The sequence below is a fragment of the Pinus tabuliformis genome, chromosome 3_2 (genome assembly GCF_031772625.1).
Source record: "Pinus tabuliformis cultivar Carrire ecotype Pingquan chromosome 3_2, CPIR1, whole genome shotgun sequence".
NCBI lineage: Eukaryota > Viridiplantae > Streptophyta > Pinopsida > Pinales > Pinaceae > Pinus > Pinus tabuliformis.
Window position 1 is genome coordinate 861706799 of NC_142302.1, and position 72089 is coordinate 861778887.

Genomic DNA, 72089 nt, shown 5'->3' on the forward strand with positions numbered 1-72089 from the left:
GACTAGTTAAGTAGAGAAAACTTGTACAACATGACACATGTAACTATTTCGACCTATGGATCTAAAACATGTACACAAGAAACTACAGTCTATCCTATTTCTATAACTTCTCATGAAATTGCAATCCGATGTTCAAAGAGAAAGTTATGAGGATTTTCCCCAGGTCACCTATTTGGAATTTAATTCGGGGGTCTGCAAGAACCCTAAATTCCTCATACTATATCTATCAAAATATAGTGAGACAAGATCTCAAATTTGGAGCCCAGGTTCAAATTGATTTCATCTCAAATGGGTTTTTTCTTAGCTTTTGAAAATTCGTAGAAAAATAGTTATAGCTAAAATTCCACAATGACCTGTTTGGAGCAGCGAAACCCTAGAATCCACAACTCTGATACCAAATGTTATGAAACCAACTCAAAAAAAGATAGAAAAGGGAGATAAAGACCTTAGAATTCAGCCTCTTCGAGGGGGTAACCTCCTTTACATTACATAAATGAACAATTCTTCCATGATACAAATGACAAGATCTCCTTTCTATATATAGGAGTCTAAGGGGTCATAATATAATCAGAGCCAACAAAACAATAATAATGTAAGGGCACAATAATAACAATAGTGGGCTTCTATGGGGACTACATGGGTATAAAAATATAATAAGGCAATTGTACTAATAACAATATTCGGTTACACTAGTAGTATAGGGGCCTAACAGGGTCACCGCGAGGTCGAGGGACCGTAGATTGGGAACCCTGATATAACCGCACCACTAAAAACGAAACATGTAAATATTGGTACGGAGGCGGGGCCAAAATTCATGAAGATGAGAGTATTGGGATGACGCGATAGTGGATAAGGTCACCGAATTGCTCCGCGAATACGAGGATTTGTTCCCTACCAAGTTTATGGAGCTAAAGGGGATAATAGGAGACCTAGGCATTATGATGATCATGTTAAAACTCGATGCGAAGTTAGTTAAACAAAGACCTTTTCAAATCAATCCGAAGTATAAGGAGAAGGTCCGCTCAGAGCTAAACAAGATGCTCGCAATAGGCATCATTGAGCCCGTAGAAGAATGTGATTGGGTAAGCCCAATGGTGGTACAGGAAAAGAAGCAGAAGGATGAAATAAGGATATGCGTAGATGTCAGGAAGTTGATTGAGGCTTTTGTACATTATCCCTTCCCGACTGCATTCACTAATGAGGTATTCGATAATATAGTGGACCAGTTAGCGTACTCCTTCACTGATGGGTTCTCTAGGTACCATCAGATCAAAATTGCACCTAAGGATATAAGCAAGATGACCTTTGCGAATAAGTGGGGATGTTTTGAGTACACTCTAATGCCTTTTGGATTGAAGAATGTGCCTGCGATTTTTTGGTGCATACTCATTGTTGCATTCAAATAATTCATTAATAAGTTCCTTGAGGTGTACATTAATTACTGGACTATTTTTTGGTTGGTGAAATGCCATGTGACAAGTTTGCGCCTGATGCTAGATAGTTGTCGAAGGTACCAAATTGCACTCAATCTGAACAAATGACTATTTTGTGTTCCTTTTAGGACTCTGCTGGGCCATGTGGTTTGTAGATAGGGACTGATGGTAGATCCCACAAAGATTGCAGTGATACTTAACTTGGAGGTTCCAAGGAGTGTGAAAGAGTTGTGCGCATCCCTAGGACATACTTGGTATTAGAGGAAGTTTATCAAGGGCTATGCCTAGATCACCGCACCTATGGAGAAGTTGTTGAAAAAGGATGTCATGTTTTGTTCGAATGAGGACTGTAAGAAGAGCTTTGATGTATTGAAAGAAAAAATGGTCACCATGCCGATTTTAGTCTTCTCGGATTGGAAGAAGGAGTTTCATGTACATGTAGAGGCATCTTGTATAACACTGGGAGCAGTACTGACATAGGCTAGCGGAGGAGAATTGGACCATCCTATAGCGTTAAGAAGAAGAAGGTTATCCAAGATTGAGAGGAACTATTCCACCACTAATCACGAAAGGTTAGCCATGGTATACACACTCCATAAGTTTAGATACTATTTGCTGGGTGGACATTTCAGGACGTATATGAATCATTTTGCATTGAAATAGCTGGTCAATAAGCCTGTGTTGGGGGGTGAATCTGTAGGTGGTTTTTATTATTCCAGGAGTATGATTTTGAAGTTATTGTGACTCCTGGACTACTGAACGGGAGACTAGACCATTTGTCACACATCGAAACCAGGAAAGAGCCCACTAATTTGGAGGAGGGACTGCTTGATGTGTAGCTATTTGTAGTGCACGTCATGGATGGTAACTTTGAAGATATCATACACTTCCTAATGATAGGAACCACCCCAAAAGGCTACACCATCTGAAACAGGAAGGAGTTAGTGTTGCACGCAACAGAATTTTCTGTCGTTCCCGAGCATCTGTACAAAATGGGGTCTGATGAAGTATTACGAGGATATGTACCGAAGTTGGAAAGGAGCAGTATCCTCACAGATGCTCATAGGGGCACTGCGGGAGACTGTTATGTAGGGAGAGAGATCATGCAAAAGATTCTACGTGTAGGGTTGTGGTGGCCAACCATCCATCAAGATTCAAAAGCTTACTGCAAAGCGTGTGATGTGTGTCAAAAGACTGGGAGGCCATTGCGGAGAGATGAGCTACCTCTGAACCCACAGATGACATTGCAACCTTTGGAGAAATAGGCGATAGCATTTGTGGGACTCATTTTGTCCCATGGAAAGGAGACAGGAGCATAGTACATTATCACCACTACTGAGTATTTGAATTGATGGGCAGCAACACAACCTATGAAGGATTACACAGGCGCGACCACTGCGAAGTTCCTCTTTGTGCATGTAACGATGCGATTTGGGTGTCCAAATATTTTGATGAGTGATCATGGTATGCACTTTTTAAATGAAACAATCAGCGCACTGATAGAGGAATTTTAGGTATATCACTAGAGGAGCACGCCTTATCACCCACAGGCTAATGGGACGGTGGAAGCATTCAATAAGGTGCTGGAGAACAAGCTGACCAAAGTTTGCAATGCTTAGCGGAGTGATTGGGACGTACGCATACCCGCAGTACTATGGGCCTATCGGATGACATGCAAAAAGTTGACTGGACAGACACCCTTGAGGCTTGTATATGATGTTGAAGCAATGATGCCCATGGAATACATTGTGCCTAGTTTGTGCATAGTGGCACTCAAGGTTATGATGAATCATGGGGCCCTGGAAGAAAGGCTCATGTAGCTGGCTGAGCTTGAGGAAGAGAGATTTCTAGTTGGATTTCACCAACAGGTCCAAAAGCAGCGCGAAAAAGCATAGCATGATAGGCACATTAAGCTATGCACCTTTAAGGTAAATGATCTAGTTTTGTTATATGACAACAAGTTTGAAAATTTTCCAAGTAAATTAAGAATGCACTGGTTAGGGCTCTATGCCATTAAGGAGATTAATGATGGTGGATCAGTTCAGTTGGTTAAATTGAACGGAGATCCCTTCTTAGGAAAGGTAAATGATAGTCGATTGAATCCATACACTGGTGATCTGGCCAGATGGCTATATGAGGGTAGCATAGTCTTAGTGCTCTAGGTAGCTGAAAGGAGGCGGAAGACTTTAAACTACAATGCTTGGATTTGGGAACTATGCGATTGGAGGATTTTGTGGAGCAAGGAAATATCATAGGGTTAGTGACAGCGCAAAGGGAGCTGCGCTACCTAGGGAGAAAATGTGCAGGTCAGCTAGAAAGTTACTGTTAAAGTCCCTGTTCATGATTTGATGGTAGAAATGCAGCCAAATGGAGCAGGTGACCAGTGTTTAAGACAAACTTTATGTGTAAGATCCTTGAAAATCTGCCACTAGTCCGGCATTAATGAAATGAATGTGGGAGGTACAGTCGGATTTGAATTCATAATGCCTTATAAATTATAGGTTGTTGCCCAGTGAAAAACACTTAGCATTTTGATAATTGAGTTATCGAGCTCTCAGGCACACATGAACCATGAATTCTTTGAAGCTCTGATAGTGAGTTCAACATTTGAGAAATTACCAAAGGAGACACAAGAATTGTTGAATAGCGTCATGTCAACACCAACAGAAGCTATGGACGCTAAAGTAATGAGAGCCGAGGGGGTTGTGCTGGATGTTTTTAGGGAGGCAAAGGGAGTTGCTCCAGAGGTTGGATAGGTATTAGCTAAAGTTCCCAAATCACAATGGACACATAGGACAAAGCCAACCCTAACCAAGGAGAGTGCAAAGGAAAAAAAGGGCAAGGAGGCTACGATACTGGTGCGTGAGTCACCAAGAAGAAACCCACCGAAGGACAAGCCCACCGCACAGAAAAATGGCAAAGCCATTAACCTCGAGCCGGAGGAGAAAGAAATTGAAGACATCCTGATGGATGATGAGGACTTGAGAGTAGAAGTGGAGGATGTTGATGTCCAGGGTGCTGACCCCATCACTAAGTTGCCCAAGTATGTCCCTTCGTGCAAGGTAAAGACCAAGGTGCCAAAGGAAATTGACGAGAGAAAGGTCCCCTTACAAGCCCTTATGCTGCCCAATGGAATTATCTTCGAAGGACCATGCTTGGGGTGGGTTCCTCTTTTAAAACTAGAATATAGGGACTTAGCTAATCATGAAAAGTTCCTGCAGTTAGTGACAGAGCAGCTAATGCGCCGCATTATTGACACAACCACCAGGATGACTGCATTGGAACCGCATAAGTGGCTAAGGGGAGGAGACAAGGTAGGTCTGCTCATCTTGCTACGGGTGCTGCACTACAATCGCATCCCCATTACAGTATTGGTCATCAAGAAGCTGTTATGCTTTGTGCACGATGGGTTTCTGTGGCTAGAGGAGCTAATACACATCACTGACAGATTGATCCATAGGATCATGGGCTGCCCTACATCGGGGAAAATCTGGCCATAATGTTTGGCGGAAAATGTGATGAGATGGCCCTCGCGAAGGCCATGAAGGAGAAATTAAAGCTCGTAAAGAAGTTGTGAGGCTATGCCATCTCAAATATCAATGACCCTGTAGTCAAGTTGGCCATGCAGATCTTGGCAGGAAAGGTTATGAGGAAGTGTCACCCAGATGAAGTGCCGGGACCAGTCATTGCTCTTGCAACACAATGCCCCAAAAGAGTCTAGTTAAATTGGGTGCACTATCTCTGTAGTGAGTTCCTTTTGAATTATCGTGAGGCACAAGAGCTCAACAAGACCTTCCACTGTGCGTGGCTCTTGTTGTTGATTGTGTTGGTAGCCTGGGAGCTGCCGACAGATAGTCAATTCCCTTCGGTTGCATCAGACCTACCAGAAGTAGCAAATTACCCTTCGCTATGGAAACAAGTGAAAGGAGGGTCGAGGAATAAATCTACGGCCACTGAGGCATCACTGGACCCAATCACCCTCACGGAGGGTGATTTGCATGAAATTGGAGACACAGTGTAGGATGTTATTGCGGAGGCACTACAACAGTTTGAATAGCGACAAAAAATATTATTGGGAGCCATCCAGACAAGTCTGTAGGAGCTACAAACCCACACATCACATGCTGGAACAGTGTCCACGATCCTCACTATCAGCACTTCAGAAGCTCCCAAGATGCTGCATGCAAATGTCTCCAGTATGATAGTGCTGCCAAATGGAGAGCTGACCATGGAGAATGAAGCTAATAGGACCACTGGGAGCACCCTCAAGGGAGTGGGGTTGAACTTGGCAGTGCTCCCTGGAGAGGTTCTCCACCTATTGCAGGATGGAGTGATCGTGGAGCTAAGGGCCCCTGAACACCACGCTTTACAGGTGATCAGCAAGTAGAGGATTAATAATGAACAGATGGTGCTACAAAGAGACTACCATCACCACCGCGACCGACGTAATTGGTCGAAATGAGTGCATAGTTCAGGCCGTGTAGGAGGCATGTCGAATGGTCCTGGAGTTGGCCATTCCTGAGGAAGAACCGTTCGAGGTGCATGTCCACATGCTTGCTACAGGGGTGTGCAACACTCACACAAAGATGGCTAAGGTTCAGCTGGACCTGAACATAGATATTGTAGATCTACAGTTGAAGGAATAGCCTTCAACTCCATCAGAAGTAAAGGAGTAGTGTGCAACCACTATCAGAGAGGTAATAGCGGTGGTAGATAGTGTAGTAGTAGACTGCACACAACTTTTTGAACAATTGTTCGAGGTCATGACGAGCCTGCAGGAGGACCCTAATGTACAGTGGCTGGAGGCAAAAGCATGAGAACCGCAACAACACTATGATGAAGTAAAAGATATGGTGCGAACCATCACACTCACGTAGAGATTGGCGAAGCTGCAGGAGGCCAAACATTTGAAAGAATATGTAGATGCAGCGCAACACAAGGAGACAATGTTGAAGGCGTGTTTGAAGCCCTGGTTGGATGAGGGTTATGCGGTCACGGCCTCTATTGAAGGCAATATTTCTCATCTTCAAGCGATGCAGCAGAAGCTTCAGGCTGACAGTTAAGGACCAGCAACCCAGCAGTTGGTTGAAGAAGGGAAGTAGGCACACGCACAGTGCACTGCCGAGGTTGTGGTTATACAAGTCAAGCTCAGACGTCTTCGCGCCAAGATCTCCGCACCCAGAGAGTGACTTGAGGGCGAGTCACCATGTTTTTGTTGGGGGCATGTTGGGAATGGGCTCCCCCAAGGATAGTTTTTGGGCTAAAAGCCCATGTTTTGGGACAAATTTTGTAATAAAATTGTGAAGTCTCCACATTTCGTGGTCGCGGGCACAAAGGTGTCAAGAGTCATAAAGGGTTGTCTGCCATTATTTTGTCAAGTGGAAAGTTGGCTATAAAGATCCACCCATGGTCCGCAGACCATGGAATTGCATAAAAAATAGCTAATTAAGTATGTTCTAAGTAGTCTTACGTCTAAGAAGAAGACATGCTTGGGAGTCTTGGTAGAGAAGTCTAAGGGTTTCAAGTCTTAGCATAGGTAGAGGCTCTGCAGCTGAGTGGAAAGAGGGCTAAGGTGTAAGTCTATAGCTGAGTATTTGGAACACTGTAGCTGTTTGCATAGGGAAAATAGAGTCTGTATCAAACTGAAGATACCAATAAAGAGAAGTATTCTGCAAATTCTATGTATTTATTTCCTGTTAATGCATCTAGTTATATTGTGTTTTGGGTTTAATTTACAATGTTTATGTGATGCGCGAATATATGTGATTATATTGGTTAATTGAATGCAAGTAAGAATATCAGTTTATGTGGCACTAACTGGAAGTGTTTAGTAAGATCAGTAAAACATTTAAGATAACTTGGTAACCTACATAATATGTTGTCATAGCAGCACGAAAGTACCTAGATCATGGGTTAGGGCTGCGAAGGTCAATCGTTCACCTTCACAGAGGTACTGAATGGGGGAATAAAGGGCTAGAATAACAGAGCCCTAAAGCTTAGTGACCTGCGCAAAAGTCGGAACAAAGGGTATAAACTGACATCATGACCATCTCAGGGTGTGAAAACTTTGTTCCAACATCCCCCCATACTACTTCGGGTGAGACTTCGGTTCGCGCTCCACGGGTTGATGTCGAAAGGGCCAGTAGTGTAGGGATTTGTTTGGCTAACTAACATTGAACCCGAGTCACACCCCACAAAGCCAACAATGATATAATTTAAAATTAGGGGCATGAAAATGTAGTGTTCGATGCCTTCTCAAACCAGTTTGAGAATGAGGGTACCCTTTTATCCCTCTGTCTACCCATACCAGATTGGATTGAAGAAGACAGTCATGAATGGTTCTCCCACCCCTTTCTGTCCCAGCTCATTAAAATATTACAAGAATATCCTAATTCCTCAGAGGACTACTCTTGGAAGGATGAGGTTCTTCGCTATAAGGATCAGGTAGTGCTATCCCCGACCTCCACCCTCAAAACACACATCTTGGAAGTGATACACTCCTCTATAGTTGTAGGAAATTCATGCTTTCAGAAGACTTATGTATGTGCATGACGCTCTTTCTTTTAGACTCACATGAAGAAATCCATTCTTACTTTTGTAGTTGAATGTGATGTATGCCAACACAACAAAGGGGAAAAGATCAAGCTACCGAGAACCTCACAACCCTTTCCACTCCTGCCTTCCATGTATCGTGGCTCAAAGGTGCAGGGAATAATTGTAGGGCTCAAATAAGTCTGGTAGAATTGGATGAGGAAGGTTCACTTTGGCTCTAACCCAAACAAGTCTTTGATACTCGTGAACGAAATATCCATGGCCACATTATCAAGGATGTCCTCATCAAGTGGAAGTACACCTCCTTAGAAGATGTGACATGGGAACCAACCATTATTCTTCAATAGTTTCCACAGCTTCAGCCTTGAGGAAAAGGCTTCTTTTGATGGGGGAGGGCATGTTAGGTTCTAATCCTAACCCCTTTATTTATGTAATAAGCCGAAGGGGCCTAGTTAGAGTCATAGCTAATTAGATGAGTCAATAAAGACCGTAAGTGGTTATTTGCATTAATAATAATCGTAAGTGGTAGACCCATATTATAGAAAATGGAAAACAATTAGTTATAAATGGGCCATAGTTAATAAATAAAGTGGTCAACCCATAATATGCAAGGGACCACTAGTAGTTAGGGTTTTGGGTGTCATAAAGCTATAAATAGTCTTCGATGTCAAGGGAAGAATCATTGACTTTTATTGTAATTGAGCTATGCTCTATTGGAGGTTTCCCCCTCGAAGAGGCAAGTGAGCATTATATTTTGATATATCTTTTGTAGCTTGTCTCATTTCATGTGATATTTTTGTCTTCCTCACAATATTGTTTAGTATTTTTAACATTTTTTTATTCTCGTAGGTCAAGTGCATAACAAGCCTACTATTAGGCATGTCAAACCAACCAAGGCATAACTAACAATTCTATGCACACTCAATATAATAACACCATATTAACCATAGAATGAATTCCCATGTAGGAATATCAAATTTATTGATGTATCACACATTATAATACTCATAGTCATTTTACAGGAATGTTATTCGGTGGTCATAAACATTCAAATATACATGTCGATGCCATAAAATGAAATCCACATATTATAATAATTAACTGAACAAATCTAGCTTTCATACAATACCATACAAATCATTTTGCAGCTCGAGAATATATCAACAAACATAGGCTCTGCAAACCTTTACAAACCATGAGAGAACTGATACAGAAATTTCACCAAAGACAACCAATTATAACACCTTCATTCATTAATAGTGTTGATACATTCATTATTCACAATGTGACATAAGTATAAGGAAATACACTTATTTGTATAACTTAAATGACTGGAAACTGAGGAAGGGGCTTTAACTCTCCACCCAACCATAGGCTTGCTACACTACCATATTTCTTGCAGCTGACCACCCTTGAGCCAGATTCAAAGTCTGAGGAGTTAATCTCTCAAGGGAATTCACATAAACATAAGTCACACAACAAGTCAAGAAGAGGAGTCCACTGTACAGGTGGTTTATCAACTGCCTCTAGCAGTAAGCACCACTATGATCTGTTATTCACACCCAAATCAGGTCAATATATCAACAAGAAGAGGAACCCACTATCTAGTTTTTTTATCAACTACCTCCAACAGTAAACACCACAATGACCCTCTAACCCAACATAAATAAATTGCAAGGATTCACCTAATGCTCAGCGAGATATATCTCAATTCCACGAGGATGAATATATTATACAAGTGGTTTATCAAGTGGGTTATTTAGGCAGGTAGTTCTAAAGTTTAGAGCCCACTATCTATGTGGTTTATCAACTTACTAGGAAAACACATAAGTGGTTTATCAACCCAAAGGAAAACACTTAGAGCTTTATTAGCTCCTTTTAGTGAGAACATGGACGTCTTAGCCTTCCAAGTTGGTTTTTAGCCTCCCAATAAGCACCCCGATGGTTTATCAACCATAAGGCAAGCAATGAGTGGTTCAAGTCTCCACTAAACTTCCACTAGGCAACAAATTTATAGGCTCACGAGACTAGCTTACAAAAACATAGGGAACAGTCTCCCAATCACATGAGATAGCCTAGAAAGTCATTTCTCCATTGAAAATCCATGTCTACCACCAATATCGCTCTCCACAATCTTGTTCTTCAACATTTATCGTTCTTTCATCTACAAGTTCTCTCGCTCGCATTCTCCTTTCCAATAAATATGTGTCCTTTCTCCAATACCACATTGTATTGTATTCATATGATATTGCATAACATCTCTTGTCCATCTCCTCTGCCTCACATCCCTTCTCTTTACTTAGGTAATCCATACCCAACTTCAATGCTTGCACAAGCAAGGCCATCAGTTCACCAGGGAGATAGGTGGTAAAATAGATGTAGTGGCTTGGGTTTACACTCAACACTAGCAACTCCTCCTCCCCACACCTACGAATTCATGTCCACTCCTCTAGTCAATCATTGTTTACATTCTATAATATTTACATGAATTATAATTCATAGTGACATTTACAAGAGGGGTAAAAAAAGGGGTTTGTTACAATATACCATTATATTAATAGAAAGAATTTGGATCAAGATTTACCTGGATTTTATTGAAAAGCCTACCAACTATATATATTAATAATTTATGACTTGGTTAGAGGGAAAATTTCCACTAATAAGAATAATTTTAAAATATTAAAAGTTAAAATAATAATAAGTGATTATTGATTGAAAAAAATGAAAAAGATAGACCAATCTTTTTAAATTGGATGATATTAGTCTATAGGTTAAGGAAATAGATTGTAAAATGTGCTTAAGGGCCAAAAATATAGACAATAAATATTTTACACATTAGGCCATGGAGTCGAGGTCACCTACTCCAGTGATAACTCCCCTACAACACTAAAACTTAAAACACTTGATGCTATGTTTATCGAAATCACCGACTATGATGATAATTCTCATCGAGTTTAAAAATAAATATGTGAAGTATATTCAATCTCTTTTTTGTGACTCTCTTATTATAAGAAACATTAACTATGATGATAATTCTCAAATAGTTTAAACATAAACATGTAAAGTATATTCAATCTTTCTTTTTCGTGGCTCTCTTATTATAAGAAGCATTGCTTTTCCTATAATTAATTATTGGGTATATATCTTTTTTGAAAAAGTATTTTCTTATTCTACATTTTCAATTTTTTTAGATTTATAATATTATTCACACAACAATTTTTTTTTGTTATTTTAACTTAAGAGATTTTACCTTTGATCCCATAATCTGCATATTACTTTATAATAAAGCCATAACCAATTAAGCTACACTAAATAGGTATTATTCACACAATATAAATTAAATATATATATTTTTATTTTTTATTTTTAAATATTATTTTTTCTCACCAAACCCAACCAAATCACCAATACATTTTATTATAACCTAAGAGATTTTACCTTTGATCCCATAATCTGCATATTATTTCATAAGAAAGCCATAAACAGTTAAGCTACACTAAATAAGTATTATTCACACAATATAAATTAAATATATATATTTTTATTTTTTATTTTTAAATATTATTTTTTTGCTCACCAAACCCAACCAAATCACTAATACATTTTATTATTCTTTGAATTTTAATTAATATTTTTTTTTAGCTTTAAAAAAACATTTAAATATAATATATATATATGTATAAAACTCTTATTTATAAGACATAGGGTTATCACAAAAGTCCTTGATAGGAAATATGGTTATCACAAAGGTTCATGAGAATCATACTATGTCACAAAAGTGTTTAGAACATGTATGGTGTTCTCGGACTATCTAACAAAAGTTTCTGTAATATGTATCGTTATCACTAGGCATCACTGAGGTACAAAGGTTCAATTTTGGTCCTGGTATGATATTAGTGAGTACAAAGAGCATTATATTATTGATTAAAATAGTAGTTGTCATAAAAATATAGTGTACATGAATATCTTTTTATATTTATATGGAGTTTTGTTTCAGACAAATAAGGTTTTTATATTTTTAATTTAATTATTAAAATTTTATTAAACAGGTAGTAGAGATTTAATTTGTGTAAAATATTTTAAAATAATTTTAATTATAGTTATTAATCAAAGTTGAAATTTATCTCAAAAGTAATTATTTCTATTAAATTGAATAATTAACAAAAGAATAATATGAACATGTGTTATCAATACAGGTTGTGGTATTTTGGGCTTGTGGTCTTAGTCCATGGTATTGTAACAAAGTCCATAATAAGGTGAAGCTGAATGTCCAATTTTGTCAAATGTTTTTTAAAATGTGTTATGAATTTTTCTTTTTATAATTTTTTTATTTGAAATACACTTTTAAATACATAAATAGATCGATAATCTAAAAAAATCCTCTAGACATTCAAACTTTGCAAATCAAATAACTTAAAATTACGGTTTTTAAAAATCTCTACCAAATTTCAAGAAAAATTAATAAAATATATGCATTCATCTATAAATGTAAATATATAATTATTATATATTCTACTTATTTTAAATAAATTAACATTAAACTCCTTAAATATAACTGTGAACCTTTCTCAAATAAAACAAATAAAGCATCCCATCTGTTAATCTAAATAATTAATTTTTTTAATGCTAATAAAAAAATTCATTACGTTAAATATTTTTATTTATTTATTTATATGTCCAAATAAATTATTAAATTGTTAAAGTAATTTGAGCCAGATAAAATCTTAGCTACCACCCTATTACGGTAGGGTTCCTCTTAGAAACCTACTATAATAAACTAAATGAATGCAATATTACTAACCAACACCCTACCTAGAACAATATTATGACAGCTTGACCCAATAAATTATTGCGTTTTCCAGCAATGTAATTACATATTTGATTTAACCTAGGAAGGTAACTCTACACTTAACTGCTCCGTAATATACCTAGGTCATGTGTTTCAGCGGAAAATAATGTCTTTCTCAGTGTGATTTTAATAAAATTTATTGAGATTTTTTTGGAAATTTAGGTTATAATTTTTAAGTTTTAGAATTTTGAGTAAAATGTTGAATTTATTTTTATTATTAAAATATAAATTTAAATTAATATTATTTCAAATTAAATAATCATAATTTACTAAATTTGAATTTATTTTTACTATTAAAAAACTTTTCGAACACCCAGACCCATACCCAGAGGCATCTGGCAGGAGTGAAAGCCTGCTCCGTTACGGACCACCAGCGGGTTATTACAGGTGGCGTGGTTTTCCTTGATAACGGTGATGAGTCAAATCGACATTCGCGGATAGCAGCGAGAGATGGTTGTCCTCACTGTTGGTTTGACACCTGAGTTTGATAAGTTTTGCCACCTTCAGACGAAAGAAGAAAGAAAAAAAAAAACAAAAACTTTTCGAACACTTAAAATTATAAATTAGAAAACAAAAAAAATTTAAAAATCACAATCCGGCAAAATTGTCGCTGCTTAGACCCGTCTTATTAAATCTGGGGACACACGAGCCTAATTCTAAAACAAACCGATAAAAAAAAATCGAATAGATTTGCATCGCAACGTGGCTAATCAAAGTAGGTACGGCCTTTCTAGATCAAAGCAGCCGAGCTGCAGATGATCACGACGTCACAGAGACCGGGCGTATGTCACAAATGAAGCCGCCTTCGTTTCTTCATTTGGAAGTTGTGAAAAGGGGGCCAGATTTCGTGTACATGAATTGGGTTGAAGATTCTTGGGGCGAATGTATCAGTCGTGGAAACCTTTTTGTTTATAAGAAATTTCCCTGCAAAATCAGAGGGCCAATACAGAATTGGCACGCGGGACCCGTACCTTGAAACGACCGAGGCGGCGGGGTGGGCAGAAGCTCATAGGCACGATCCCTGGATTAGGACGTCCACAGTCGCCAGGAAGGCGGAGGGTTGCACGCAGGTAATCACCTGGAACCCTCCCAGGAATTCCCAGTCAAGACGACTTCAGCCTCTCTAGCAATTTCTCATTTCAAGTCACTTTTATCTTCATTGACGCTGCAGCGGGTGTAATACGCCTGGCGCCCCCACTTCTCAAAATCGGCAATATAGGTTTTGCGAGTTTTGGGGAGACTGCTGAGGTAATTTGCAATGGCTCATCTTGATCCGACAATGGGCTATTTTCGAGCCGCGATTAAGGTTTTCAAGAAGGAACAAGCCCAGCTGCTGCAGGAAGCAAACTGTTCGGAGCAGATGAGCCAAAGGGGAGAATCGTTTGAACCCTCAGACTTTCTTGATTTGGAGGAGGGTTTCAACCAGTCAAGCATGAAAGAGGATGGGGATGATGAGGTTAACAACATAAAAGTTGTCAACACTGTACCATGTATCCAGCAAGAATATACGGCCTCTCTTTACAGTAATCCACCGAGCAGCCGGGGTTTTCATCTGGATCACAGTTCTAGTGTGATCGAAAGCCGTGAGCGTCAGGAGGCAATGTAAGTGTTTCAGAATCAAGGCTTCACGGTTTTGTTATATGGTTTAGGTTCAGAAATATTTTCTGTAAAGTTTTTGCGGAAATTAATCAGTGTGATTTATCATCATCAACCAGTGTAGTAAGTAGGTTCATCATATAAGAAACTTGCAAGAGATTTCTTGGGAACCAATGCAATTCATCCTTGTTGGTTCATCATATAGGAAATTTGCTCTAGACTTTTAGAATCAATCAGAGTGGTTTATGATCCAGTGTGGTCATCTGGTTGATTCATGAATTAATCAGTGTAATTTATTATTGTGAACGGTACTGGTTGATTCATTATACAAGAAATTTGTTGTCAACATTTCGAATTAACCAGTGTAATTTATAATGGATTAGACTAATTTGTTCATTATTTAATAAATTTGTAGCCAACATTTGGAATCAACCATTGTAATTTACCATCAATCACGCTGATTGGTTCAACAAATCTCTCAAATCAACAAAGCTCTGATCACATGCTTCACATCGTTCATCAAGTTTTCTTGGGATTTTTATTTTTTATTTATTTTTAATATATTTATTTATATGGATTCATATTTATTCCATATGGTCTATATAGACTGTATTGATTTTTACTCAGTTTTGTATTTTGAAGGACGGTATTTGTATTTGTCATTCAATGAAAAAAACAAATCTCTGATGATGAATTACAGTGATTGGTGTATTGCAATGTATGAAGAGCTAAGTTAAGAAAAGAAAGTGGAGCCAAGTATAGTATGAGTTTGCATGAAATAGTTAGCTAAAGAAAAGATAATTTTAGTTAAAATGTGTATGATTTTATATTTAGTGCATCTAATGTTAATAGACCCTTTATTAGTGCTAGGTTTTCCATTATACTAAAACTCTCATGTTTTAGTAAACTTCTAAATAGTTATCATTACTTTCTTAAGTGGTTTCAAGATAAGTTTTCTATTACACCAAAATTCTTAGGCTTTAGTAAATTTCTAAACAGTTCTCATTACCTTTATAAGTGGTACTAAAATAGATTCCAGAGTAGTTATTAGTCAAGTGATCCATTCCCAATGAGATAAACATGAAAATCTAACAGTTAAGTCATTCTATGTGAATTAAGTTTATGGTTAATAAAATAATTAAACAACCGCTCATATTTTTCTTATATCTATCTTGTGCTTTCCTCCTTTACCTTGTAGTTCAACAAATCTATCATTTCAAGAAATCTCGAAGTGATGAAGCCGGAAAGCATTTCTCAATGTGTGTCTCTTAGTTTGGAGGGTTCCTTTCAAAACAAATTTATACACTTCAATATAAGTAATCATTTTCGCCTCGGATCTATACAAGGGATTAAAGAACTACTTGTGTGAACCTTCCTGGATGCAGAAAATTGAAAACAATTATTTCAGTACTTTATAGATCCACTTTCAATGTTTATACAGTTATAATTGGGCTTTCTAAAATTTAAGTAGGCTGTAGAACACCTTGCTTATTTACAAAATTGCTATAATAGTTATAATTTCCTTTTGAACAGAAGTCCTAAGAAGAGCAGCAGGAAGAGAAAGGCAGAACGAGCTCTGAAATACGCATTTCTCACCAGATCCGAAATCGACATTCTAGAAGACGGCTATAAGTGGCGCAAGTACGGGAAGAAATTCGTGAAGAACAGCCCCAATCCGAGGTGCTTATGTTACATGACGTCTTTTGTTCGAATCTGGCTAACGATATTTTCTTGTTAACAAATAACCAGCCTGCAGATGAGATAAATGTACAGATTCTATATATTGGGTTTTGGATAATTAACTTGTCAAAATTTAAGGATAGATATATACAAATCTTTGCTTGTTAAATTTTAATAGTACACCATTTTTTTTTATCAAAATTGGACAGCATACAATCCCTTGCTAACCCCCTACAACTCCCTACATTTATAACCCAAAATAGTTAATTTTCCACCAATCTTTTTGTTTGCCATGTCCTGACTGCGTACTCTTTGCAGGAACTATTATAGATGCTCGGATAGCAACTGCGATGTGAAGAAAACAGTGGAACGCGACTCCCGTGATAAAGGAGTAGTCATAACTAGTTACCTGGGCAGACATAATCACGAGAGCCCGTGTGTGATCTATTATATTGCAAAGCCTGACATACTTCAGCTGGAACGCCAACCTACCGTCTCCCCAATATTGCAGCGTTTATCTTCAGTCTGTAATTATGTTCCCGGGAACTTTGAACAGCATCAATAAACGGATGATGGGACTGCAACATAATGCCGAGAGTGTATAAGACAGTCTATTACTTTTCTAGTGGGTACTGCACTCTTTCGATTTATGTTATATCTTTGAATACAACTTGTGTATATTCACAGTAGAAGTATATATGTTCATGAACAGGTATACAACCAGTCATTTAGCTTATTTGATGGTAGTTCTTTCAAAAAATATTTATCTAAATAGGCTTTGTATTTCAAAATAAGAAGCAATGGGGGCACTTTGCTGAATAAGAAGTAATTGGGCGCTTTGTCTCTGATAATAGTCTTAGAATTTTCTGTGACTGCTTTCTTCTCCATGATAAAGTGATTTGATTAACTTTTTTTTGGTGAGCATTTTTATTTTAGTTTCTTGTAAAATTTGTATGGTAAATTAAATTTCTTTTCATTTGTATTTTATAGTTAATTTTTTTTAAAATCAAACAAAATGGTTGAATATCAAAATTACAGAGTTTCAGTTGCTCCTTTCAACCTCTGAACCATTAATTAATGTGAATGATATCCATTATTATTGATTATGTGGTTTTGTTAGTTTATAAATTTGTAGAAAATGAATTAACATTTTGTATGTTTTATATATTACTGTTAAATGAATTAATTTTTTTTATGATATTTAAATAATGAAAAAAAAGTTTACTTAAATTTTTGTAATAATTAAATTTTCAAATTTAATAATCATAATTATTGTATAGATGATTTTAAATATCGCTGTAATATAAATATTGAAAAATAATGAAGATTTATATGTTTTAAAATTATGTTGAACAGATATATATTAAATTAGATAGTAAAAATAAATAATTATTAATCTACTGACACAAATCGATTATAATATATTAAGTAGTGAGAAGAAATAATAAATATTTTACTTAAACAAATCCAATTATAAAATAACATGTTAAACACCTATATAATATATTATTAATAATGATTAGGTTACTAAGTAATTTTAAATATTAAAAATATTTTTCATATAAAAAATATTCAAAAATAAAATTATATATATGGTTATTATTTTCTTCCCTGGTATTCAATTAACAAATAACATGTTGAACTGAATAACTAAAAGAAAATATAAATATTTTTATATTCATTTAAATTTAATATTAAAGAATAAAATGTTGAGAGCATAAAAGACTATATTATTGTTAATGATTTAGGATTTTGTTATTAAAATGTTTAAATTATTTATAATATTTTTAAATATTAATAAATAAAGAAATACAAAGTGATTAGCATTTAATCATACCAAATTATTAACATATATTAAATTTATATAATCTAATATTCAATACTCAATTTAATAACATTATCTATACTGAAATTAATTACATTATCTATACTTAATAAGTTTATTTATAAATTTGTTACAGAACTATTCCAACTAAACTATTTATATATATAAACAATGCAAAATAATTTATCAAAAAAATGTCTATATTGAACACATGTAAAAAAAACTAGACTATTCTTATTTATTTATATATAAATAATACCAGTGCAAAATAAATTATCATAAAATATTTATGTCCCTCCCACACATGAAAGGAACACAAAAAAATAGGTTTTCTTTATCAAAGGGTATACAAGAGGCTTGAGGCCATAATCTTTGAAAAAAAACTATTTTTATAAGCTCCCACTCATGTGTCACTGAGGCAGACATACTTTCAAGACATCCCTTTTAATCATTTACTTACCCTGATTCTCTCTGTATACACACGGCAGAGGCCAGTGTACTTCGAATTTGAGCCCTGTGCAACCTAAACAGATTAAAAAAACAGGTTTGTGTCAGTGTTAATGTCTTCTTTGGAGCCAGACATTCCTGACTTTCCTAATGCCTTATAGTCTTATTTATTTCTTTTCCTGGTGTCCATGTACCTTTATATAAGTTTCCAACGCTGTTCATGTCCAAATTGAGATCACGCTGACTTTTCTTAGCAGCAAGATATCCGTAAATCTGTGAACATTAAGAACAATAGTATGAGTTACTTGCGGACCAGCATTTCAGTTTCAGATTATAAAAGTTTTCGAATGGATAATTCTTTCATTTTATATGAAGATTTCTTAAAGTTGCACACACGATGCTCGCTGCCCTTTTAAAAAGTAACTTTTCTACTTCCAAAAACAGGCTTTGTTGGCATTGACCTAATAGAAATTTATTCAAGGTAATTTATTTGTTTTCAGTCTAATTTGCAAATCAGAAAATCGAGTTGTAAATTCTATATAATTTAAATATTTATATTTTTTTAGGATACTGAATTTTATATATAAATAAATATACATTTTAAATTATAAAAAATCAAAATTAAACCCAAAATTATTTTGACAATTTTCTTTTTCTTTATACCCTTTAAAATGGGACAGGATATGACAAGATAGTTCACTGGAATTTTGATGTTCAAGAACCCTAGAGCTTTCAAATTTAGTAATAGACATTTATCTATTTTTTTTGGTAGTTTATTTGTTGTAAGTTTAATTTGTAAAGTTTTATTAATATCATAAATTTGAGTTGTAAATTTTCTATAATTTTGATATCTAGATTTTTTTAAGAATATTAAATCATATATAAAATAAAAAACACATTTTAGACAACAAAAAATCAAAATTAAACCCAAAATTATTTTGGCAACTTTTCTTTTTTACCACAGGAATTTTAATGTCTAAGTAATATAAATTTATCTATTATTTTTTGGGTAGTTTATTTGTTATAAGTCTAATTTGTAAAAATATTAAAATCACAAAATGGAATTGTAAATTTTCTATAACTTGAATATCTTTTATTTTAAGGCGGTTAAATCAAAATGAAAAAAATAAAAACAAAACTCCACCGAAAATTATTTTTACAAGTTTTTGTTTACTTTTAAAATGGGCCAATATAATTCACCAGAATTTTGATGTCCAAGATCTCTGGAGCTTTCAAATTTCGTAGGAAGCCCAAACTCAGAGAAAGTTTACTGCCATAAACTTAAGGTAATATTTAACTTCTAGTCCTAAGACGAAAATGGAACAAAATTATCGCTTTTAACATCATCCAATATCTAACCCCTCACCCTCGAAAATGAAAAATGAGATGGTAATACCTAGGTATATAGTATTTTAGTCCGAATTTAGTGATATGATTTTGCGTATCTGGATTTTCTATTTTGGCTGTTATTTGGATTTTTGTTTAAATATATTCAGCAAAATCTGTTTTTAGAAAAATAAAAATAAAAAATCGCTTAGTGAAGCAGTGCATTCCTTTGGTACTAAATCAAATTGCTACAGTAACGGGTAATGGCGCTCTGCCTGATGAGACCTCTGTAGTACGTGAGTGTTATCAAAGTGACCTCGTGTTTCTGTACTATTAAACCACAGCATCATTTCCTTTCCCGGGATTTGATTTATTTTCAAGAGTAAATATTTTAGTCATGGCCTAAAAATTTTCATGACCCCCCAAAATATGGAGGACATTTTTTTTTCAAAAAATCCGGTAGTAGTGGAAATAGATTCAATATCATCAAAATAATTTGAACACTTAAAATCTTCAAGTTTGATGACTATAACCTGAATTTACAAAAATTTCCATCTGATTTAATCAAAATCTTGCATAAATTTCCATAATTTGCATAAATTTCCATGATTTTCCTGACAAATTTGAAGCTTCTTTTACTAGTGCAGAGGGTTTCAATTGATTGACCTGTCAGAAAACCAGCAGCACTACCATGTGAAGGAAGTTTGCTAGAGTCAAAGTGAAATCATGTGTCTCCCTGTTTTCTTCTAGAGTAGATTTAAAATTATTTACTAGCATAAGCACATTAAAGATATTAATATGGTTGATATAAGGCTTACTTTGTATCTTCTCTTCATAAATATGCAACAATAGAAATAATGATACAAAAAACCATTGCAATAAAAATATTATTATTATCATTATAATTAATAATAATTATTTCCTTATAATAATAATTATTTAATTTTAAATATCATTTATTATTATTTAATTTTAAAATGATGTAATATAAATATGAACCCTTGGGATTGATATTATAAACCTATGGGAATAATAAACCCAAGGGGTTAATATTAAAACCCGAAGGGATTATAAACCCAAGGCAATAATATTAACTAGATGGATCATAAACCCAAAGGATTAATACTAAAAGCCATAACTTTAAAATCCCTTGGGTTTTTAGTATTAATCCCTTGGGTTTATAGTATCAATCCCTTGGGTATGTTAATCTAAGGATTGATATTCCTAGGGTATAATATTATTCATAGGCTTATAACATTAATCCTCCATGTTCAATAGAAATCATGGCCATCCAAAGCTTTATATTCCTTGGATTTATAATAGTAGTCCATTGAGTTTATGTACATTGGGGTTTTAGTATTAACCCTTGGGTTTATTAATGTAAGGGTTGATATTCCTAGGGTTTAATACTAAAACTCCAAGGGATTATAAACCCATGGAAATAATATTAAACCAATGGATAATAAACCCAAGGAATGGATATTATAAACCCAAGGGGTTAATACTAAAACCCCAAGGTATTATAAACCAAACGAAATACTATTAATCCAAGGGATAATAAACCTAAGGGATTAATACTAAAAGCCCTTGGGTTTATATTCCCTTGAGTTTTTGGTATTAATCCTTTGGGTTTATAATATCAATCTCTTGGATTTATAATATTGGTCCCTTAGGTTTATAAACCCTAGGACTAATATTATACTAAAGGGAATAACAAACCCAAAGAATTAATACTAGAACCCCAAGGAATTATGAACCCAAGGAAATAATATTAAACCCAGGAGGCTAATATTATAAACCTAAAGTATATGAAACCTAAAATAAATAATATAAACACTGAAATAAACATGGTTAACCATGGTTGATTTTGATATTGAAACAATCCTTGTCATGATATGATGTTGGACCATGGTTGACCATGCTTAACCATGGATGATTTTCATATCAGGATAATCTTTGTCATAATGTGACATTTGACCACGGTTCAATGTGGATGTCCATGTTTAATATTAACCCAAGGGACTATACTAAAAACCCAAGGGAATAATATTAAACACTAGGGATTAATATTATAAACCCAAGGTATATAAACCCTAAGATAAATATTTTAAACTATAAAATAAAAATGGTTGATAATGATTGATTTTCATTTTAAGAATCCTTGTCACAACATGACGTTGGACCATGGTTTCCAATGGTCAACCACCTTTATTCTAGGGTTTATAATATTTATCTTACGTTTTATATACCCTCTCCTTATAATATTAATTCCTTAGGTTTAATATTATTCCTTTCGATTTATAATCCCTTAAGTTTAACACTAAAAACCCAAGGAATTATAAACCGTGGGGAATAATATTAAACCTTAAGGATTTATCTTAATTACAATCCTTTTGAACAATATTATACCCTAGGAATATCGACCCTTATATGAATAAACCCAAGGAATTGATATTATAAGCCCAAGATAATAATAAACCCAAGGGGTTAATACTAAAATGCCAAGGGATTTCAAATCCAAGGGAATATGACAAATCCAATAGATCATAAACGCATGGGATTAATACTAAAAACCTTTGGGTTTATATTCCGTTGGGTTTTTAGTATTAATCCCTTGGGTTTATAATATCAATCCCATGGATTTACAATATTGGTCTCTTAGGTTTATAAACCCTATGAATAATATTATACCGAAGGGAATAATAAACCCAAGGAATTAAGACTAAAACCCCAAGCAATTATGAACCCAAGGGAATAATATTAAAGCCAATAGACTAATATTATAAACACGGTATATAAACCCTAAAATGAATATTATAAACGCTGAAATAAACATGGATGACCATGCTTGATTTTCATATTGAGACAATCCTTGTCACAATGTGACATTGGACCATGGTTGACCATGCTTAACCATGAATGCTTTTCATATCAAGAAAATCTTTGTCACAATGCGACGTTCGGCCATGGTTTCCCATGATTAACCATGGATGACCATGTTTGACCAAGGTTGACCATAATTGACATTGGTTGATCATGGTTGACCATTATTATCGTATTGAGACAATATTTCCATAATCTGACGTTGGACCATGATTAAGACAATGATTGATTTTCATATTGAGGCAATATTTGTCACAATGCGACATTGGACCATGGTTGACAATGATTTAACATAGTTGACCACGAGTCATTTTATAAAACATGGCTGACGATGGTTCAATAATATCAAATCCAAGTGATTAATAGTATAAACCCAAGCTGTATAAACCCTAATACAAATATTATAAACACTAAAATAAACATGGTTGACCGTGGTTGATTTTCATATTGAAATAATCCTTGTCACAAAGTGACGTCGGACCATGGTTAAGCATGGTTGATTTTCAAATTGAGAGAATCTTTGTCACAATGCGACAATGGACCATGGTTGACCTTAATGGAGACAATCCTTATCACAAGGCAATGTTGGACCTTAGTTGACCATGCTTGACCATGATTGATATTCATATTGAAATAATATTTGTTTGAGTGCGACATTGGACCATGGTTGACCATGAGTTATTTTCGTGTTGAGAAAGCCATTGCCACAATGCGACATTTGACTATGGTTGACCATGGTCAGTTATGATTGACTGTGGTTTATCATAATTGATATTATAAACCTAGGGGAATAATAAACCTAAGGGATTAATACTGAAACCCCAAGGGATTATGAAACAAAGGGAATAGTACCAAATGAAAGGGACTAATATTATAAACCCAAGGTATATAAACCCTAAGATAAATATTATAAACACTAAAATAAACATTGTTAACCATGGTTGAGTTTCATATTGATGCAATCCTTGTCACAATGCGACCTTGGACCATGGTTTACCATGGTTCAATTTCATATTGAGACAATCATTGTCACAATGTGACATTCAACCATGGTTGACTAAGATTGATATTATAAACCCTAATGAACAATAAACCCAATGGAGTCATATTATAAAAATAAGGGATTAATAGTAAAACCCGAAGGGATCATGAACCCAAGGGAACAATATTAAACTTGAGGGACTAATTTATAAACCCAAGGTATATAAGCCCTAAGATGAATATTATAAGCACTAAAATAAACGTGGTTGATCATGGTTGATTTTCATATTGACACAATCCTTGTCACAATGTGACATTGGACCATGGCTGATGATGCTTAACCATGCCTGATTTCATATAAGCACAATCTTTGTGACAATGCAAAGTTCAACCATGGTTGACTATGATTGACTATGGATGACCAAGTTTGATTTTATAAAACATGGTTAAGCATGGTTGACCATGATTGACCATAGTTGAGTTTGGTTGATTATGATTATCATATTGAGACAATATTTGTCATCATGTGATGTTGTACCATGATTGAGGCTATGATTTATTTTCATATTGAGACAATTTTTGTCATAATGTAAAATTGGACCTTAGTTGACCATGAATAACCATGGAAAACCACGAATGATTTTATAAAATATGGTTAACAATGCTTGAATAATATTAAACCCAAAGAACTAATATTATAAACCCAAGGTATATAATCCCTAAGATAAGTATTATAAATACTAAAATAATTATTGTTGATCGTGGTTGACCATCGTTGATTTTCATATTGAGAAAATCCTTGTTACAATGTGATTTTGGACCATACTTGACCATGCTTAACCATGATTGATTTTCAAATCGGCATAATATTTCTCACAATGCAACATTCGACCATTGATGACCATGGTTGATTGTCATATTGAGACAATATTCGTCACAATGTGATGTTGGACCATGCTTGACCGTGCTTGACCATGATTTATTTTCATATAGAGGCACTATCTTTCCCAATGCAACGTTGGACCACATTTGACCATGTTTGATTTTCAAATTGAGGCAATCATTGCCATAATGCAATATTCGACCATGGTTTTCCATGTTTAATGTTCATATTGGGACAATCACTCTCACAATGCGACATTCGATCATGGTTAACAATGGTTAGCTATGATTGACCATGGTTGACCATGATTTATATTATAAATACAAGGGAATAATAAACCCAAGGGATTGATATTATAAACCTAAGTAAATAGTAAACCCAAGGAATTGATATTATAAACCAAAGGGAATAATATACCCAGGGGATTAAGAACAAAATCTCAAGGGATTATGAACCCAAGTGAATAATATTAAACCCAAGGGACTAATATTATAAACCCAAGGTATATAAACCCTAAGATAAATATTATAAACCCTAAAATAAACATGATTTACCATGGTTGATTTTCATGTTAAGGAAATCCTTATTACAATGTGATGTTGGACCATGGTTGATTTTCATATTGAGGAAATCCTTGTCACAATGTGATGTTAGACCATGGTTGACCATGCATAACCATGGTTGATTTTCATATCAACACAATTCTTATGACAATGTGATGCTCAACCATGGTTGACCATGACTGACCATGGATGATCATGTTTGATTTTATAAAACATTGTTGACCATGGTTGACCATGGTTGGCCATGATTGACCATGGTTGAGCAAGGTTGACAATGATTAGACATTGAAACAATGATTGTCAGGTTGTTTAGTATTATAAACCAATAGATTAATATTAAATATTATGATTAATATTGAGCATGGTTGGCCATGGTTGAGCAAGGTTGATGATCATTGATTATGATTGACCATGATTCACCATGGTTGATGATGGTTGAACATTGTTGATTTTGATATTGAGACAATATTTCTCACAATGTGAGGTTGGATCATGGTTGACCATGATTATAAACCCAAGGGATTTATATTAAACCCTAGGATTAATATTATAAATACTTTGACTAATATTAAACCCTAGGAATATGAACCTTTAGATTAATAAAGTCACGGGATTGATATTATAAACCCAAGAGATTAATACTAAAAACCTAAGTGTTTGTAAACCCAACGGAATAATATTAAACCCAAGAGATGAATATCATAAACTCTAGGATTTTGAAGCTTAGGATTAAAATTAAACCCTAAGATTATAAACCCAATGATTAATATTGTCAACCCTAGCCATCTGCTATAAGCCTCCATGGTCAACCATGATCATCCACTATGGTTCACTATAGGTTACTTATACATAGAACATGATTCCCGAGGTAAGTATGGTTCACCATGGTAGTCATGTTTAGTATTATTGACTATGATGCCCTTCTTGAGAATAGTTGACCATGCTAACAAAATTTAACCATAGTGAAGATCTATTAATGTATAAATAATATAAACCTTGTCATAGTCAATCACATTTATCCCTTAGGGTTTATTAATCTTTTAGGTTAATAATATTAATTCATTTGGTTTATAATATTAATCCCTTAATTTTCTAATATTAATCCCTTGTGTTTATTAATTCCTTGGATATATAATATTAGTGTTATAAACTCAAAGACTAAAATTAAAATTGAATAATAATACAATAAACCCTAAAATTATTATTTTTAACCCAAAAATAAAATCAAAAGATTAATAATGAAATAGATTATTAAAATAAAAAAAATTGTAATGATATTTTTTATTAAAATCAAAGATTTATAATAAAATATATGAATAATAAAATATTTCTGTATTCAATATTCTGTGATCCATCATGAATTAAGCAAATTCTTTCACTAGAAATTACATAAGATAAATTTTTGGCCAATGCGTTCTGAACCAACAAGTGTGGTTCATCATCAAGACCACATGAAGAGGTAGACCATGACAAAGGCTTAAATAGAGAGCAATGTAGAGATATAATTTCAAGTAACGGCTATATTTGAACAATAATATTTAAATTATGATATTAATTTATTAATATATTAAAAACAAATATTATTCAGTGACTTAAGTGGCTAGTTTTTGAAAAATAATATTTAAATTAATTTATTAAAACCAAATATTACTAGTTTTTGAAAAATGATATTTAAATAATGCTATTAGTTTATTAATTTATTAAAAATATTAATATGTAATGACTATATCAAATTGTTAGTTTTTGAAAAATAATATTTAAACTGTGATATTAGTTTATTAATTTATTAAAAACAAATATTAATAACTAACCGCTATATTAAACAACTAGTTTTTGAGAAATAGTATTTGAATTAATATATTAAAAAATAAATAAATCAAAGTCAAACTTTAAAGGAAGGGAGTCAAAAAAATGAGTCAATACCCGAATCGAGACAAGATCATTTGATAAATAATTAATGAAAATAAAATAAATTAAATTAAAAACAATTAATGGGAAAATAAATAAAATAAAACAAACATATACACCAGCCAAAAGAAATATATATAAAATAAATAAATAAATAATAATAGAAATATATGTATATATATATCCAAACAAAGGTAATCAATAAATAAAACAGGCTCAACAATAACATATGGGGCTTAGGCCCATTAAACAAATAACAAAAATACTAAAAGGAGTTAAGAATGAATAGAATGATAAAATAAAAAACACAAAGGATCAAGAAAATAACTCTAATGAAGAATAAATCAAAACAAATACTATAAAAACGACGCTAATACCTACATAGATAGACAAACAAACAAAATAAATCCCAAAAAGAAGCCTAAAAGACTAGGAGGATACGACAGGGACCCACCTTCTACTAATATTCCAACCATCATCTCTATTCAGATTATTGTCTCTTTTTCAATTTCTAAGGCCACCCTTAATTTACGACAATGGAAATGACTAAACCTGGCGATGACTTGGGCCTCCTCAATGTATATGTGATGCTTAGATCTATCTACATGCTATGCCAAAGTAGAGTAGTGGGTCCTACCATGCTTGATGTCAGTAGCATGCTCACAAATCCTTTGATTAATCGAGTGACCAGTCTCACCAATGTAGGGAGTCCCACAAGAGCATGGGATAACGTAAATACCCTTCATATTCTTGGGGTCCACTGGGTCTTTTATAGATCTAAGGGAGCTCCGAATGGTATCTAAAGGCCTAAAGGTTGAAGCCACCTTATGCTTCCTTAGGATCCTGACAATCTTGTGACTGGTACCTTGGATAAAAGGAAGGTGAACACCAGAAAATCGATCCTTGGTATCTTTCTTAGCACTATAACCTTTTTTAGCTCTAAGGAAAACCTTAGTACCTTGGTGTCTACTATACCCATTATTAAAGAAAACACTTAGGAGATGTGCTTTCTCTTCATTGAGATGGTTTTCATCAGAAACTCTTAAAGCTATAATCGCTAAGGTGTTGAGAACACCAAGATTTTGAGTTGGGAAATGATGAGAATTAGCTTGAAGATATTGTTCTGTATGATTTTTCTTACAAAATGCCTGATGAGAGAAAGAGCCATCATCATTCCTTGAGAGGAGGATGTCAAGGAAGGGCAGACTAGAATTACATTCAAATTCCATGGTGAACTTTATAGAATTAGATTGATTGTTACGATGGAGGAAAAATAGTTCCAACTTTTCTTTACCATGGGACCATATAACACAAATGTCATCCACAAACCTCTTCCACATCTTAGGAAAAAGACGAGAATAAGTTAAGGTCTTTGATTCAAAATTCTCCATGAATAGATTAGCTGCCACAGGGGAGAGGGGGGAACCCATGGCGACACCACAAGTTTGCTCATAAAATTCCCTATCGAATGAAAAGAAAGTAGAAGTAAGACAAATACCAACTAAATAAGCCATATCAGGATCTGTGATGCGCTTGATTACTTCGATGCCCTCGTTGATAGGGATATTAGTGTAGTGGGAGACCACATCGAAGCTCACAAGCTTGTCATATGGATCAAACTTGGAACTCTTTAACTCATTAACAAACGATGCAGAGTTGTTGATGAATGATTCTGTATGGCCAACAAGGGGCTTAAGCTTTTGGGCTAAATATTTAGAAAGAAGATATGTTGGCCCTCCTATCGTGTTGATAATGGGTCTCAAAGGAGCCCCTTCCTTATGAACCTTTGGCAGACCATAGATTTTGGGGGTAAGAGGGCAATTTTCAATAAGCTTATTTTGGGGGTAAGAGGGAAAATTTCAATAAGCTTATGACTAAACGAGCTGACCGAGCTACTAGCTTTTATAGCAAGAGCCACACTTTTGGAAATCTTCTTTAGGGGATCCTTGTTGAGTTTCCTATAGCTCCCGCTATTATGGAGGTGGTCCAACATCTTTCGATGGTAATCATCTTTATCAAGAATAACCACAACACCACCTTTGTTAGCTTTGAAAACAACAATATTCTTATTATTGTTTAAAAGTTTGAGAGCATCAAACTCAGGTTCATTCATGTTGTTCTAGGGGGGCTTTGCCTTTCTAAGGACAATTGCACAGTCTTGATGAATGATATCTTTAGTGACATCAGATAAATCTCTAATACCATATTCAATGTCACAAATGATAGCATAGATCGGGATCTTTCTAGGAGCAAAAGAAAATTTTAAACCTTTCTCCAAAAAACTAAAGACAAGGGGATCAAAAGAAAACCTAGAGAGATTGACAACCCTATTACAAGAGGATGAAAGAAAATTAGAACAAACAATATTATTCAAACTTGGAGTCTTATTACCAATCATATTATTATTACAATTATCAGAATTGAAAACAGAGTCATTAACCTCATTAATATTATTATTATTATTATCCAAACATAAATTATTATTGCTATATGAGGTAAAAATACAATCACTATTATTATTATTATTATTCAATTGAATATTATTATTAATAGAACCACTTCCACTATTTTTGAAACCAACAGAAACTAAAGAAGAATTAACGGACAATGAACTTGAGGGAATTCGACCTGGTGAATACGAGGTTGTTCCAGCTTCACCTTCAATGGCAGAATGGTGAGAAACACTTTCAACTCAATATCGGAGAGAAGATATTTGATTAGAATTAATTCTGCTTCTGGAAGGACCATGAAAGCAACTAGACTCATTAGGCTGTAAGATGAATTTCTCTGAGAGGTTACTGAACTTCTTGCACTGCTTTACTTTCCATATTTCTTTGAGATAAGTAGATTTCAGAGCCGAGCATGCCTTGATCCTTGACCAAAGGGGAGCAGAGATATCATTTGAAAGTTCCAAATGGAGTGACAACAAATTATGAGAAACGAAATCCAAAACCTTTCTCACCTTGCCAATCTCCAAACTAACCAATGCCATCCTAGCATTAAGAAAAATATGACAGCCACTAGAATTATTAAGAGGGTGCTTTATATGAGTGAAGAGAGGAACAAGGGAAGAGTTTCTACATTGTTTTAGAAAAGCTAGATTTGTCTTGAAGTTGGAAACCCTTACACGAGACCATTCAAAGTGATGAACTTTAATAGTATTGGTGCTTCTGTATAGGGTACTAATTTATGTATTCAAATTTTTGTGATCCATAATGAATTAAGCAAAGTCTTTCGGTAGAAATCACATAAAAGAAATTTTTGGCCAACGCGTTTCAAACCAACATGTGTGGTTCATCACGAGGACCAGATTAATACTTTTAATAAAATAATGAAATAATATCATTATTTATTTTATTTTTTTTCAAAAACTAGCAGTTTAAGTTACTAAATAATATTTGTTTTTAATATATTAATAAATTAATAACATAATTTAAATAGTATTGTTCAAATATAGCCACTACTTGAAATTATATCTCTGCATTGTTCTCTATTTAAGCCTTTGCCATGGTCTGCCTATTCATCTGGTCCTGATAATGAACCACACTTGCTAGTTTGAAATATGTTGGCACACTTGTTAGTTTGAAATACGTAAACCAAAAATTTATCTTATGTGATTTCTACCCAAAAACTTTACTTAATAATATAATATTTTAAAAATATATAATAAAATTTCCATTAAATAAAATAAATTAAAATTTATAATATAAATACTAAAATATAAAATTTCAAACTTCTAATGAAAACAAGATTGATGAAATATAAATAGTAGTTTCAAAAGCTTGTAAAATAAAATTAATTATTTTAAATAAAATCAAGATATTAATAATAAAAATATAGATAATAAAATTAGTGGATAATAACATATGAAAAAGTATATAGTAAAATTTGTCATATTGATGAAATATAAATAGTAGTTTCAAAAGCATGTCAAGTAAAATTAATTGTTTTAAATAAAATCAACATATTAATAATAAAAATATATATAATAAAATTAGTGGATAATAAAATATCGAAAGATTAATAATAAAAAATATATAATAAAATATTGAAAAGTATATAGTAAAATTTCTCATATGAAAATGTAAATATAGAATTTCTAATTTCTCCAGCAATGGAATATAAAGATTCATTTTAAAAATAAATAAAATCAAAATATTTCAATTTGGAAACATATGTTGCTCTTCAACGTCTGTTTTATGTCTTGGTATTTCAGCCCTTATTATTGGAAAGAAAAACAATAGTGCCCGATAGAAAGCACTCTGTAGAAGTACGGAATTAAGCAAATCTGGGCATCGTTTAGAAAATTAATGAACGCATTTGGAGGGGTATGATTATGCTGGGTGTGTTTTGTTTCTGTTGATATTTCACGCATTAAAATTTCAGCGTTTTTATTTTTTCAGAAAAATATGGTGATGAAAATGTTTTGTGGGATTTTGGTTTCTTATTATTTTCGATAAATTCAAAGCGCTCCCAAAATAAATGTTCAAATTTGTGATTTCAAATTTTTGTTTTTTTATAAAATTTAAAAAAATTCGACTTCAAAAACTTTTGTATACACAATTTGTTTTATTTATCAAAATTAAAGACTTTAATGAAATAAATTTGTGCATGTTAGATAGTGCTTTAGTTAGCATTCCAGAAGGTGGTTTAAGTAAATATGATCCTTGTCTCGAAAATTAATGAAATCCATTTGGATATGTATGATGATCTCCCATGTTGTAGAACATAAAATGCTCAGTGTATGGGTGAATACACCATAGTGTTATAATCATGATTCTAGCCACCTCGAAATCATATGATGAGAATGGATTGGATTTGTCTAAATGAATGGGTTGCAGAGATTTTTAACATCAATTTTCAATCCAGAACACAATTGTGTTACATTCTAGGTTGGAGGTTGGGTATGTATGTCCACAATTCAAACTTGGAACTTTTGCACACAAAGTAAAGTGTAATGTTGTTTCCATTGAAACAATGTTTTAGCATTTTGTTTTTCCAGCAATCCAAAAGAAACTTCATTCTATTCAGAATCAGACTTCATTGATGGCTATTTGGTAAGAGGCTTGATACTAACGCTTGCTAATTTGGTGTGTATAGTTGATACCTCCAGCTCCCCCATAACTCTTTTTCCGCAAAGAAGAATACTTGAGTAGATAAAAAAATTAAATAAGTATGTTGTAACATCTTTTTTTTTTTAAAGTTAAGCAGATCATATTAATTTTGTTGGATAAAATTACATAGATTCTTGGGAGTCAATGTGACTTCCCAGTGATATTGCTTCCAATGGATATATTCGCAGAGGATTGAGGTCGCTTGGCCAGTAGATATGTCCTTGTGGCCCTACACGCTCTGGCGCTTCCAGAAAGTCCGGTCAGCACAGAGCTGCGCTGTCTGAAGATTGTGATCGAGCATTCTGCATTGTGGTCGAGATTGTGATCGAGCATTCTGCATTTCGTTTCCAGAGACCGGTGTGATGGGATGCTGCTTGATTTTGCTCGATCCTGTTGGCTTTGATCTCCGTTGGGCCTTGTTTGAGATTGCCATGATTTCCTGTAACGAGGACCCCTAGTGGCCTAGGCTTGTGCTTGCAGATCTAATTGATGGATATTGTGGCAGTTGGCTCTGAGTTCTCCCGCCACCTGATCCTGCCAAAGGCTGTGGTACTCAGCAAGATTGGAGTCAATCCCTTCATTTGCTAATGCATCAGCTAGCTTGTTTGCTTTCCTTCGAACGGCTTGGAAGGTGATCCCTTTCATGTTGCAGCGTTGGCCTTGGAGATCTTTTAGTATTGCTAACAACCTCCAGCTTGGGGTTACTTTGTGCACCTGTGCGCCCATCTGGAGTTTCCTTATCAGCCTTATTATTATCTCTGAATCGCCCTCCACTATCAGAGGTAGGAGTTTTTATCGACCAACCAGAGTGAGGCATTGGAGGAGAGCGATTAGTTCTGCTGCGTTATTGGTGTTCACTATGAGATTGCCGTGATAGATGAGATGAATTGCTGCTGTGTGATCCTGTACTGCTCCCCCATAGCCTGCCATGCCCGGGTTTTGCCTTGAAGCCCCGTCGAATTTGAGTTTCAATGTGTTAAAGGGGGGCAGGGTCCATTTTTCCTATGTCGTGCCTGTTGAGGTATGGTTCCTTCCACCAGAGTTGGTCCTTGTTTGAAGATGCAGTATCTGTATTATTTTTGCCTCGTTTGGAGATGTGTTGCCCTCTATCTTCTGTATGCCCATGGCGTTGACTGTTTCTGTGATTAGCAATCGAACTTTCCTTATCAGCATATGGACTCCTGTGGCTATGTCTTTGAATATTCTTGCGTTTCGCTCTTTCCATAGGATCCAAACTAATGTGCCCGAAACTAAATTCCAGGCACTGTTGACCAGGGGATTAGAGGATATGGAAGATCTCCACTGGATTAGTGAAATTTGGATGGAATTTATGTCTCTATCTGAATGTCTGCAGACCATGGCCATGTCATCCCACAGAGAGCAAGCCGTGGGATAGGTGTTGCGCAGGTGATTGAGCGTTTCCGAACCATTCTTGCATAGCATACATCGAGAAGGGCCTACAAAACCTCTTTTCTGAAGGTTGTCTCATGTGAGAGCCCTGTTATGCAGGACTAGCCAAGAGAAAAGTGTAATTTTTGGCCAAGTTCCTCTGCTCCACAGGGTTTGCCATTTGTGGTCTGATTGCTGATCCAGGGAGGCTGCCAAGAGCTTATAAGCTTCTTTGAGATTGAACGTGCCTTTGGGGTTACTTCCCCATCTTAGGATGTCCTCTTTGTTGGATCTGAGGATTCTTCTTTTGTCCAAGTCTTGTAGAAAAAGGTCTACATTCCTTGGTTCTGCTGGGGTATGCCATTGTTCTCTGGAAATCCAGTTCTGCCATATGGTTGCTTCGCTTGCCGGTTGCCAGTAGTCTGCTACCGTAATCTTGCCTTCCTCCTGCATGGCTCTTTTAAGAGTGTTCCAGTCTGGGTGTTCCAAGGTTGGAAGCTGCTGCCAGGCATCTTCCCAGAATAGGGCTGTGTTGCCTTGGTGTACTTCCCAGAAGCTATGCTGCTAAACAATATGTCTATTTTCCTAGGCTTTGTTCCAGATTGGGGATCCTTGAGTGGTGCCTGTAAGCCGGATGAGGTCTTTGTCCCTGATTTGGGTTGTATACTTCGCTTTCCACAGGGCGCCCCAGAGGGAGTCAGGATTTTCAACCCATCTCCACGAGATTTTTGCTGCTATGGCCTTGCTTAATATCTCAGGGTCTCGGAGGCCTAAACCTCCCTCCATTTTTGGTTTGCAGATGTCTGTCCATTTGAGGAGGGCCTATTTGGATTTCTTAGAGGGTCCATTCCAGAGAAAGGAGCGCTAAATGTTTCGGATGGTCTTGTACGTCACCTTGGGGCCTGCAAGTGCTGAGAACATGTAGGCTGGCATGGTTTGAAGGATGGACTTTATCAGTATCAGTCTGTTCGCCATGTTTAGTGCCCAGTGGGTCCACCTGCTTAGCCTAGCTCTCATCTTGTTGAGGAGGGCTTCCCAGTTGCTCGATCTGTAGGCATGTTCCGAAAGCGGTATACCAAGGTATTTGGTTGGAAGGGAGTTCTTTTGAATATTTAGAATTCTATTGATATTTCTCTACACAGGAATGGATGTGTTGAAGAAAAAAAGTTTGGATTTGGTTAGGTTGATTTCCATACCTGAGGCTTCCGAGAAAGTGTTTAACACCTTGCTGATGGTGCGAGCTTCCTGTACTGTGGGGGCGCCCATGAGCATGGTATCGTCCACGAATTGTTGATACGTTATAGTGGGTCCTTGGTGTACCGGTTTGATGCGTTTGAGTTGGTTCTGCTACTTTGCCTTGGTTAAGGATCTTCCTAGCCCTTCTGCCATTATGATGAAGAGAAAAGGAGATAGGGGTTCTCCTTGTGTGATACCTCTGGATGGACAGAAGGGTTGTAGGGGTCCTCCACTTAGCACAATAGAGAAGAAGGCACCTGAAACCAGTTCCATTATCCAGTTTGTCCATAGCTGGCTGAATCCAAAAGTTTGGAGGATTGCTTTCATGTATTGCCAACTGATTCTATCAAAGGCTTTGGACAGATCAAGCTGGATTAACATGCCTGGAGATCTTTTTGTTTTGAGAGAGTGCAATACTTCCTGGGTGAGGATTATGCTGTCAGTGATCTATCTTCCTTCGACGTAGCCATTTTGGTCTTGAGAAATGATAGAGGGGAGGATGCATTTAAGTCTGTCAGCCATCACTTTGGAAAGGATTTTATAGAGGACATTGCAAAGGGCTATGGGCAGAACTTATCAGGGGAGTCAGCCTGGTTCGATTTGGGAATTAAGGTGAGGAAAGTGGCATTAATGGCAGGAAGGACTTTCTTGGTTCTGCGAAAGTTTCTTACAAGAATAAGAAGGTTAGCTTTAATGATGGGCCAGCACGCCTTGAAGAATTCAATAGTAAATCCGTCAGGTTAGGGGGCTTTGTTCGTGGCCATGGAGAAGACGGTTTCTTCAATTTCCTGTTCAGTAAACTCTCTTAGAAGCAGGGCGTTTTGATCCTCTGTAACTAAGCTGGGTATGGCCCCCAAAATTTCCTTTATGGCTTGGGATCGATCTTGAAGGGGTTCGCTGAGAAGAGAGGTGAAGTAGGAGTTGAGCTCAGATCCGATGTGATCCCTTGAGAAGACTTGATCGCCATCTGCAGTTTTGAGGGATAGGATGCGATTAAACGCTCTATTCTGGATGGTAGACTTGTGAAAGAAGCTGGTGTTGCGCTCGCCTTGTTTTAACCATTGCACTCTCGATTTCTGTCTCCACAGTAGCTCTTCCTGTTTTAGTCTTTCTTCCCATTGCCTTTGCAGAATCGATTCTTGAGTGTTCCGCTCCTCATTGGGCCCTTCTGTGATCAAAGTTTGTTGGAGGTTCGCCATTTTTACCTCGAGTTCTTTTTTGGCTTGCATTATGTCGCCAAAGGTATCTTTGTTCCATTTTTTGAGGTTGGTCTTTATGGTTTTGAGCTTCTGCTGGATTATGTACATGATGTTGTCACTCCTTATGGTGGTTTGAGTCCACGAGTTTTGTATATTCTGCACGAATGATGGGTGCTCTGTCCAAAAGGCCACAAATCTGAAAGGTCTGTTTTTGGGTTTATCCAAATTGGTGAAGTGGATCTGCACTGGCCAGTGATCAGATCCCCCTATGGGTAGAATGCTGGCCTCCATGTCTATGTTTTGCAGCTGAATGGATTCCGACATGAGGAATCTGTCAAGCCTTGAAGCTATCTGTCAGTTTCCTCCTTGCTTATTGTTCCAGGTATGTAGACCATTGACGGTGGGGATGTCAATGAGTTTTGAAGCAGCAATAAAAGTGTTGAATGCTTCCAAGTCCTTATCCAGTCTTCATAGTCCTCCCTTTTTCTCTGCTAGATTGGTAATCATATTATAGTCTCCTCCTAAAATCCAGTGATCTGCCCCATGGTGTTGTCTGACTTCATCCAGGTCTAGCAGCATCTCCAGCTTTTCCTGAAGTCGTTGGGGTCCATATACATTGGTAACGCAGATCAATTGCCCTGAATCTGGCATGTTAAAATCCACTGATAGAGAGTGATTGGTGGACAAAGAATTTTGTATTATGAATTTGCTTTTGTTCCAGAATGTGATCAATCCTCCTGCTTGCCTGATTGCATCTATGCTGATGCATTGATGACTATTGGAAACAAGTTTTTTGAGAGTTTCCATGCTCTTGGAAGAGCATTTGGATTCTTGCAGTAGGACAATGTCTGGGTGCTGCGAGAATAGGCGGTTTTTTAGGATCCTTCTTTTGGAGGTACCATTGAGCCCCCTGATGTTCTAGGTTGTGATTTTCATTGAGCAGTCTTTGGAGCAGAAAGGACCAATGCCTTGATTTTCCCCTGATTGATTAGGCGTCTGCCCAGCTCTTGTATCTGTTGTCTTGTGGATTTGCGCCCTCTTTTCCTGCCTGGTCCCTGTGGTTTATATTGATCCAGGTCCATGTTGGCTTGTATTCCTGTTTGGCTGCTATTTCCCCATTGCCTTTTGGCTGCATTCTAGTTGATGTATTCCAGTTGCAAGTAGGCCATTTCTATCTTCTCCAAATGGTCTTGAGGAATGGAATCGACTCCCAATTTGGACCATTGCTCGTTGACCTTTTGAAGATATATATCACCAAGGATCTCCTCCAGAGGATTTCTTGAGGGGGTTGTGGAGGGCTGATCTAAATGCATTTCTATGCTTTGCTAGGTTTGCTTTGAGGTTTGGCTGGTGGTATTCTGGAGGGAAGAGGAGTCCTGATGGTGTTGCGGTGCCTGGGCATGGATTAGGTCAGAGATTGAGCTTAGGGCTTTGGTGGTAGGCGTGGGTTGGCTTGAATCTATTAGATTATGATCAGTGGGGGCCTGAGGTGCTGTTGGGTGCTCCGATGAGTCAAGATTGCCCAGAATTTCAAAGCTATTTTGCTGGGTGGGGGTCTTATTGGTGGGGGTAGTGTTGGTGGGTTGTTTTGGAGCCTTTTTGCCTCTCTTCCCTTTATTCTTTCTTGAAACAGGGGTGAAGCCAGGAGCTGGAGTTTCCCCTTGTTCCTGTTGTGCTTTGCACTGTGATTGATTGACAGGGCATCCGTGGCTGAGATGTCCGTGCTGGCAGCAGGTTCGGCATCTGAATGGGATATTTTTGTAATCAATGGTTTGCTTCCTGTGCACTCCTCTGTGGATCAGCTCCATATGGCCTGGGAGGGGTCTTGAAATATCCAAGTAAACACAGATTCTAGCATAAGTCGTGTACTTACCTTTTGATGTTAGATCTGAGGCTTTGATGAAGACTCCCAACTTGTTTCCTATGGCCTCCAAGATTCGCTTGTTCCAGTAATCCATAGGCATAGAGTGAAGGCGAATCCATACTGGAACTTCTTTGAAATCCTCTTATTCTGGAGCAAATTTTGGCCTCCAGTACGTGAGATATAGTCTGGCAGAGTTGTAGAAATATGGTCTTCCTTCGAAGATACAATCTCGGTCTTCCTTGTGGGCGAAGATGATGGTGAAAAATCTTCTCGCTCCCAGTTGGAGCTCGAAATCCCCTTTGGGTTTCCATTTCTGGTTTATCCACCAGCATAGATCCTTTTCATTCAGTCGAACCCCCATGAATCTACAGATCAGGGCGTGTTTGCTCATGTGGTCTCTATATTCATCTATCCATGGATCTTCAATGATTAGTCTTGGTATATCCTTTGAGATGGGCTTGCATGGGGACGATTCGTGCTCGCTGTGTCGATTGGGATTGTGCCCCACTGATTCAGTTCCTTTTGGCTCCGATTCGTGGCTGGTTCCCTAAGATCTAGAGCTGGTAGGGAAGTTGGGGGTTTCCATAGGGATGCTGCCGAAAATGAAAGGCGTAAAAGAAGGGGGGGTCAAACCCCCCCCGGAGTTGTGCATGGAGCGAATCAGGTGAGAGCTCCGTTGCAGATCTGTCTTGTATTGGTCGATTATGCAGGTTAGCTTGCCGAGCCGAGCTTATGGTTTTGCAAGGTTTCAATCCTGTCCTCACCCTTCAGAGGCTCGCGCTAACCGACATTTTTCTCCCCTTACCAAAAATCATTCTGTACGTTCCTTATCAAACCAGAACTAGAGCATTCTATGTTGTAACATTAAAATTAATACATTTACTGTTATTTTTTAGGCTATTGATAATCTTACTGTTCAATGCAATCTTGGCCTCGGCCAGTATCAACACCATACAAGAAAAAAGTGAACTTGAGGAGTTCATTACATACCATAGTGTCCCTGAGTTATTTTATTCGATCCCAAAAATGGATCTCACTTCTTCTTGGTTGAGATGAATCCAAACAACCATACAATCCAAAAAATTCTTGTTTTTCTATAGTGCCACTCACCGTGACGACGTCCTTCATGGTGATCGAGGCGCTAGCTACAACCATGGTGTTGGAAATTTAAAATGAGGAACACTAAAGCTTAAAATTATTGCAGAAAAAGAGGAACACTGAAGTCCATACTAGAATTCTCTCTGGTACCGATCACACTGATGTTGAAAAATAATATTGGGGACCCGAACAGTAATTTGTCAGCATCTCTATAGGCAAGAATATTGATCCTCAACATTCTATACACAATCCTAGGTGTCAGGACCAAATGATGAGGGGCATGTCCACAATGGGAAGAGAACGGAAGCGTGCCATGAAAATGTCGTCACCATACACTACTAGAGAATGATGGAAGTACACCATGTAATGAATGTGAATACCTATGATAGCACAATTTAGCACTCTTTGTAGATCTAATGCTCTAGTTATGGCCTAGGGAAACCCTTCCTTTCTATACTTGGTCCAAAATATAAAAAATAATGTTTTATTTCCTATATGCTACTTTGCCTTGTGTTAAAAACATGTACACATGGGTCAGCATATACCCAACCCATGTATATGTGTTAAAAGACTTAAAAATAATAAATCTCCTTAATTTCAAGCTGAGTTTATGGGTTTTACCTGTTACTCACCTACTATAACACGTGGCCCAACTGTTTCCAAATTGAAAAAACTAATTTGGAGAAGTATAAATAAACGTCCATGAAAAGGCCTAAGAGGAGAAGAAATGAGATACTGATATTATAGTTGATTGATCCCTGATCGAGTCTGACGAAATCCCTGTGCCTCTTGCACTCTCCAAGCTTTAGGAAACTCTTGTTTCCTCTTTTGAAATATCCTTGATCCCTCTTATGATATATTTGTGTATGCTGATGGAGGAAGATTGTGAGGCCGAGACAAGACAAATTCAGAGGACAGTTCCACTTGGAGCTGGAGGAAGACTTAGGTTGTAGTTTTCCATCTTTCTTGTCGCTTACATCAATAATGAAATGTTGTTCTATTCCTGATATTTATCGTGTTTATCCATTGATAAATGTTGTGATTTGTTAATAAATCTTATACTAATGTTTAATTGTTCATTTTCTTATATCATCTAACACATATATCATGAATATGCTTTATGTTACTATTGTTGTATATGCTTTGTCTGGATAATTGACAGGTTTCAAAGGAATTGGAGGAAGTAGAGGGTTTGCACCTTGTAGGATCTACCCAAATGTAGGACTTCCGGGTAAGGTCACTTCTTCCCAGTTCAGTAGTATAAGCATTTAGATTGTTTTCCTGAGCATTTATTGCTACTGTTTAGCTTATGCTCTGTTGGGGTTTTCAACCTAAGAACCTAGGGTGTTCCCACCTGCAACAGAATTGGCATTGGGGATAATATTCCTGTTATTCCTAGTTTGGGTTGTTTGTTCTCGACTAGGGTTTGTTTTCTTGATTGTTTGCTTTTACAATGTTATTTGACTTATTAGCTTCCCATGCATCAAGTTTGATCTTCTGGATCAAGCCTTGATTTTTGCTTTTCTTGATTGAGTCTTTTGTATGGTTTTTTCTTGGACTATAGTCACATATACATGCTAGTTTCCTCAAATAGGCTTGCGTATACACGAGTTTCTTGTGTTAGAAGCACGTGTACATTCGTCTGTGTCTTTACATAGTCGCGTATACAAATTTTTAAATTGTTTTTTCAAATGTTTTTGCCTAGTTAGGTCTGTTCCTAGTGAATTCTCTTGCTTTCTGGTCATCCTCTGTTTGAAGAAATCTGTTCTCTTTCAAGATTTCTTTTTAAAATCGCCTTGTCATTGAAAAGCCTAGCTGGCCTAGGATTTCTTGTTGAGAAAAATTTTGGTTTGTGTCTAGGGTTCAAGGATTCAATCTGAAGTTCTTAGATGTTTTGGTTTTCTAGAACAAGAAATTGATTTCGATTTCATTTGTAACCCAGATTTCAAGTTGCCTTTCTTTGATTTTCCTTTTGATTGGCCTTGTTGCTTTTCATGCCTTTTGAGTGTCTCTTTGGCAATTTTGAAAGTTTTTATTTCTTGACATTTTGTCGGTTTGCTGAAGTATTTTACTATTGTTTGGGTAAGTTTGTGCAGGTTGGTAGTCCTTCTTGTTTCAAGTTTAATTTATTAATGAGCTTTATAGCTTGCAAGATATAAGGACTCCTTATGCTTGTTTCTTGATATTTGGAATTTAGTAGTTCTTTTTGTGACCTCAAAAGTTTCTTTAGTTTCTTTAAAAGGAACGACACAAAAACATTTCTTTTGCTTTTCTTTTTTCCAATATTTGGCTTTTGGTTTCTTTTGTTTTGTTAGTTGAGAAATTGTGATCTTTTTCCATTTGTTTTTCTTTCTTTTGAGGGAAATTTGTTTTTAAAATTTTTTCCCTCTTCATTATCAAGTTGGCTTATTGACTCTGTAAAGAAGCACTTTTGCTTATAGTATGAGTGTTTTTAGGATCTTGCATTGTTATTTAAATTTGCATTAGGTTAGTTTGCATTATAAGAATTCTTAGTATTTTTAGATTTTGAGTGTGTGTGGAGTGTTTTAGAAAAGAAAAGAAAAATGTTTTTCTTATATAAGTTTTTTGTAGAACCCAAGTAGAAATCCCTCTTCATTGAAATAAAATAACTGCATGCATATAGTTAGGTTTCTATTTGTTTCTTTTGTGTCATAAACATCATCAATTTCACTCTCATAATACCCTGGACTTAAAGAAAAACCCTCTAAAATCAAGTGATTTAATAAAACGAACTATGAATTTTTATTTTTGTCATTAAAAACACCAACAAGTTTAAGTTCATTAGGGCCTTGGTATAGGTGAGTTGAGAGTTAACTCTCCAAGGCCGCTCAAATTATCAAACATAGAAGTTGAATAACGAGCGAAATCCAATATCATTAGAAAGATTAGGAAAGCTTCGTGCCTAGGAGTTAAGCATGAGGGAGAGTGAAGACAAGGAAGAGAGATACCCCCTATCCTACTTGTTGGATCCCGCCTCACGACTGTTCCTCCCAGCTTTTGATACGACTAGGATCACATAGGTGGATGTGGAGGGGAATCTCGTGGTAGATAAGGTAGGTGTTGCATCACATTCATCAGTACTTTTGGAGGGTACCCTTGTGAAGCTTGGGTGCTTGCACTGGCAAAGGCTGTTGTCTGGAGGTCAGCGTAATTATTTCTGTTATCTTTGCTAGTAGGCATGGGCCGTCATTACCCAAGATTATTTTCTGAAGGTCCTGAATATTTCACATTCTTGTATTTTGGTGTCCGATCCTCATCATCCGGAGTGAAAATACTTGAAAGTGGTTTGATCAACTCCATATTTAGGGATTTTTAGAGAGTGCTCTTTGCCCCTAGTTGTCCTAGTTTTACAAATTTTTTGAGTCTTTAATTAGGTTTCTTAAAAATAATTCAAAGTGTCTAATCGAATAGTTCGTCAGTCTAGGAGGTTTCATGGGCTTTCACCTAATAGTCTTGAGCCTTCTCCATGAAGGCATAGGAGCAATTCTGCCAGTGATTTTCAATCAGTGGCACTAGACACATCAGAGATTGATCCTTGAGTTAGAGTTATTGATTCACAAGATAGATTTGGTACAAGTATGTTCGAACTCTGACCAACAGGCCTTTGAGCCTAGTTTGTATCGATATTTTCCTTCTATGACCACTCTTGGAAGCATGGCATACACCATGAGTGCTAGTAGTATGTAGACTCCTATATCCATAGAAGGAGGAGGAAATATTTCCATACCTTCTATTACTCCTTGCACTGCTATATTTGGCTCTAATTCCATTACGTGTTCTAGTGGGAGTACTTAAGCTTTTGCCTTTGGCATTGCTTTTTTCCCTTTTGGAATACTGACCAACGAAATTCCTTTGGTTCCGTTAATTATTCAATCAGTTTCCTCCACATCCATGACTTCCATGGCAAGTGGGTTAGCTTCTTTTCAACGTTTCCTATTTGGGGTTCATCATATACCACATTCGAACCCATATTTGGGATCAATACATTTTCCCTCTATAGGTCAAATTTATAATCATTTTCAAGGTTGGAATAATCCTGTGTTAGTGGGGTTGGAGCCAGGAATCAATCTTATTTCAGCCAACAGTGTATTATGTCATATTCTTCTGTCATTTCATTCCAGAACATTTCTACCTACGCTAATGCATGGAACCCTTACCAATGGTTCTCTATGCCTTTGAACATCTCTTTAGGGGGCAATTTTACGGGCTACATAAATTTTTTGGCAGGAGTTGGTCAAACTCCATTTTTTTCCAGACCACAAGGAGCTCCTTGTGGTTCAGTTAGGTCTACAAGTTACTTTAGGCAACCTCGTGCCTTCACAAATCCAGGGCATTCTTTTTAGAACATTTGAAATTTCACGCACACCAAATGGAATCATCAAGGTCCTCTGCGACTACCTTTCCTAGCAATGTTAAATTCACCAGATATTTCCAAATTGACTAATGATCTGATTAGATATAACCTAGTTTGGCCTCCGGTCCCAGCCAAACATCCCTCAGTTATACCTAAATGTAAAGGGAAAACTGGTGAAGATCTAGGTGAACATGTAACCAGTTTCGACTTATGGTGTTCGTCAAACTCCTTGATATATGATTCAATCAATTTGAGATTATTCCAATGTACCCTAACTAGAGATGTGGCTAAGTGGTACATTGAACTTCCAGGGGGAACCTTCTCTTCTTTCAATGATTTGGCTACAATATTTTAGAACCATTTTCAGTTGCCTGTCTACTATGATGTTGGAACTGAGGTATTGGCTAAGTTTCACTAGGATCAGGCAACCCACATTTTGGATCACATCTATGAGTGGAGGAGAAGGAAGAGGCTCATTAAATTTGACACAAGAATTCCTTCTTGAATGGCTTCTTAAATCTTTAAAATTTGAGATCTCTAAGGGTGTTTCGCTCTCCGGTGTGTTCTCAAAAGAATATGTTATTTTTAGTGCCCAACAGTTAGAAATTATATATTCTCAATCTGGGGTTCTACAAAAAATTCATGCTAATAGGTTAGTCAGATTGATTGATGCTAACATGGCTAACTTGCTAAATAAATTGTAGCAGATGTCTTTACAAACTGCTTTTTCTATGCAGACATCACCATCCACACCTATGCCTTTTCAGCCTACATCTATAAATAAAGACCAAACTTCTAACCCCAAAGGAAATGAATAATCCGATGGGAAGAAGAAAGGATGAGGTAAGAAAAACACTAGGATGGGAAGGGCAATGAAAAAAAACCTGGTAATGATGCCGGAGGGGGTAGAAAGGATTCTAAGAAAAAAATAGAGTCTCCATGCAAGTTATGCAATGGAGATCATTTGACTCATCTTTGCCCTAAGATCCAAGATGCTCAGCACTTATTAGTTCATCAAGGGTCTTCTAGCTCCCAGGCTGTCCTCACTAACCTTTTTCCCCTAGGGAAGAAATTAATTTTTTACGTGAACTCTAGTACTAGTACCCCTGCAGGGGGCAAACAAGAAGAAGATAATACATCAAATGTCTACATAATGAGTTCACATATCGACGTTGCCAAGTGATCACGTGATAATGGTGAATCAGAGTCATCTGAGGCTAAGTCTTCTTCCAATGTTTTAGAGACACTCCATATTGAGATGCCCTCTGTTGAGTCTATACCTCAGATGCCGAAAGGCTCTGAAAAACGCTTGACCATTAACCCTAATGCTAGCGAAGCTCAGAACTACTTGATTATAGAATATCTAGCTCAAAGTCCTTATGGTATGTGGGGGTTAGATGTACTTCAGTCGTGGCCCACATAAAGGAGTGCATTAATCACTATGATCGGAGCAGATGATACAAAAAATTCTCTTATGATTACATTTGATATGTCAAACATCAAGAAGAGACTCCATGTCATATGGCTTTCTAGATAAAGTCTACATATCAAAATACCAATATCTTTTGCACTGTTATCAATGAGGGAGCTTCCACATGTGCATTGTCCATGTCATGTTGGAAGGCTATTAGATTTCCTTAAGATGTTCCTTCACCAACTTGGTTGATATCATTTGGCAGTCATTCTCATAGGCCACACAGGATTATTCCAACCTTTCCCATCTATGTTGAGAGAACGGTGGTAAATATTGAAGTAGAAATAGTCAATGAAAATCTAGATTATAACCTCCTTTTAGATAGAATTGGGTTTATGAGATGGATGCCATTATATCATCATTATTTCGCATCCTATTCTTTCCTCATGAAGGGAGAATTGTAAACATTGATCAGATGGATTATTCTCTAGGTGACTCCCACGCATCTTCTAAGTCTACTATTCCATTAGTGGATAATCCCAAATAGCCTATAGAGAATTTAGGAGTTGGAATGTACTCTTCCTTAATGGGTAATTTTGATCTTCCTACTCCTATAGCTATAGCTAATGCTATTTCATCCTCCAAGGGACCTTCTCGAAGAGAATTCTTCAAAACTCATTATTTTTTGGACCCTTGGTGCTTACTCTCATCTACCACCACATTAGATGAAGGGCAAGTAGGTGGTGTTATCACTAAAATTTTCCCAGAAGTTGTAAGAAGAGGGAAAGGGGTCTGAGGTAACCACAAACCAACTTTTAGGTACAGAATCTAGCCAATCTGTATCCAAAGAGGGCTCTCTCTTTAAGGTTTAGCTTTGTTTAGATAGATATTAGGCTAGTTATGAAAGCTTGGAGGGTTTTGATTGTGTTTGGTGGTGAAATTCAGTAGAAGAGGGGTAGGACTGAATATTTTAGGCCATTGAGCTAATGGAGTCAAAGAAGATGGCTCAACTGGATTTGGTTTTTCGACAAAGGATGGCTTCACAGGGCAAGATAGCTAAACAGGGAGCAAATAGAGACTTGAAAAGATGGAATGGTCTTGAAAGGGATGAAGGGAAATTAAGAATCCTTCAACATGTTTTATGAGGAGGGAACTTGGATGATCACCAATAAAGAGCCATTAAGAATTCTTTACTAAATGATCAAAATGAGTAAACTAGGAAACAAAAGCAATTAAGAATTCACTTCTTATGCTAGTTTAGAGGAAAACATTTAGAATAAAAGGAATTGAAGACAAATTTCACTTAAGCACTTTCTGAGTTATTCCTTTTCATTTTGATATTCAGATATGAAACACAATTGATATAATAAACAAGAAAACAATAACACATGAGATATAAAATACTTATTTGTCCTGTGTTTGACACATGAATCCTGTGAAAAGTCCTTTGTATTAATTCTTCATCCAGCTAGCCATGCAAGATTTGTCCAACAACATTTTATTCCAAAGTAATCATTTTTATAGCAATGTCTAAGAATCCACCCTCAATACTCCGAATGAGGGAGTATTTATACAAAAACTTACAAAAAATATCTCATAACAAAGTGAGATATATTCTAGGATGAATAACAATAAGTTACATGAAAAATAGAGACAGATGGTCTCGTAGATATAAGTAAAAGCAAAATGATGGCTTGTTGTTCCTATTCTTGTGAATGTGTTGGAGGCAAGCCCTATGATTGGGCATGTTGATGTCGTCTTTGTAATTATGTGCTGGCTACCCTGCTTTTGATCTTCTTACTGATACTCTTTACCTTCTCTGATACTCTTTGACCTGTTTGATCCTTGTTTACCTTCAGTTACCATCATTGACTATGGTAAAAAATGGAAATTTACCTTTTTGCCAAAGGTAAGTCACAAAATTTCTATCATCTCGGCCCACCCGTTTTCCTCTAGTATTCTAGTCCTTTGAAGTTTTCTAATAATTTCATCAGCCTCGGTATATCTAAAAAAATCAGCCTGAACTTGGAACAGGGGTTTTATCTTGTGCTCCACATAGAATAGGTTATCAAGATTATCAAAAAGAACTCTGCCTATAGGTATTTCTTTAGTTGCACTGGAAGATGAGCTAGCCTGGTTGTCTGCATATTTAGCCAACTTGTCAACATAGTCTAACTATGTCATTAGCTTGTAATTGATAACTAAAGGACTGGGAAGTCCTTTACTCTGTAATACACCAAATTTCTTCATAAAGTCATCAACTTCTTCCTACATGCTTAGGCATCTCCTTTCCAAATTCTATCTCAAGGACCTTTTAGTCAAAACTTTCTTAATTTCCAAAATAGTCCTTGTTCTGCCTTTGATGCCTAGTTCTTCAAGCTGGTATTTATTCTTAGTATTCAAAAAATTAATTAGTCGAGTAGCCTCTTCAGGCATCCTTTGTAATTCTTCCTTTGTTCTCTGGACTTCTTTAAGGGCTAGTTTTATGAACTCCATCTCCTCAAAAATTATTTGGATAGATGGCCAAACATCATTTATAGACTGAGTGATGTTGGTCCAAAGGATCTTCCTAATTTCTACCAAGAGTCTATCAAATGTGAGGTCCTTTTCTAGTGATTTCACCTTTTGTTCTAATTCTTTGTTTTCCCTCACTTTCTCTACAAAATTGATCTTTGAAAGATCAAACTTTTGTTCTAAGGTAAAAAATTGTTCTTTTACCTTTTGTAGCTCTGTAAGTTGGAGCTTCAATCCCTCCATTGACTTTATTAATTCATCTGGGCTAGACCTGAAATCCCTACTTGTGTTGTACCTATTTTTGTTGTTCTTGCCATTGCCTCTACTATGACCACTGGAATGTTTGGTGCCAGAGTTGTTCCAAGGGCTGAAGAGACTGCAGTGGTAACTACTGGAATCACATTGGGAGGCTGGGATGTCGGCTCTCCTTGCTTATCCTTCAATGATTTCTCTAATTCTTGTTTAGTCTCCTTTAGCTGCTCATTAAGCTTTCGGACTAAATCCATTAGCTCTTCTTCAAACCATTGTTGTATGCCTCAACTGTCTGTGGGTGTCGTGAAGGTGGAAACTTTAGTTGCTTTCTTAAGGCCGCTATGTCTTCATCTTTCATTTTAATTAAGGCTTCTGCAGCCTTCACATCTTTAGGATCATGACCTAACCCAATGATCAATTCTTCTAATGATTTAATCCTATTATCTTTAGCCTGTGATGGGGCTTTCTCTAGCTGTAGTTGGGTAGTTGTATTGTTCAAAGAATTTTCCAAACTTTGGGCCATCATGGCCTGGCTCATCAATGTAGAGTAGACCATCTCCCCTATCTGTTTGTGCAATTCAATCTGGTCCAGGGGATGGATGTCCTTTTCCATGACCTCAAAATTAGTCTTGAGGTAATCTGTAGCTGATTGAGGTTGTTGCACCTTGGGCTTGAAAAAACTCATTATCATTTTACCTTCTTTGATGTCATAGGCTGACATCAACCTGTTCTAATTAGTGGGAGCCATTTTTAGATACTGATTGTAAACTTGGATCCTTAATGGCTCATTTCTAGCTTTTATTTCTTTGAACTTTTTCTTGATGTCTGGATTTTCTTTTCCTAGAGGCCTAAAGGATGATACTTCTACACTCTGTTGTCTCTCCAATTCATGTCTTTATGAGCTAGAAGGTGTCCCTCTTACCGAGAAAGTTTGATGACTATCAACACCTTCTCTTCTTTGGCTATTAGTATTCTCTCCATAAAATTCCTCTTCTGAAAGAGGATTCAGCCTGTGCCTCTTAACACCGAGCTATTCAGAGGGTCCACTGGCAGGGGTATCTATTTCCCTGTCTCTATTTTTAGTCCTCTCCTCATTCATAGGAGTCTCTAATATTTGTGGTTCTCCCACATTGACTTGAGTTGGAGGAATTTGTATGTGGGCCGGCTCTTTGGAAGTTTCAGGCTGTTTTGACATTATAGACTATTTTGTAGCTTGTGTGCTTGTCTCTGTTTCTTTACCCTTGGAGGTCCCTGTGGCTGGTGTATTGGTCTACTGTGAGTGCTTTTCAGAGGTCGCAGCTACTGAGGCACTTATTTCTGATGCTGACTTCTAAGTAGTATCATAATGTACCTATCCAAAAGAATATAAGTCAAGAGTCTTTTCAAGATCTATCATTACATTTTCTATGTTGACCTGTTCACTATCAGTAGCTACTAAGGTCCCTTCTCTCCATTCATCCATGTTGGCAAACTGTTCAATTTCTAGGATTCTATGATGCATATATGAAGACAACCTATTCTTCATTCTTCTATCACAGATAAAGCCATGAGGGTCATATGGGGTGCAACCAAAACATTTTTGTAATCTAAGGTAATCTTCTAGAATTCTCTCTGCTGCATCCCCTGCTTCATGTTACAAATGAAAGGGCCTAATTGATGTTTGATCCTGAGTTGTGCTTTCTTTTTGGCTTTAGTAAAATGGATCAAATCTGAATTACACATCTACCTAGAGTATTCCAATGCAAACAGTCGCATTGGAACATATTTTGGTAAATTGAAGGGGGCAAGTTCGCACCCATACATCCTGATTTCTGTAAAGTTCTGGTATAGATACCAGTCACTCACTTTGTAGTGCTTGGAAAGTTGAAGGATCTTTTTTGATGTCACCACTAATCCTGGGAGGGGAAACCCCTGTCAATAAGGCGGTTTTTGGGTGAACGAATTGATCAATGAACTCATTATAGGAGTAAGGGGTTTCAAAGGAATTATGGAAAACAAAAGACTAGAAGATTACAAACCTTGGATTGCCTTTGGTATCAAGCTTCATGATAGGGAATGGGAAATTTTCTGACTAATAATAGAGCATGAGATGATATATAAATGTGGTATACTTGAAAACTCTTTCATTTTCCAGTCTCATGAACTAGTCATGAATCTTATCAGCAGTGTAGGAGGCATAGTCATATTTGACAATAGGGGGCTGTCCAGGAGTAAAAATTGACAACAATACTATGGTTAACTCATCAACAAACTCACTAGTATTGAAACCCATTACTAAAGATATCATATCAACTATGAGTCTTCCCATATCTATAAAGAAAGTTTGCATGTAAGGTGGTGGGCCCTTCGGCTAATATTTCTGCAGTATGAAAGTTTGAAAGAGGCAATCAAGTTCATCTCGAGACAATTTAGTTGATTTCTCAAGTAAATCTCCCATGGAGAGGGGAGTGAGAGCTTGACTGGAGTGAGATTGTAACATTTCGTTAATTGACTCGGTAGTTATTGGAAAAAGGACTGTTTGGCTTGGAGACATGACTGCTCGGTGGTTAGGGTCATAATTGGCATGGCATTGATGAATTATATCTTGGAAAACATGGACTGAGGGTAGAAAGTACATGGGAAGATTGGATTCCCACAGTCCTAGGATATTAGAGCCATTCAGGTAGTCATCTCTGCTTTGGCAAAAGACTCTAAGGTGATTTTTGTCAGTGGTAAGGTCTTTTATCTGGAAGTCCCTATCGGCCAAAGGTAGATAGTCTAAATCTTGGTGAGGGGCATTTAGGGGTGCAACATTCAGAGCCAAAGCGGTTTCCATGTCTGGCTCTTGTGGATTCAGATGGAAAATGTGATCTTCTATGTGAAATGGGTAAAATAGAGGCTATAGGAGACTTAAATGACGAAAATATTGACTAAATTACTATGAATTTTGGGATTTTTTGTCAATTAACAGTGGAAAAGAAGTATTCATAAGGTTTTTGCCGAGATATTTATAAATACCTCTTTTGGGGAATGAGTAATGAAATGCAGGTGTTGGGCGTGGCTGGAAGGTTCTGGTCGGTGTTGGCTGCAAGGTTTTGGAGTAGGTTGGCGACTGGAAACTTGAACTGGTTGACCTCGATGTTCTTTTGCATGGGCACATAGGTTTACAGTATAAAGCAATGAAAATGACTTATTTTTTTATTCACAAAGTCAAGGTTGGTTGGGTTTTGGATTTTAGGCAGGTGACATTAGCGACAAATGATATGACATTTTTGTCGTATGCGGAAAGGCGATAAGAAGTTTAATATCACACCGCTTTTGAGGAAAGGTGGTAATAGAACTTGAGCCAGTGATTCCATAGAGCTTTTGACACGTGGCAGAGGTGCTATGAGAAAACCTCTTTGTGATCGCACGCTAATGCATGGTCACAAAGGGTCACGCGATATTGATATTAGGCATTAGATCTTAAGGACCTGATCGGACGGTTGACGAAGGATGCGATATGTAGAGTTTTAACAAAGGCGGGCCTGATGTAATTAAGAATTAATTTAATCATATCAGGAGCATTGGGATTCGTTGGTAAGGTTATTAATTAACCCTAAGGGTTAGTTAATCTCATTTTGTGTGGAGGGGGATTGAGGTTCTTAATGAATTATGGATTAATTCATTAATCCTATTTTAAACGCTGATTATGATTATACTCAATCGAGGGCGAGATATATAACATTTTGGGATATTTAATATAATTATATAATACAGGAAAGGGTAAATATTATAAGGGAATTATACAATATAAGTTAAAAGTTAATATGACAAATGAAATGAAAAAGCGCCAAGTATAAAAACATTTGATATGTGTAGTTAAACTTAGGCTTAAAGTGATAAAGGGTTTATATGAGAAATATTTGTAATTTTCCTAAGTAAAATAGGATTTTACTTAGGAAAAGAATTATGAAGGTGAATGAGTGATCTATGAATGATTTTAAGTACTTTAGGCTCTATAAACTATTGGGTCGAGGGTTTGGTCCCTTTAGAAGTCAGAGAAATGCTTTGAGCCCCTCTAATTTAGCAAATGCCTTAGTACTTAGGGGAAATTAGTGAAAATTTAGGGAAAATCAGAAGGGGAGTTAATTATTTGACTTTTCTTTTCTTGAGATGATTTCAATGTAATTTTTGCCTAGGACTTGTGATGAAAGTAAAAGATTAACACATTTAGATTCATCATTCATCACATGTAATTCTCCAACATCATCTACCTACCCTACCTACTTTAACCCAACATTTTTTCTTCTTTATTTGGGTGCACTTAGACTGAAAAATCTTTATCAAACTTTTCTTTTCTTTTACATGCAAATATCCATCTAAGTCTAGCCTTATTATATCCAAGGGCTCAGATTAAACAATTGAGCTCCTTTTATTCATTCTACCTATCTACTTATCTTCCAAGATTAAACAGTTTGGTCACATCTTTATTCTCTATCTCTAAAACGTAAAATTCAAATATGAACTAGCCAAGCTTAAGCTGTTTGACTATTCATCAATTGTGGCATAAGTCTAACAAGCTGCACACAATTATTTATTGTACAAGATTAAAAAGTAGTGGCATTTAGACTTGCACACTTTCCTTGGTCTTTCTTTTGGTGGGGTTCATTTTCTTTCACTTTGTTGACCATTTTATTCTTTTTACCATTTCTTTTTTCTTCTAGGCTATACCCTCTTTACATTTTTCAAATTTTTTGATTTTTTGAAAATATGGAAAACCTTTGCAACAAATAAAGGTATGAACTTATACAGAGCTCATCAAGTCAATCATGATATATGAAACCTATTTGTATAGGAGCATAACAGGTGGAATGGCATGTCCTACGTCTGCAACAAAAATTGCTTATCAGTCTATTGTTAACTTTGCAAGCTCTAATCCTAATCCTTTTTCACAAGAGGAGCTGGATGGAGATGTGGCTCTGGCTTGGCCTCACGATTCGACTTCTGCCCAAGATTACTTAGATACTATCTTTCCATCTGAAGAAGCAATTCTAGAAGAAATGATGGGTGTTGAAAGACGATGGAATGATTTGCATCATCATTCGTATTTCCTCCCTTATTTGTAGGAAGTACAGTCATGTTTTTCCAATTCTTTTGCCAGTGATGTTCATGCAGTTTTAAACCCTTTGGCCCTAGTACAGTTTTCTGCCAAAGGTAACATGTTTGTTATCTCAGAAATTGTACCAGTGAATATCTCTAGGAATCCCAACATCATTGAAAATGTCTTCATTGGCGCTTACTGTTCCCCTGAAGAAATTCAAACTTATATCGATCTCTTATAAGATTTTCGTGATTTGTTCGCTTGGTCTTATCAGGAAATGCGTGGAATAGATCCATCTATAATCCAACATGAGATCAATAAGTATGAAAATGCTAAACCTATTCCTAAAAAACTTCAACCAATCAATCCCAGAAAATGAGCAGCTATCAAAGCTGAAGTCGAGAAGCTGCTTAAGGTGGATTTCATATACCCCTTTCCTTTAACAGAGTGGGTCTCTAATCCAGTCCCCGTAGACAAAAATCAAGGAACAATTCGAGTATGTATTGACTTTAGGGACCTAAATAAGGCTTGTCCTAAGGACAATTACCACACACCATTTATTGATCAAATCATTGATGAATGTGCAGGTAATGACATTTTTTTGTTTATGGATGGCTTCTCTGGTTATAATCAAATTTCTATCCATCTAGAAGATCAGCACAAGACATATTTTATTTTTCCCTGGGGTATGTTTGAGTACAAAAAGATGCCTTTTGGCCTCAAAAATACTGGAGCTACTTTTCAGCGGGCCATTTCTTACACGTTTCATGACATTAAGCACATTATCGAACCATATTTGGATGATTTAGCTTCTCGTTCTCGAAAGAGAATTGATCATCCTAAATATATTTGATTGATTTTTGAGTGATTTCATTTTTATAAAATCCGGTTGAATTCAAATAAGTGCATTTTCACAGTTACATCTGGTTGGTTGTTGGGATTCATCGTGTCAATAAAGGGGATTCATGTAGATCCCTTCAAGGATGAGGCAATACTTCAGTTGCCTCCCTCGTCTTCCATATGTCAACTTCATAGTCTCCGAGGAAGAGCAAATTTCTTGAGGACATTTATAACCAATTATGCTGAGATCAAAAAAGGATTTATGTGATTGCTTAAGAAAGGGGTCCCATTTTTATGGGATTATTTCAGGAAAAATTCTTTTGATGATTTGAAAAAATCATTAACCTCTTCTATCCCGTTATGGCACAATCAACCATTGGTATGGTTTTGGTTCACGAAGATGATGCCTTAAGTGAGCATGCAGTCTACTATCTGAGCTTAGGCTTGCTAGGTCCTGAACTGTGCTATTCTCCAATCGAGAAATTAGCTTTGGTGGTTGTCCATGTTGTCTAGTGACTTCGACATTATATATAGCTTCAAAAAACATTCATCTTAGTAGCCGTCAATCCATTCCATTTTTTCTCAATAGGCGAGTGTTTGAGGGAGAATATAATAGATAGATTGTCATTTTGCAAGAATTTGACCTCGAATTCATGTTGGCTAAATCTAAGAAATATTTAGTATTTCTAGAGTTGATATCAGAGTTTCCTTGTGAGGAAGATATCATTCACGAGGAAAATTTTCCTCATGAGCATCTATTTCTTATTTCCTCACAATATCCTTGGTATGGAGATATCATTATATATCTCCAAACATCGAAGTTTCCACCCGCTTTTTCCAAGGACAAGCGTAGAAAATTGCATCACCTCGCTAAAAATTATGTTATTATAGGTGACACCTTATATCATCGCAGGATTGATTCAATCCTTAGACATTTTTTAACCTTGGAAGAGGCTGAGTCAGTGCTTAATGATTGCCACAATGGAGCTTGTGGTGGTCATCTATCTAGGCTTGTTACAGCCCAAAAATTTTTGCGAGTAGGTGAATTTTGGCCTTCGATCTTCAAAGATTGTATTGAGGCAGTAAAGGGATTCCATCCTTGTTAGGCTTATACTCGAAAAATGCCCACACATCTAGCTCTGCTTTTCCCTATGATCACCGTCGGTCCTTTCACAAAGTGGGGTATTGATTTTACTACTTGTAATCTGCCTTCGGAAGGAAATCACAAGTATATCATCATGGTCGTAGACTACTTTACTAAATGGGCTAAGGCCATGCCTACTTTCAAGAATGATAGTGAAATAGCTACCTTTCTTCTCTTCAATCAAGTTATTTCCCGGTTCGGTATTCCTAAAGAGATTGTCACTGACCATGGCAGTCATTTCCAAAATAAAATGATGTCTAAATTGGCTCTCAATTTAAGTTTCCAGCATGTGCATTCATCTTCATATCATCCTCAAGCCAATGGGTAGGTCGAAGCCGTGAACAAATCCCTTAAAATCATCCTACAAAGGATGATTACCAAATCTAGAACCAATTAGCACATCATGTTATATCTAGCACTTTGGGCATACTAAACATCAGTTAAGACTATGATTGATTTTACTCCATCTCAACTGGTTTACGGGTTGGAATCTATTTTTCCTATCGAATGTGAAATTCCTTCCCTTAACTAGCTGTTGAACTTCTTCCTGAGACTTCTAGTCTCAAAGAACACCTCGTTCATTTGGAACATCTTGATGACCAACGTCAAGATGCCGCCACAATAAACGAATCTCATAAAAGAGGCTAAAAACTCAATATGATAAAGTTGTTCGTCCTAGAAATTTTTCTGAAGGTGACCTTGTCTTGGTCTACGATCAAGACAAAAATGCCTTGGGGGTAGGCAAGTTCAATTCTATGTGGTACGGTCCCTTTATTTTCAAGTGAGTTTTAAAAATTGGAGCTTATGAATTGATTGACTTTGAAGGAAACAAGTTGGCGGACCCTAAAAATGGGCTTTATCTTAAGAAGTACTTTTCTTAGGTTTCGGCAGAGCATTTACTTGTTTGTATATATTATATGATTATGCATATCTATCTATCAATTTTAGTGATGTCGATATTTTTAATCTCCTTTGGCAGGTATTGATGAACGATTTGATATATCTAGGGTTTGTTGATGGTGCCAGTAGACACACCCGGAACCTTGGTTCCATAGATTTGGTGATTTATTATCCATCTAGCCAATTGATGGTTTCGAGAGGAGTACGTATTGGTCCTTATTTGAATAATATTACCCAATATACTATTGTTATTAGTTTACTGTCTGAAGCGATATCTCTCAATACTGATTTATTAGTAGTTTATTTAGATTCATAACTCTCAACTGAATAACATCTATTGGGTACAAGATCCCTACTTTTATCAACAATTTCTGAGAGTGCGCTTATGCCCATCATCATGTCTAATCACAAAAAGGTTTGATCATCTATCTAGCGATCCTACCTAGGATGAGTAGCTAGAAAGAAAATGATGACATAGTCACATGCCGAAATAGTCACACCTAGTCCCATTGTACTCCCACCATGTGCCGTTGCATCTCCTCTGGTATGTCCTCTATGGTGACCATGGGTACCTGCTGAGTCAATCTCAACAAGTTTCTCTGGACTGCATGGAGGACTCTCTCAGTCTCAGATGTAGCCCCTTCAGTGTCCCTTCCACGATGCCTGTGTTGAGGAAGTTCATCAGGTCTCACTTGTTCCACATCTGAAAAATGATCAATAAATTTTGTAAGTGTCTTGTCTGATCAAAAAGATTTTTAATTCAATTATATTAAAAATCCAAAAAATCTTAAAATTCAAAAATTTAAAAATAATTCATACCTATGGCACCCCATGCTGCATTTGGTGGCAATACTAGATCAGAATCTCCTCAAAAATCCATTCCAGCATACAGGTAGTCTTCGACTGCAATGTCTTGTTGATCACACCAAAGGATAAAATCGTCATCAAAAGTCATCCTAGGGACCTCACCGCCCCCTAGGCATTTCATCAAGTCAACCCACCTACCCATCCATGGATTTCTCGAGCTACTAATGGTAGATAATACCTTGGGACAAAGCCCAGGTACTCTCTCAAAAAAGAACAAACATAAGATAGCTCCGTATCTGAAATTCTTCATCTAGCCCTTTTGAATGGAAGTGAGTTGTTTCTTCATGTTGGTTAGCAGAAGTGTACACCAATCAAAGATTGTAGTGAGGCAATCCACTGCTAGGCTCATAGAAACACGTGAAGCTTGATGTAGAGCAACAGAACCATTTACCCTGGCTATTATAAATAGTAGAATTTTCAATGATAAAAACTCTACATACTTTATTGGAATATGACTTCCAACCTTTTTGGGGTTTCCAGGACAATATATGTGGACGTGGTCTTCTACGCTGAGATTACCTATCATCCTGCCAATTGAGTGCACTCTCTCCCCCCTTAAAAAATGACCTGTAATGAAATAAATATCTTCTACCTTGATCCTTAGGGGCATCTGATCAATCATGAATGCATCATCTTCTACACTCCAATACTGAATCAACAACTCAAGCAATAGAGTATTCGCCTTCATGTTTGGAATTTTGAATAATTTTGACAAACCATATCCTCTCAAAGCATCTAATATGTTTTGATCCTCCATCAGTTAGTTATCAATGACATTGTGCTGTCTTTCATGCTAGGTAATTTTCATCCTACCAAAAAAGATATTTCATATCATCAAATTAATGTTTGAAATTTTTTATTCGTGAACACGCAGGTTCTTTTTTACACAGTCACATGTAGGGCCTTTGTATATGTGAGTTTCCTGTATCCAATGCATGTGTATTGAGAGTTGGAATTTCTAAGATAATTTGTTATGGTCAAATTTATGAAAAAAAGTCTAGAAATCATACAAAATTATCAAAAGCATGATTAAAGGGTTACCTGGAAGATTTGAAGAAATTTGAGCGGTTGAATTTGATGGAGGAAGTTTGTTTGAGTTTTTCTCCACAGCTCCTTGCTCAAAACACAAATGGAAAAAATGTGAGTCCAAAAGTCCTTATATAGGTTGAAAAATGAAAATTATTTTTTCTAAATTTTATTTTTATTTCATGGACTTTTTGACCTTTTTGGCTTGGAGCGTTGGGAAAGGGTTGTTTTTACGGGATATTTTGGACACTTTTTTGAGAAATCGCTTTGGTCCCATGACTACAGAACCATCATGGAAGGTAATGTTTTCTTACTAGCATATAGGTTAGGGAATATCACTTTCCACTACATTTTGAATACTAGCCTCCATACTGCGATATTTTTTCCACAGGATTGAACCCATCATGTCTTGATTCACAAACCATTTTCACTCGTTGAATTTTAAAATCATGACGTGATGGTAGAGCCAACATTTACATGGAAATCTTAGTTAGATCGTTGCTGACATATGTTTTCCATGTTGCTATATTGAGTACGCTCGGAGTCCTCTTTAGTGCCGCCATGACTTGTGCATTGGAGACTCATTCTTGTTCTTCTTCACTAATTTTTGGCTTTATACCCTAGAGGCTCCTTTGTGTTGAGTTGTACTGTTGAATTGCATATTGACTATTTGCACCTTTTCGCCTTGATTCAGCTTCAATTAGACTCGTGTTTAAGCCACCTTTTGACCATGTCGTTCGCAAAATCAACCTTGCAATCACTTGGCCACTGCAACTTGACACACCCTTTAACCCGTGGAAAGAACATTCCTTTGTGTGTCATTGATCAGTTTCGCCACCTTGCATTGAGCATAGGAATGTTCCTCTCCCAGGAACTAGAGCATCTGCTTTTTCAACACTCATTTTTTCCACTATATTATAGCATTCCTTTATTCCTTTTTAGGCTACATAAATATGAAAAATACCAAAAAACTATATATCCTACAAAAGAGCGGGAACGAGACATTATTTCCATATTTGATGGCAGCTCGAGTCAGTTGTGTTGCCCTTGAATAGAGCACTTAAAAAATAAGTGTTTCTTCCAATGGGATCGGCTTTAGTTTGACTTAGGAGAGCCTTAACCTTTCTATTGAGTCAATACTCCTCTGATTAGTTATCTCTTCCAATCATTTGGAGAGTTGTTGATGCCTCTTGTGTGACAAACTTATACAAATTTATCATATGTTGCCATGTAGTAATAGTTGAGTCATGCTTTTGTTCAAGGGAAGTAAACCTGAGTCAGCCTCTCTGCGGTGTCTCTTGACCTATCTTTCAGTCGTCCATCCCTGGTTGGAAGAGTCATGTTTGTTATCACATCAGCTGTTTTGCCTTTTGCTCGTGCTGGTTTGAGAAGGTCTACATTGACCTCTTGCTGGTGGGTCTTGCTCTAATCGACTGCGACATATTGCTATGAGAGAAGACCTAGAGCCACACCTTGGCCCTATTTTCATTATTGATAGGTCACCTTGTGCTCAACATTAATCAGTATCATGGGTCCTTGACTGAGTGGTTTCCCTTGTTTTCGACATCAACTTTCATTATCACACATTGGGATTTGTGCAATACCTTGATTTCCATGTGATGCTATTGGTCGATTCCTCACCTCTGTGTTAGCTTTCAATATTGTTTAGTTCAAAGGGTTTCTATCATGTGCTAGCTACATCTTGTGTATGACGGAAACGTGCTTCGGTTGGGTTACTACATCTTTATTCCTCTGACTCCTTCCACATTATTGGCCGACGGGTTACACTCGCACTAGATTGATGAAAGATGCCTTAATGCCTTCCTTCGAGTGGATCATTTCCCATCGACTTTAGTTCATTTCTCTGGGAACAAGATCTAAAGTCCATTTGGCAATACCTTAGGGTTTGCAGTCATCAATGGCAGATTCCTTCGCTATTAACAATGGGAAACATCGTTGTCTTCTGATTGATAGATTCTTCCAACTGTTTGACTACAACTCATTTATTCGCACTTGTTAGATTATACTAGGTACCTTGGCTCTCATCATCATTATCTATGAGTAGTATCATGTTTGTTAATGGTATACATCAATGACTGGTAATCAAACGATTTCTCACATGGTCAACTTCACATCATTTATTCTCATTTTGTACAAATGTACCATGGTGATCAGTGAATACCTCGGGTTTGCATCAACATTTCTTTGTTCACTTGTCAGTTTCTCTTGTTTCTATTAGTTGACATCATCCACCTTATATGTTGCAACAATACGAATATGAACCTAAATGCAAAGTGGATAATCAAAGCATCGTCCATTCAAATGCCATCATCTAACTGCCCAGTCACCTATCAAGACACTTCTAACTGCCAAACCACCTATCAACACCATAATTCTTTAATTTTTATTTCACTCAAAAATATATTTCATTCCAATGCTTCATGATACCTAGGCCTACGCTGTCGATTTAGGTCTCACACGAAGCACATTCGGGGGAATATTAGCTCCAGATTTAATTTGGCCCGTCCAATTTTTTTATTAAGAAAATTCAATGTTGGCTCTTCCACCCAAGGTTGAAATAGGGAATCCTTTGGTTAAAAGTGGACCTATTGGACAAGAAACCTGACTTAGTTGTAGCGAAAATGGAGATTGATGCATATTTTTTTTTCAAAGTCTTTAAAATTTTCAATTTTGTAAAAGTTTTTGGATGAAGGAAATTATTTATGGATTTCATTATTAGTTCCAACATGGAACTCTTTATGAGAAATTAAAAATAAAGAGAAATAAAACAATTTTAGACAATGTTATTTTAATGATCATTAATTTGGAATCCATCAAATGGTTTTATTATAAATTTTTGATAAAAAGATTCCTTTGTGAGGGAAGTGGTAGATGTGAAGCCAATGAATACATTATCACCACCTACGTTGACCTCCTAATAGTCACTGCCCATGCCAATTGTCACTCACAATCCACTGTCGATTGAATTGTAATTTTACTGTGTAGTCATCAAAAACACATGCAAAAAATTCTAGAGCTCTATCTATCCTTTCTATAAATTTGTAATTTTCCTAAGCCTGGGCATGCAAGCAAGGAAAGGCTTGCAATTTAATGTAAGTCTTGTGAATTTTTTTTCTCCATTTCTCAAGGCCTTCTTGTTTCTAAGTTATGTGTTGGTGTCTCTCAATTTCAATTCTTCCTACTCTCTAACCCCATCAAATAGTATCAAATCTAGTAAGAAACATGCTCTTCGGTCATTTTATGATGGTTAATGTTATGGTTGGCTCAGACATTAATATACATAGTAAAATTGAGTAGCACGTCTTCATTACGCATACGTTTTCTTTGGTTATCGTGCCCTAGACTCTGCTTCTTTGCTGCCACTTGAAGAAATTCATGGTCTTATGAACCAATTTTCTCACTTGCTTTGTGGTGATCATCTGGCATCTTCTCAAACAGATTCATCAAGGAGGCCAAATCTGCCGATAGTTCCCATCCAAGCAGTAAAGAAGAGAAGACAGGTGAAGAAGTTCTCAATCACGCGACAGTAATGGTCACATGGAAATAATGGTTTTCATATTTGGTGTGGACATACACTCTATTTTAACCTTTTTACTAAGAAGTGAAATAGAATGAAATTATTATATGTTTTATAATTAATGTGAAACATATATAATTATATATGTTTTATAATTATCAAACTTTCTAATTATTAAAAAAAAGGAAAGGTCATCATTTGTTAGAAGATAATTTTTTTCTTAAGGAGATCGGTTTTGGCCTTTCAATTTAAAAATTGATAATGTGTGATAACTAAAGTTTTATATCATAAGTGTGCTTTTTTCTTGGGGGTGTGAATTTTATTGAGAATAGAGACAATAGCATTAACTAACCTGAATATCAACATGTAAGAAATATAACATATGTACCATGTGCATCATTGATAGAATCTTCCATCATCATAAATATGATTAGTAGCATCATAACAACTATGTGACTCACGCAATATATAAGTATTATCCATTATTTGATGATAGATAACCCATGACAACATAGCATGATGCATCACTCAAAAACTTTAGCAACATGAGCATCATTAATATAAGCATCATTATGTAACAAGAAGTTCTCAAGAAATCATAATGCCAACAATGCATTATTAGAAGCATAGCAAATACTCCCCCTGAACCTATGCCAACTGTTCACTGTTAGGTCTAATCGCATCAACTCATCCATTAGTAAGGTCATCAAAGCAACTTCATCAATTAGTAAATCCATGTCAGCAATGTCATATTGCAGCAATTCATAAACCATCATTAGCCAGTACCACTTCTAAGTAGCATCCACACATTGTAACCATCAACATTAGAAGAAGAAAGTCAAATACTAATTGTTTGAAGCATATCATAGCCTTTCCCTAAGTCTATCCTACAATTTCTTCACCATAGGAAAACATACACAACTGTTTATATTAGAAATTTCCTATATACACGACCGTCCTTCACAATATCCACGTACAAAAAGTAAAATGTTGAAATTTTGTAACCAAAGCTCCTCCTGACCCTGTACTATCTGTAAATGTTTACTGTTACTAGATTAGACGCACTGTCAGTAATGTAAGCACTATGAATATCAAAACAACGATGGGAGTCATCATCAAGACAATATATGTATTACTCCCCATGCGATTACACATCACTGATCCTGAGGACCTGATATTTATCTTCTATTCTTATGAGGTCATGTCATTCACATCACTTATGTAGTCATTGTTAGAAGTATTCTTTTAAGAATAATGGATTACAATCGACACCATATTCTTTTAATCTGAGTCTAAATCATCCTCATATCCTTGAGAATTTAGTTCTTCAAGCACATATAATTTGTTTGACTTTCTATAAACGGTTTCTATGACCTTTCCAGATTCTTCATCTATAACTTTGCATTTGGTTGATGTAAACAAAATTACATTTCCTTTATCTACAATTTGACCCACACCTAGAATATTTTTCTTTATCCTTGAACCAATAAAGTATCAAATTCTCCTCTATGTTTATTAATTCTGCCTTTACCTTTTCCCAGAAATTTTGTTGGAGCATTATTTCCAAGAATAACCTTACTATATTGGTTTTTATTGACAGACTCCATCTTACTCTTATCTCTAGTCATGTGATGAGATGATCCACTATCTATGTATCATTCATCTTTTTCTTCAAATGAGTAGAGAGAAAGACCACCCTTTATCTGTTCTTATTCTTTCTTATTATTATGAGAAATGTTTGTGGGTCCATCTTTTTCAGGTCTTTTGACATCAATATTCTTATTTGATTACTTTCCATGGTGTTTGAGGTGATCCATAGACTTGTTCCTTCATTCTTTTGCTACATGCCCAAACTTGTTACAAGCATAACATCTTATTTGAGCATAGGAATCATAAGAATTTTTTTCATATTCCTTCTACTGTTGTATTTAATAGCTTTATGACCATATATATTTAAAGAAAAATAATATTCCTTAAATAATGTTAAGTACCTAGAAGTTGATGATATTTCTGTGAAGCAATTATTTTCTTGTGATTGAAACAATCTCCTTCTCCAATTAGCTGCAATGTGTCCATAATTATGACATATAAAGCATTCAACATTATTGATCAAAGGAGAGAGTCAATTAACATTTCTATAGTTAGGAATAAATAATTTTATTAGAATATTCACCTTCCTTGGTTGTTGACAAGGTTAACTTCTTATCTATTTGTTGAACATCTTAGGTTTTTCATTGTTACCCTTTAAATTCCTTGCACCAACTTTTACACTAGATTGTCCTTCAATAGTTTCATAAAAAACAAAACTAGATTTGATGGAGGGAGACCTTTGACTACTAAGAATATTATCCAAAATCTTAGTACTATCTTGAAATCTCAAATGTTTATCCTTTTCTTCTAATTTACCTCTTAGAATATTTGCCTCAACTGTTATAGCACCATTTACCACTCTTGGTAGATCTAATGCTCTGATTATGGCCTAGGGTAACCCTTCCTTCAAGACTTGCTCCAAAATCTAAAATACAGTGTTTTATTCCCTATACACTACTTTTCCCTGTGATAAACGTGTGTACATGCGGGTCATCATATTTCCAACCCATGTACATATGTTAAAACACTTAACAAAAATTAAATTTCCTTCATTTCGGGCAGAGTTCACCAGTTTTACCTGTTACTCACCTCCTATTTCCCATGGCCCAACTTTTTCCTAACTGAAAAAACTAATTTCGAGAAGTATAAATAAACCTCCATGGGAAGGCCTTAAAGGAGAAGAGATGAGATGTTGATACTATAGTGGGATTATCCCTCATCTATTCTAATGAAATCCCTGTGCCTCTTGCACTCCCGAAACCTACAGGAAACCCTCGTTTCCTTGTTGGAAATATCCTTCACCTTTCTTGAAGATATCCTTGTATTGATGATGGAGGAAGATTTCTGAGGCTAGGAAAGGATGAATTCGGAGGATGGTTTTGCTTGGAGCTGGAGAAGGACTCAGGTTGTATTTGTCCACTTTACTTGTAGCTAACTTCAATAAACGAAACTTGTTCTATTTCCGATTTTAATTGTGTTTATGCATCTATTTATATTGTAATTTGTTTATGAATATTACATTGATGCATAATTGTTCATTCATTTATATGATTTAAAGTTAATATCATGGACATGCTTTATGTTTCTACCATTGTATATGTTTCATTTGAATCATTTTTAGGTTTCGAAGATATCAAGAGAAGCTGAGGGTTTGCACCCTGTGCGATCTACTCAAATGTAGGACTCCCAGGTAAGGACACTCCTACATAGTTCAGTAGAATAAGAATTTAGGTTGATTGGTTGAACATTTCTTGTTGTGGTTTTCCCTTCACTCTATTGGGGTTCTCAACACAAGACCCTAGGGTGGTCTCACCAGCAATAGAATTGGCAACTCCATTGGGGATAACATTCTTGTTATTCCTGGTTTGGTTTGTTTGTTCCCAATAATGGTTCAATTTCTTGATTTATTGCTTTTACAGTGTTGTTTAATCCATTAGTGTCCCATGCATCAAGTTTGATCTTCTTGATTTGACTTTGATTTTTGTTTTTTCCTAATTAAGCTTTGTATATGCTTTTCTCTTAAGTTATATTTGTCTATACACACAGGTTTCTTCAAGCAGACTCGCGTATACGTGAGTTTCTTGTATTAGAAATGTGTGTGGATGCTTATGTGTCTTTACACAGTTGCGTATGTAATTTTTTGAATTGTTTTTTCAAATATTTTTTCCCAGTTAGGTGTTTTTCCTAATGTTTTATGCTATTATCTGGTCATCTGTTGTCCAGAGAACTTAGTTTTCATGCAAGGTTTCTTTTTCAAAATCTTCTTCTCACCGAAAAGTCTTGTTTGGCTTGGGATTGCTTCTTAAGCAAGTTTGTAGTTTGTGTCTTGGGTTCAAGACTTCGTTTTGAAGTTCTTGGATTTTCTGGTTTTCTAGAACAAGAAATTGATTTTGATCTCATTTTCAGCCCATATTTCAACTTCTCTTGCTTTGGTTTTCGTTGTTTTATGGCCTTCTTGCTTTTCGTTCCTTTTTTAGAGTCTTTCTGGTAAGTTTGAAAGTATTTCTTTCTTGACATTTTGTTAGTTTTCCAAAAGCTTTTGCTATTGTTCGGATCAGTTTGTGGAAGTTTGTCATCTTTCTTCATTTATTCATGAGGTTTATAACTTGCAAGATTGGAAGACTCCTTGTACTTATTTCTTGACCTTTCGAATTTTAGTAGTACTTTTGTGACCTCAAAAAGTTTCTTTTCTTTCCTTAAAAGAAAAAAAGGGAAAACACTTCTTTTTGTTTTTCTTTTTTCCAAAATTTTGGTTTACGGTTTCTTTTGTTTTGTTGTTGAGAAGTGAATTGTGATCTTTTGCAATTTGTTCTGCTTGATTTGGAGAGAAATTTGTTTTTTTTCCCTCTTCATTTTCAAGCTGCCTTATTGTCTATATAAAGAACTGCATTTGCTTGTGAGTGTTATTTAGGATCTCACATCATCATTTTGACTTGCATTAGGTTAGTTTTCATCTTTAAGTATTCTTAGTCCTTTTACATTTTGGGTGTGTGTGGATTGTTTTTGAAAAGAAAAGAAAAATATTGTGCTTATATATAGGTTTTCATAGAACTTAAGCACAAATCACTCTTCATCAAAGAAAATGACTGCATCCATATAGTCAGTTTTTGTAGCTTTTAACCCTGTACAGAAATTACCTGCATACAGATTCTAAAACATAGAAAATAAACAATGTGAGAGCATAACACATAAAAGACATATACATAGAGATTTTCCCCTGGATCACAAAACCGGGACTACTAGCTTGACTTTTCATTATGTTCCTTTCAATGATACAATACATATTTATACATGCCGAAGCATCCAATACCATGGACTGAAAACCATTGCGTCCAAGATCATGTGTGAAAATCATGCACAAAACCATAGGTGAGTCCGCAAGACCAAACATAGGGTCCAAAACCAAATTTTTTTGGGGCACTACTCTGGACCCCATAGAGTGGGTTTACCTGCACCCCTCAACCCCCCTATGACCCCCCCCTCTACGCAATTGGTGCAACGAAGGGGGGCATCCACCCCGCTTCTAACCCCCCAGTTAACTACGTGGGCTAGTCGTGGAAAGAATATAACACAACCCAACATTCTCCCACTTGTTGTATTCTTTCCACATGGGGCCACAAGACAGCTTAGTCATTTATCCAGCCTTGCAATGCCCATTGTTTCTCTACACCAAGAGAATTTCTCAGAGCTAACAGATTTTGTCAATGCATCTGTAGTATTCTTCAAAGTGTCCACCTTTACTAGCAACACCTTTTTGTCTTCTATCATATCTCTCACAAAGTGATACTGATTATCAATGTGCTTTGACTTTGAATGATATGTGGGGTTCCTTGCCAAGAAAATTGCACTTTGGTTGTCACAGTCTATCCTTATAGCTCCCTATTATAACCCCATACTTGATCACAATCTCTGCAACCAAACTGCTTCCTTGCTTACATGAGTGGCTGCAATGTATTTTTCCTCTGTAGTTGATAGTGCCACTACAGATTGTTTCTTACTCATCCAACTGACTACACCTCCAAATAGGTTAAACACATACCCACTTGTAGATCTTCTCTGATCTGGATCTCTAGCCCAGTCTGCATCAACAAAGCCACGAATATCCAACACTCTGTCCAATCCTGGTCTTCCCTGGTAGCACAAACCATAATCACTAGTGCCACACAAATACCTGAAAACCTGCTTCACTATTGTCCAATGCTCCTTTCCTAGTTTTGACATAAACCTGCTCAATACTCCCACTGCATGTGCAATGTCTAGTCTAGTATAGACCATTGCATACATCAAGCTACCAGCTGCACTTGCATATGGAATGTGGGACATGTCCTCTTACTCTTCTTGTGTCTTCGGACACTGTTCAGCAGATAAATTTACACCTACAGGAATAGGAACTTTCACTGGTTTACTATCCTACATATTAAATCTCTCCAATGTTGGCTTGACATACTTCCTTCGGTTTAACCAGAGCTTCCTCTTTGCTCGATCTCTTTTAATTTCAATGCCAAAAATATAGTTTGCAGCACCAAGATATTTCATGTCGAATTTGGAGGACAATTGGGTCTTCAAATCTTGGATAATTTCTTTCTCATTTCCAAGCAGCAACATATCATCCACATACAAGACCAAATAAATAACATGGTCACGAATTAATTTAAAATACACACAGTGATCTACTTTGCTTATGGTGAAGCCAAGTCCCCGTATAAATGTATCAAATTTCTGATACCACATCCTTGGTGACCGTTTTAACCCATACAAAGACTTCTTCTAGCCGGCAACTCCACCAGATCCCAAGCCTCAATTTTGTGCAAAGATGCCATTTCATCAACCATGACCTCTTTCCAGAGTTTTCCATCATCTAAATCTACTGCTTCCTTCACTGGGATGATCATCAGTAATAGATGAAGCAAAGTTTCAATAGAAAGAAAATGAACTACACCTTTTTGGCTGTCTTCTTTCTCAAACTGATATTCTCACACCTGGATTTTGTGGCTCTTCATCTTCTGATTCCTCCTCTACTGTAGAGTCTAATTCTTCCTCCTTTAGCTCAAACTCTATCCTTTCAGGTTCCTTTAGTTGGACTTCATGTTTAATAACATCTTTCACCTCTCTGAACACCACATCTTGGATGTACACAACCCTCCTTGTTACTAGGTTCCAAAGCTTATAACCCTTTAAACCATCCTTATACCCAATAAGGATGCACTTTTTAGATTTACGATCCAACATGGTTCATTTCTCCTTTGGAACATGTACATATGCATCACATCCAAATACCCTTAGATGTGAGAGAGAGGGTCTCTTACCAGTCCATGCCTCTTGTGGAGTCTTATTGTCCAACGTTGTTGAATGTGATTTGTTGACCATGTAACATGTTGTCTCCACCGCCTCTGCTCAGAATTCCTATCCTAACCCAGCAGCACTGAGCATGCTTCTTGCCCTTTCCATCAACGTCTTGTTCATTCTTTCTGCAGCTCCATTTTTTTTAGGTGTATATGGAGTAGTCTTTTGTCGTGCTATACCACACTTCTTACAGAATTCTTCAAATTCCTTCTACAAAACTCTCCACCATTATCTGTCCTCAGCACCTTTATCTTCTTCTTTGTCTAGTTTTCCACGAGAGCCTTAAATTCTTTAAACTTACTTCAGATTTCTTCTTAAAGAAATATATCGATGTATTCCTTGAGAAGTCATCTGTAAATAAAACACGTCACTGTGCACAAGCTCTAATATTTGTTTTGCCCTCTTACCACTAGACGAAAACTCACCTGATTCTGCTTCCATATACACAATTTTCATAGAAATAAAAATCCAGAGAGCTATTACTCATACCTTCTACCATACCTTTACCATGAAGTATTCGAAGGCCCTTCTCTCCAATATGTCCAAGACTTTGATGCCATAGCATGGTCTTCTCTCCAAAGACCACTAGATTTTCTGGTCCACTTTCAGGAACCACAGAACTGTTGCACCCATCAACAACCATGCTACCTTCAAACTTGTACAGAGTTCCAATCTGAACTCCCTGCATCAATACCAGCACTCCCCAAACCATCTTGCAGGTATCCTTCTCGAACACTATTTTTATATCTGTGTCATCTATCTTGCTTACAGAAATTAGGTTTCTAGCCAATGCAGGAATATGTAGAACACCCGAAAGTGTTATTACCCTTCCACCTTGAAACTTCAAATTTACTTTTCCACGACCAATGATTCTAGCCTTCCTATCATCCCTTAAGAAGACATCACCACCATTGTGTTTCTCATACTCACAGAACGATTCCCTATGGGGAGTGAAGTGAAAGGATGCACCTGAGTCGATTAACCATGCCTCATGATCTACATGTGTACTTGAAGAAGCCAAGTCCACATCCCCACCTTCATCTGAGGTGGTTTTTGCCTCTGCAGAAGGAGCATCATCAGATCCTTTTCCTTTATTAGGAGCTTTAGATTTACAATCCCTTTTGTAGTGCCCTTCCTTTCCACATTTCTTGCACACCACCTTTACAGGTTTTCCTGGAGATTTATATCTCCCTCTAGATTTAGATCTCCCACTAGAAGACTTATTTTTCTTTCTGTTTTGGGACCATCCTCGTGTAGACAAGGCATCACCATTCTGGCTCTCCATATTTTTCCGTCTGATCTCCTCCGTCAGCAAAGATGAGACTATTTCATCAAACTGCAACGTAGTTGCATTGCTACCTATTGCAATACCCAGACTATCCCACGAATCTGGCAGAGAACATAACAAACTGATGCACTTATCTTCATCTGAAATTTTAATATCAATAGATGCTAACTGACTTACCACGGTACTAAATGTGTTTAGATGTTCTATCACCGAGTCTCCATCTTTCATCCTTAAGTTATACAGCTTCTTCCACAGGAATAGTTTATTCACCAGAGACTTAGATTGTTACAAAATCCTTAACTTGTCCCACAAAGCCTTCGTTGTAGCTTCCCCTAATATATTCAACAATACTAAATATGAGACACACAATCGTATTGTGCTCTTTACCTTCTGATCCAACTTCTTCCATTCTTCATCAAACACTCCCATTATTTTAGTACCCAGGTCTACTATGATCCACTGATCTTTATCCACCAACAGATCCTCCATATTGACTTTCCACAACTCAAAACTCTGACCATTAAATTTCTCAATCTATATCTCTCCACTGCTTGCCATCTTCTTTCACCACCAAAATCGATCTCGCAGATCTTCCACTGATCAAGTTCTACCACAGGCTCAACCGAAACCCCTCAGCAACAAAGGTGTCCCCTTGAAGCCAAAACAACTCCGATACCAAATGTAGCTTTTAACCCTATACAGAAATTACCTGCATACAAATACTAAAACACAGAAAATAAACAGTGCAAGAACATAACACATAAAACACATATACATAGAGTTTTTATCCTGCATCCAAAAACCAGGACACCAGCTTGATTTTTCATTATGTTCATTTCAATGTTACAATACATATTTATACACGTCGAAGCATCCAATATGATGGACTGAAAACCATCACGTCCAAATCTGTGTGCAAAAATCATGCACAAAACCATAGGTGGGTCTACCCAACCTAACATAGGATCCAAATACAAAATTTTCTGGGGCACTGCCTCAGACCCCATAGATTGCGGTTGCCTGCACCCCTCAAACCCCTATGACTCCCCATGCTACGGAATCGGCATAAGGAAGGGGATGCTCTGCCCCCCTTCTATCCCCCTGGTTAACTATGTGGGTTAGTTGTGGAAAGAATATAACACAACCCAACAATTTTCTATTGATTTCTTTTGCGTCATAAAACATCATCAGTTTCACTATCGTAATTCCCCATGACTTAAAGAACAACTATATAAAATCAAGTAATCTAATAAAATCAACTAGAACTTTTAATGTTTTCATTAATAAACACCAACAAGTTTAGGTTCATTAGGGCCTTGGAGTAGGTGAGTGGAGAGTTAACTCTCCAAGGCCACTCAAATTACAAAACTTAGAAGTTGAATAAAGAGAGAAACCCAATATCGTTAGAAAGACTAGGAAAGCTCTATGACTAGGATTTAAGCACGAGGGAGAGTGCAGATGAGGAAGAGAGATACCCCCTCTCCTACTTGTTGGATACTGCCTCATGACTGTTCCACCTGGCTTTTGATACGAGTTAGTATCCATAGTTTCCTTTCCTAGGGATCGTATAGGTGGCTGCAAAGGGGAATCCTGTGGCACTTGAGGCTGATGTTGTATCACGTTCAGCAGTACCTCTGGGGAGTACCCTTGTGAAGCTTGGGTGCTTGCACCAACAAAGGCTATTATCTGGAGCTTAGCATGACTGCTTATGGAACCTTCGCTAGTAGGCATAGGGCATAATTATCCCAGACTATTTTCACAAGGCCCTTGATTTTGACTTCCTTGTATTTTGGTCTCTAGTCCTAACAACCCAGAGCAGAAATAATTGAAATTTGTTTGATTTCTTGTATCTTTAAGGACATTTTAGAGAGTGCTCTTTGCTCCTAGTTGGCATAGCTTTACAATTTTTTGAGTTTTTATGTAAATCTCTTTAAAATAATTCAAAGTGGCTGATCGAGTCACTCATCGGTCTAGGAGAGTTCATGGGATATAACCTACGAGTCCTAAGCCTTCTCCTCGAAGGCGTAGGAGTAATCCTGCCAGTGGTTTTCAACCAGTGGTAGTAGGGACATTGAAGATTGATCCTCTAGTTGGAGTTATTGATTCGTAGGATAAACCTGGTACAAGTAGAAAGTTAGAGAGGAACACTCCAGTTCTTTCTCGAGTCCTCTTCTAGTTGGAAGACCGTATTGAGGTCGAATAGCTTTTTGAGTCTGTTGTGGCTCCTAATTATCCTCTGCCTCATGATTATCCAAATGTTTTATTATACGTCTAGACTAAGACCAACACACCTTCAAGCCTAGGTCTATATCAAATCTTTTCCTTCGATGACCACTGCTGGAAGCATGGAATCCACAAAAAGTGCTACAAGTATTCAAACTCCTGTATCCGTACAAGGAGGAGGAACTATTTCTATACCTTCTGTCACTCCTACGACTGCTATATTTGGTTCTACTTCCATTCCATCTTCAAGTGGAAGTTCTCAAGTTGTTGCCTCCGGTGGCATTTTCCCTTTTGGAATGCTGACTAGCGCGATTCCTTCAGGTCCATTAAGTATTCCATCAGTTGCCTCCACATCCATGCAATGTGGATCAGATTCTTTTAAGGGTTTCTTGTTTAGGGGTGGTCATATACCACATTCCAATGCAACTTTGGGATCGATGCCTTTTTCCTCTACGGGTCAAAGTTATAATTCGATTCGAAGTTGAACAAACCCTACGATTAGTGGGTTAGGAGCTAGGAATCAATTTTATTTTGGTCAAACAGGGAATATGTCGTATTCTTTTGTCATTTCCTTCTAGATCATTTCTCCCTATGCTAATGCATGGAACCCTTAGCAAGGGCTTTCTGCTCCTTTTAACCCTTCTCTAGGCGGCAACTTTACCAATAGAGGTTTTTCGGAAGGAGTTGGTCAAACTCTAGGTTTTTTGGGACCATAAGGGCCTCCTTATGGTTCAGTTGGGTCAATGAGTTACTTCAGGCAACCTGGTCCCTTTGTAAATTGAGGCCATTATTTTCAGAACGTTGCGAGTTCCGCCCACATGGGGTGGAATCCTCAATGTTTGCCATGACTCCATTTTCTAGCAACGTTAAACTTTCCAGATCTCTCT

The 72089-nt window shown here is 36.5% G+C and overlaps 2 protein-coding genes across 3 annotated transcripts; one reads left to right on the forward strand and one right to left on the reverse strand.

The window, feature by feature from the left end:
• Window positions 1-13710: 13710 nt before the first annotated feature.
• LOC149183382 (WRKY transcription factor 28-like) lies at window positions 13711-16961 on the forward strand. Of its 2 annotated transcripts, none has more exons than XM_089418715.1 (3): window positions 13711-14436; window positions 15967-16110; window positions 16429-16961. In XM_089418715.1, exons 1-3 carry the CDS (start codon window positions 14093-14095, stop codon window positions 16673-16675), a joined length of 735 nt encoding a protein of 244 aa, XP_089274841.1. In that variant the 5' UTR covers window positions 13711-14092; the 3' UTR covers window positions 16676-16961. The 2 variants fall into 2 exon arrangements, with proteins under 2 accessions (XP_089274841.1, XP_089274840.1); XM_089418714.1 differs by having other exon boundaries at window positions 13727-14436; window positions 15964-16110.
• An 18444-nt stretch (window positions 16962-35405) lies between these two features.
• On the reverse strand, window positions 35406-36188 carry LOC149183383 (uncharacterized). Its single transcript, XM_089414931.1, has one exon. It carries the CDS (start codon window positions 36186-36188, stop codon window positions 35406-35408), a length of 783 nt encoding a protein of 260 aa, XP_089271057.1.
• Window positions 36189-72089: the final 35901 nt, after the last annotated feature.

Excerpts from the sequence above, each read along its gene's own strand:
- LOC149183383 (XM_089414931.1), bottom strand. The coding sequence starts at position 36,188 with ATGTCGGAATCCATTCAGCTGCAAAACATAGACATGGAGGCCAGCATT.
- LOC149183382 (XM_089418714.1), top strand. The coding sequence starts at position 14,093 with ATGGCTCATCTTGATCCGACAATGGGCTATTTTCGAGCCGCGATTAAG. Across the intron at positions 14,437-15,963 it reads CGTGAGCGTCAGGAGGCAAT|AAGTCCTAAGAAGAGCAGCA; the intron begins GTAAGTGTTTCA and ends CCTTTTGAACAG. Across the intron at positions 16,111-16,428 it reads AAGAACAGCCCCAATCCGAG|GAACTATTATAGATGCTCGG; the intron begins GTGCTTATGTTA and ends TACTCTTTGCAG.